Here is a 72,089-nt window from a genome sequence, read left to right on the forward strand (position 1 = left end):
TATCTTTAAGTCATGTCTTCCACAGGTTGAATCAAGTGGATCAAAACTGGTTCTTCTTCTTTCAGACCCATCTTGAGTGTTGGGCTCTTGCTGGCTTCATCCCAAGTGAATTGCACCAATCCTTGCATTGCTTTCTTGATCTTCTTGGCCCTTGATCTTGTAATTGGCCCATCTGGAACTTGCAAAGGATCTTTAAGAGTAGACCCACCTTGGTTCCTATCACTAACCGTACATAATATGACACCATCGTCTCCTGATTTGTCATGACAATGTGATCGGCATGTGCTACGCCACCATTTTCACTTAGGAGAGTAAGATTGCGTTTGAATATTGAATTAAGTTGAGTTTGGATGATAAAATATTATTAGAATATTATTTTTTAATATTATTATTATTTTAAAATTTGAAAAATTTGAATTATTTATTATATTTTATGTTGAGATTTAAAAAAATTATAATAATGAATTGAGATCCAAACTCACCCTAAGGGAGACTTGACAGAGGGACTATTTAAAAACTTGACCATAACTAGGTCCTACTTCTAAACTTTTTAAACCAAAGGTATCCGTCTTGAATACAGTTATTGTATGTTGTATTCTTTCTAAGGAAAAAAAAAAAAAGACCGGTTTATTATTAAAATATTATTATTTTTTATAGAAATTTGTATATATATATTTTTTTCAAAATAAGTGCATTGCATCAATTCAGCGACTATAATTCACAACTTCTTTAAAATAGGTGTGCTCAAAATGAACATAAATGTAAGGAAAAAACTCAACGGGCAGAAGATAGTTTGGAATATGAAATTGTATGAGAAAGATTATAAGTATAGAGGAGATGGTACAGTAGGAGCATAAACATAACTACAATTATATATAATCATGCAAATAGCCAAGTAATCTAGAAACATGAGTAGATCTTCTTAAAGAACAAAAAGGAACAGAAGTATAATTAGAATTTGAAGGGAACTACAAAGAATTAGAAGAATTGGAATCAAATATTGGGATAGGTAAAAAAGAAGAAGGAAACTGTGAACCAGAAACGAGGGAATGGTGAGAAGTATGAAGATTAAAAGAATGGAATGGAAAAATAGATTCATGGAACAAAACATCTTGGAGACAAAAATGGAGTTAGTTTCAAGATCTAAAATCTTGTAACTCTTGATACTATGAGGATAACCAAGGAGAATACATCGATGAGATCTAGGTTCAAATTTAGCGCGATTATGAGAAAGAGTTGCAGCATAGCAAAGACAACCAAAAACTCTAAGATGACTATAAGAAGGGACAACATGATAGAGTATTTCCAAAAGGAGTTTTAATAGACAAAACAGGGGTAGGAGGCTTCTTAATGAGATGAACAATAGTAAGTATACAATCTCCCCAAAAACAAATAGGAAGATTAGCTTGAAACTTGAGAGAACGAGCAACATTTAGAATGATGTTTATGTTCAAAAATGGAATTATGTTGAGGTGTTTGCACATAACTACGCTGATGAATAACACCTTTAAGAGCAAATAAATTATGCATAGAAAATTCTGCACCATTGTCCAAATGGTTTTAATTCTAGTTTGGAATTGAGTTTCAACTAAATAGAAAAATGAATGAATCAATGGGCGTACTTCAAATTTATATTTCAGCAAATAAACCAAGTATGCCTACAGTAGTCATCAACAATTGTAAAAACAGATTAGAATCCATCAATCGTAGGAGTAGACATAGGACCCCAAATATCATAATGATCAAATCAAAGATTGAACTAGTAACTCAAGTACTAGTAGGAAAAGATAGTTTCTTTTGCTTAGCAAGAGGACAAATTGAGTAATGATGTTACTTATTACAAGAATGAATCTCAAATACAACATCATGAAGAACAATCAATTTAGAAAATGAAGGGTGACCTAAACAATGATGCCAAAGATCAACATAATTGTGTAGGACAAGAAAAACAATAGGAGATGCAGCAGAAATGAAAGACTTGTGATACATTGGCTGCTGCAGAATGTAGAGATTGTCATGTCTACTACCCAATCCAATCGTCCTCTATTGATTAAGGTCCTCAATGAAACAATGTTGAGACATGAAAAGGAAACAACAATGTAAAGAACTACTCTGTTTATAGACATAAATGAGATTGAAAGAGAATGAAGGCACGCAAAGGACATTTGTCAAAACATGAGAAACTGGAATAGAAGATCCATTTGGTAACTTGATAGTGAAATCAACAATAGAAGGTAAGGAAGTAAAAAAAAAATTGGAAGACAATATATGATCAGTTGCCTGTATTAATGATCCACGCATCAGAAGGCAAATTAGTCAATTGAAATGTACTATAAAAACAAAATGTGTAATGCCAAGGGCCAAAATTTGTTTACTTGAAAGATGTAGAGTGCAAGGTGTTATTGGAGGCCACAGTAGCAGTTACATGACTAGAAGAAGATTCAAAACTATGCTAATATTGAGAATTGATAAATGCCAACAATTGTTGACATTGTTCTATAGAGATAGACAACTGAGGAGCTGGAGCCATAGAAGGTGTAAGATCTAGATCTTGAATTGAAACCTGATTGGCTGAATAGATTTAGGCTTAGTGTGAAAGCCAAGTGGGTAACCATGAAACTTGTAGCACTTATCTATGACATGGCCAGTCATACCATAGTGAGAACAAGTTGGTTGATCTTTACAAGTAAATAATTTCTTAGAAGGGCCTCGATTATTATTCTTTGATTTGGAAAATAAAACTGCAGATTCCAAAGATGGAATAGTTATATGACTCACTTGTCGTTGTTTTGCTTCTTGTAAAATAAGAGAAAAAAATTTATTGATGGGAGGCAGAGGGTCCATGAGTTATAATTGACCTCTGATGCTTGAAAAACTCTCATTAAGCCCCATAAGAAAATGAAGAACATATTGGCTCTGTTGGTAGTCAATTATAAAACCTTCAAAGCTCCACAAGAACAAAGTGGCATGGGAGAATAACTTTGTAATTCATCCCAAAGCCCTTTCATCCGTATCAAGTAAGAACTAACAAACATATTTTCTTGAGATAAAGAACAAATATCATTCTCTAATTAAAAGATACGAGGACTATTACCTTGATCAAACCGTTCTTTAAGATTAGACTAGACCCATGAGTAGTTTCAACATAGATCATGCTCGCGTCAGTGTCCTTAGCAATTAAGAATCCATTATAAAATCATGTTATTACGGCTTTCCCAGGCATGAAACAGAGGATCAGTAGGATTTGGTTGCCAAATCAAACCATTCACAAAGCCAACTTTATTTTTTGCCAGTAGCGCCATCATCATTGATCGCTATCAAATAGAATAGTTCTCTTATGTGAGAGGTTGAGTTCCATTATGAAAAAAATATGGATTCGAAGAATCCTCATAGTAACAAAGGAAATATCATAGGAAGATGCCATTGAGGAAACCCTAAGTTTATACCATGTAATTAAAATACTGCAGTTGCGAAAATATTTCTGATTTTTTTCCAAAAGGTAACGTAGCATTACATTGTTTGTGTTTATATATATATATATATGCTAAAATATACACGTGCATACTTAAAGTAGAAAAAACTAAATAACTAAGTGCTTAATAGTAAGCACGTGATTGATATATACATCTAATATTACCTATACATATAACTCAGCCAGCTGCATGAAATATCTATTAGGAAATGTAACAAAGTGTAACGGCGTTCTTTGAGATTCTAAGCACCTCCTCCAAATGTCAGGGCATTGATTTTCTTACCTATTTCTCTTCCCCTCATCTTTCAATTCAAACAACTAATCTCATGAAACAGGACTGTTACACACCTGCACAGAACAACAAAGCCGAAAGAAAATCTGGGACTCGAACGAAACTCATCAACATTCAAGAAAATTGACTAAATGTTCCAGTTTGTCACCATTTCCAGATTGCTTGTAGCATGACTCCGTTGCAAGACTAGAAAACAATAATACTTAGGGACTGAAATTAAAGGGGCTCTTCCATAGGAAAGAACACCCTCCAAAAATTGGCGTATGCCGCTATCTGCGGCGAGCACACGGTATTCTTTAGTAAAAGGCGAAAGAATAGTTCGCTCTGTGCTCACCGCGCGGCTGCGTGGTTTGTAGGTGAGAGCTGGTTCCATTTTATAGTAATCTGCTAGCAGGGATTCCACTGCATCTTTCCAGTGTGGGACTCGGTGATGAAACAATACAGCACTTTGTAGTTTGTAGCTGTGCACGTGTATATAGCAACCATAATCCAACGGCTGCAGTTGTATGAATGATATCAGTCATATATATATTCGGACGTTCACATATAGATTCGTGAGAAAATGAATTATCTGTAAAGCCACATCAAATTTTTATCAGACATTTTTTTTTTAATATACGTGGCGATTCGATTCCAAGCGAGTAATTATTAATGAAGGCAAAAGTTGAGATTAAAGTTAATAATATACTATGACGGGGGGAGGGAGTTGAGTTGCCCTCAGTAAGAAGTGGGTCCAACATGAAGTGGCGAGTATCGGGTCGTTGGAGTCTCAACGACTTACATGACTCCATCTCGTAATCACCAGAAGAGTTGGAATGGATAATTTATCCCAAACATATAACATCCGTCCTTCCAATTTTTTTTTGTTAATTAATATTTTAATTTTGCAAAAAAATTTAAATAACTTTTATTTGTTAGAAGCTTTTCAGTTTATTATACTTTTGTATAATTGATTTTTTTTAAAAAAAATTTAAATAATTTTTTTATTTGTTAGAAACTTCTCAGTTTAAATAATTGATTTTTTAAGTATTTGTAATGTTATTTTATTTAACAATATAGTGCTATTTTACTTTCTTAAGCTTTTTAAATGTTGACTGTATATAAGATGGCATGTGTCGTCTTCTAATTGGTCATGATGTGGCTGTCACTGGCGGTAGGTTGCCCTATACTGACATATGACCTAGCCATCCACTACTTGGGGTGCCCTAAATTGGCTGTCCAAGCAGTTTTTTTTTTTTGGAGGGGGATTGCCACACTTTGAGAGAACCAATTTCTACCCATGTTTGCTTTTAGCGATAAATATTAGATAAATTTAGATGGTGAGATGAGATACAAAATTTTCTATCTCATTTTATATCATTATTATATATTTTTTAAATTTTCATATAAAATATAATAAATAATTTAATTTTTTTAAATTTCAATTCAATTTTTTTCAAATCCCAACACAATAATAATATTAAAATATAATATTTAAAACTTTCAAATAAAATTCTCATTCTATAAGTTGATAAATTATATTTGTTTTATATTTTATTTATTTTTTTAAAATAAGTTGATAAATTTGTTTAATCTTGTGATTTTTAATCTCATCTCATATATGTAACCAAACAGATCTACAATACTTCATGATCATACAATATCGAAAAACTGCATTCATCTGAATCCAATATATGCTGACTTTGATAATTTTCCTTATACATAATTTTTCCAGGTATGAGACAGGATGTTAATGTGTTGATCTTCCTTGATGTTAAAAATTGACATTCTTTTACTCTTTGAGTTTTAAAAATACTATCAGAAAGAAAGAAGTCCATTTTTCGTAGGACTTAAGTGTGATATACATATTGTAAATTATAAGGAGAATATCAAGCTTATAATTTTCTTATAATTTTATATTAAAATAGAAGGTATTTTATAAAATTAAATTTATTTTTAATTAAATTACATGATTACGTTGATTGATTAAATTTATTTTCTTCTAAATTATGCAAGAATATCATGATATGGGACTTTTAATCCAAATTCAAAAAGAAAAAAGAAAAAAAAAATAGCTGAATAATAAAACAGTTATAGAGGAAGTATAAATGTATCATTACCGTTTTTAGTTAGTTGAGTAATAGAGCCTTGACAAAGGGACTATTTTGAAACTTGACCATAACTATAGGTCCTAATTCTAAGCTTTTTAAACAAAAGGTATTTGTCTTGAAAAAATGCAACCAAAAAAATCAAAATAGTAATTTTCAAATAGAAAATGCTGCATAATATATGTGTTTTGCTATACAACTTCCATCACAATCTACATTTCATATTTTTTTAAATTTTCATATTTTTTAATTTTTTTTGAGTTTATTCTTTTTAAATTATTTCAAATTTTCTATTCATTATTCATATAATAAATATTTGATAAAATAAAAAAAAAATGTAAAATAAAAAAAAATATAGAGTGTGGAGTGTGAGAATGTTGTGAAGATTTATTCATAATATATTATTATTATTATCTCTCTCTTATCTCACGATGATGAGCTGTTATTTGATATTTTTTTTTATAAAAAGGAAGAGACCGTCCAAATGAGAGAGAAAGTATCTCATTTACAAAGTGCGATAAAAATAGAATAAAAATATGATGCATAACTTTACTTATTAAAAATATTAAACTAAAAATTCTAAAACTAGGAGAGAGAGAGGGGGAGGAAGATCAAGGATATAAAAAGATGGACAGTGCTGGGGGCCGCCTAACATGTGAAGCTTTGTGCCCTCTAGTGCATTTCTAATTTCTTTTTCGTTTTTTTTTTAAATATTTTTTAAACATATTTAAATATTATTTTTAAAAATTACACATGTTTACTAGTAGTCATTTTTTTAACCATTAAAAAAAAGATTAAAAAAATTAAAATACACAAATAGTCAAACTGAGAGAAGAAAAATAGGAGGCTACTTAGCATTTTTCTAAAATGAATGCAAGAGAAGGATCGAAAAAGGAAAAATAAAGAGTTATTAGAAACTCGACAGCTAGACTATTCACTTGATTCGACCTGAAAAAACATATTCCAACTTATCCGAATTAAGAGACTTCAAATATTTGATTACCCGAACTTAAATATGTTGTCGGAAGTATCAATTTTATGACCCAACAACACATTTCAGTTCGGGTAATTAGTTATTATTAAAATAGTAATGATACATATATTCATGAGAAAAAATATTTGTAACCATAAATTCTGCAACCGTCGTGTAATCGTTTTGAAAAATATGAATAAAATATAGGACCCGCATAAAAAAAATTAATTTTTTAATAGTAGACCTCCACTATTTTTCAAAGCGGTTATGTGGTGTTTACGCACTTCATGGTTGCATGTAAAATTACTCTATAATCATAGGTAGTACAAGAGTCTTTTTTTTTCTAAAAAAAAAAAAAAGACCAGTCTATTATTAAAAATTAATTTTTTTTATATATATAAATTCTATATTTACTCTTTTTTTAAAAAAAAATGAGTACGCGGCGCTTGCTCATTTCATGGCTGTAAATATCATTTATCTTTTAAAAATACTGCATAGTACACTATTGTCTCCCGCTTATCCCACATTAATGAGGTGTCATTATCCATTGATCTTTATTTTTTAAAAAATAAAAAACAAAAATTAGATGATCTAAATGGGATAGAACGTGCCTCATTTACAAAATAAATTGGATGAAAGAAAAATAAAAATGTGATGAGAGAGGGTAGGAAGATGAAGGAGCTAAAAGGAATGCAAGAGAGATTGGAAAAAGGAATAATAAAGTGTTATTTGAGACTTGAAACAAATCGGTTTCAACATTTTAATTGAAACTAACTTCTTAAAAAAGAAGGCTTAGGCCTAATTTAGATAATGAGATGAGATGATATGAGATGATCTGTGAATGGTAGTGAATCGATTTGAATTGAGATGTTTTATGGAGTTTTGAGAAAAGAGAGAAAAAAAATTGAATAAAAATATTATAAAATTAAAATATTGTTAGAATATAATTTTTTAAAATTATTTTTGTTTGGGATTTGAAAAAATGGAACTATTTTTTGTGTTTTGTTTGGAAGTTTAGAAAAGTTGTAATGATTAATAATGATTAGATAAAAAAGTTAAAAATTTACAATTGAAAAATATTTATATTTGTGGTGTTTGGCTATTAAGATAAAATGAGATGAGCTAAAATGAGATTAGAGGCTTTCAACTAGGGGTGGGCAGTGAAGCTCGAGTGAACATTAGGGCTGGCACTTGCTCGAGCGAGAGTCGAGCGAACAATCTATAAGGGTCCTGCTCGAGCTAATTGTCGAGCAACTGTCAATCTAACAATTTGTCTAAGGCTTCACTCGAGCAACAGGACCACTGCTCGAGCGAACAATCTGGATTGGTGCTTTTTCAACTGGAATTAAGCCACACTCAACAAATCTTCATCTTAACTTGAATTCCATCAAGCCTAAACATAATTTATTAAACCAAGAGCCGACCCCATCCACCAAATCCCCTAAGGGAATCACAAATTCTAAACACCAATCAAATCCAAACAAATGTTGAACTTGTATACATGAACTGGCTTTGTCATCAGATATGCTGGATTCTCAATGGTAACAATCTTTTGAATTGCTATCACATCCTCTGTAACAACCTCTCAAAGAAAATGATACCTGACATCAATGTACTTGGTTCTCTCATGATATATTTAGTTTTTGGTTAAATGTATTGCGCTCTGACTGTCACAAAACACAAAAATTTGATCTTGTTGTACTCCCAAATCACTGATCAGGCCTTTCAACCAAATAGCTTCCTTCACAGCTTCTGCTGCAGCATTGCATTCTACTTTCGTAGTTGATAAAACAACAGTAGATTGTAGCGTTGCTTTCCAATTAATAGCAGAACCACACAAAGTGAGAACATACCCTGTCAATGATATTTTCTTATCTAAGTACCCATCATAATCAGAATCTACAAAATAAATGACCCATGAACTGAAATCAGTTTCTCTATCAAGGACAAGGCCAAAACTTGAAGTCCCTTTCAATTACCTGAGCATCCATTTCACAGTCTGCCAATGAACGTACCTGCTAACAACGCTCACTGTTTGTGAAATTTTTGGACAAGTACAAACCATTGCTTACATAATACTACCCACTACACTGGAATATGGAACAGTTGACATAAATTATTCCTCCTCGTCGGTCTGAGGAGATAGGGATACTGAAAGTTTAAAATGTGTAGCAATTTGTGTACATACTGGTTTGGAATTGGACATTCCAAATATTTTAAGAACTTTCTCAATATACTTTCCCTGGGACAAGTACAACTTTCCCACTTTCCTATCTCTGTTGATTTTCATCCTCAAAGTCTTCTTTGCAGCGCCTAAATATTTCATTTCAAACTCATTATTGAGTTGAGTTCTCAACAATCTAACATCATACATGCATTTGGCAGTAATAAATATGTCATCAACATATAGTAGCAAATAAATGAAACACTCATCATACAACTATATGTGGTAAACACAATTATCATAACTACTTCTCAAATAACCATGATTAATTATAAAAGTATAAAAGCGCTCATACCATTGCCTAGAAGACTGCTTCAAACCATATAATGACTTATTCAATCTGCATATATGATCTTCTTTACATTCAATAATGAACTCCTCTCACTGATGCATATAGATGATCTCCTCATGCTCACCATGCAGAAATGTTGTTTTAACATCGAGTTGTTGTAGCTCTATATCATATAAAATAATCATGGTGAGCAACACGCGGATTGAGCTGTGTTTCACAACTAGAGAGAAAACTTTATTGAAGTCCACACCTTATCTCTGATTGTAGCCCTTTGCAACTAACAATGTCTTGTACCTTGTATCTGCAATACTCTAGATTCTTTCTTTTCTCTTGAAGACCCATTTACACCCAACAGTCTTTGTCTTCTTAGGCAACTTAATCAAATTTTAGGTTTGGTTCTTATGGAGAAACAAAATCTTTTCAATCATCGCTATGCACCACTGTTCAGAGTCCTTATTCTACAGCTTCTGAATAAGTGGAAGACTCTTGACCATTAATGTCTTCTGTAGTAGTAAGTGCATACATCATTATGTTTACATGAGCATATCTCTGAGGTAACCTTATCTGGCTCCTTTGTCTACCAGTAGTTATATTGTAGTCTTGCTCAGCTTGTGTGCCACTATTATATCCAAATCATGCTCATCACCAATTGCATGATCTTGAGTGCCACTTGGCACCCCTCGTGAAGCTTCAACCTACAACTCCACTTCTTGCCATTTCCTTGCTCTTCACTTGTAGAAACAGAAAACTCCTTTTCCGGATTAAGTATGGATTGTTAATCAAATACAATATCTCTGGTAATTACAAACTTGGGTGATTTATGATCAGTACACCACAATCTGAGTCCTTTCAACCCACTAGCATATCTAATGATTATGGCTTTCTTTTCCCTTAGCTCAAGATTTCCTTCATTACCATGAAAATATGTAAGAAAAAAAAATAAAAAAATTCAAATTTGAATAATTAGCAGGAATTCCAGACCATACCTCATTTGGAATTTTAATTCAATAGCTGTGGCTAGAGATCGGTTAACCAAATAGCAAGATGTGTTAACTTCTTCTACCTAGAAATCTTTAGACAAGCTGGCATTTTAAAGCATATTGTGAGCTTTCTCCAAGAGAGCCCTATTCATCTGTTCATCTACTCCATTTTGATGTGGAGTGTGTCTAACTGTACGGTGCCTAGCCATATTTTCATCTTTACAGAATTCATCAAATTCAACTCCACAAATTCCATTTCATTGTCAGGTTGAAGTCGTTTTACCTTCTTGTCTGTCTAATTTTCAATCAAAGCTTTCTATTGTTTAAAGTTAACAAATGCATCGCTCTTTTGTTTCAGAAAATAAACCTAGACATTTCTTAAGCAATTATCAATAAATGTGAGTAAATACTAAACACCACCTTTTGATGGAACAAAAGATGGACCCCAAAGATTAAAATGAATATAATCCACAGTACTTTTGGTTCTGTAAATGCCTGTAGTAAATTAAACCTTGCACTGTTTACCAAAAACACAATGCTCACCAAAGTCAAGTTTCCCTATCTTCTGATCACAAAGAAGATCCTGCTTACTCAAAATTAGGAGTGTAACTGATCTGATTCGGTTCAATTTTGTACATTTTTTAAAATCAAACCGATATACACTAGTTTTAAAAATTTAAGAATCAATACGGGACCGTTTCACTATCGGAACCGAAGCTTCCTGTTTTTCCGATTTCGGTCCGGTTTGATTAAACTTTTCCAGTTTTACGGATTATCTATGTTATTAATAATATGGTGTTTACGTATACTAGACTACTAGTCTATTTATATTATAGTCTAAGTACATTATTTATAATAATTAACACATACTAGTATATTATTGAATTTAACTATAGTCTATAGAAGTTCTAGACTTTTTCTATGAGTATATATGATCAAATGTGTAAACATGTATTTACAAAAAGAATATATATATTATAATTTATTATGTAAAAAATGTATTTATCCTTTATATATATATCAAAAGTAAATTTATATTAATAACTTAATATTAATGTTTATATTTAAGTTTAAAATTTTATGTTATATTAATTTTATATTATAAGATTGATAGACTTGAATAATGAGATTAGAATTCCATTTTATATTAATTATAAATTTAGCATATAATATAATATTAAAAAGTTATAAATATATATACCGGTTCGGTTCGGTTTAAACCGATTTTCAAAATATGAAAACCAATATCGTACTGGTTCGGTCCGGTTCAACCGATTTTTTGTTTAATGTTTTACACCCCTACTCAGAATAGACGTCCATTTTTTACTCATATGACTCAGACGCATCTGCCATAAACGGGTAAGGTCTGAGTTTGGGTCATCTGAAACAAACATTGCAGCTGCACCTGTCATTTTACTGTCTTGAAGGAAATAAAGATCATCAGTCTTATCTCATTTCTTTACAATCATGGGGCCCTTACTAACCCTAATAGCTCCACATTTACCGATGTATCAGAAATCTATAGAATCAAGAGTGCCCAATGAAGTAAGATTTTTCTTCAAATCTAGAATATGTCAGACGTTAGACAAAGTCTTGACAATTCCATCAAACATCTTAATCCTAACCGAGCCAATTGCAAGAATTTTATAAGCTATATCATTCCTTATCAGAACGGAACCACCGTTGACTAGTCCATAGAAAGTGAACCAATCTCTCTTGGGACACATGAAAAGTACAAGCTGAGTCCATAACCCACTTGTCACCAAAGCGATTGTTAGAGCTGCAAATTGCTAAGACAATATATTAGCCAACTTATAATTATCAACACTAACAGTATTAGAGGAACTAGTACCTTCCTACTTATTTTTTTTTTTGTCTAGAATACTCATTTTTGAAATGACTGAACTTATGAAAGTAATGACATTTAACATTTTTTTTGTTAAAGTTTGACTGTGAACTGCCCCTGGATTTACCCATACTCTTTTTTGAACCCCTTTCATTGGATCTACCCCTGCAAGAGGAACCCTTAACAAATAAACCACTAGTTTGATTATCCATGCCCTTCAAATTCAATTTAGTTTTCAATTTCTTAGAATTCAAAACAGATTTCACATCTGTCAAGGAAATAATGTCTCTACAATATAACATCGAATTCACAAAATTATCAAATGACATAGGCAATGGACACAAAATAATTAAGACTTGATCTTCTTTTACAAGCTTAATGTCAATATTCCTAATATTCATAATAATCTTATTAAATTCATCTAGATGTTCAGAGATAGGAGTACCTTCCTTTATTTTGAGCGTGTATAACCTTTGCTTCAAATACAAACGGTTTGTGAGCGATTTCTTCATATACAGGCTTCCAAGTTTCTTCCAAAAACCAGCAACGGTTTCTTCATCAGCAACTTCTTGCAAAACTCTATTAGAAAGTGACAAGATAATAGTACTATGTGATTTTTCTTTTTCTTCCCTTGTCGATGCAAGAGAATCACAAGACACCTTCCCATCCAAGACCTTTGACAAATCTTGTTGTCGCAGCAAAACCCTCATCTTGATGCGCCATAACTGAAATCGTTCCAATCGTCAAATTTCTCCACTTCAAACTTTGCCATAGCCATCCCTCAAGATCTTCCACAGAGCCTGGCGCCCTGATACCATTTTGAAGGGATGAACTGATTATCAACAACTAATTTGAAGTATAAAAGCGAAAGCAAACAAAAGAAAATAACGACAATCACACAGAGAACACCATGATTTAAGTGGTTCAGCTCAGAGTAAGTCTACGTCCTTTGGTAGGATCGATCTCAATGAACTCACTATCAAACTAATGTGGAGTATAAGAAATCAATCACAAAATCTCAATCCCAAAGTCCCAATACACCCATTAAACTCTGAGGAACAGACTTCTCTTACTCTCTATATTTTGGCTGCTCAAAAGCACAATAAAGTGAAAATAAAAATATATATTTATATTGAAATGGTGCAGATCCCTATATACCAACATTTGTTCGAGCGAACGTTAGGGCTAGCGCTCGCTTATGCTGAGTGTCGAGTGAACTCTTTACACCTGGATCTCGCTCGAGTGAGAGTTGAACGAACAATTTGAAGGAAATATGGATTCAAAAAATTCTCATAGTAACGAAGGAAATATCATAGGAAGATGCCATTGAGGAAACCCTAAGCTGATACCATGTAAAATATAGAGACTCGAGTTGTAAAAATATTTCTAATTTTTTCCGAAAGGTAAAGTAGCATTACATTGTTTGTGTTATATAATCTAAAGAAGCTACAAAAACATGCTAAAATGTATAGGTGCATACTTAAAACAGAAAAAACTAAATAACTAAAGCGCTTAATAGTGAGCACGTGATTGATATTCATCTAATATAACTCAGTTAGCTGGCATGAAATATCTATTAGGAAATGTAACAAAGTGTAATGGCTTTCTTGGAGATTCTGAGCACCTCCTCCAAATGTCAGGGCATTGATTTTCTTACCTATTTCTGTTCCCCTCATCTTTCAATTCAAACACAAACAACCAATCTCATGAAACGGGACTGTTACACACCTGCACAGAACAACCAAGGTCCAAGCCGAAAGAAAATCTGGGACTTGAACGAAACTCGTCAACATTCAAGAAAATTGACTAAATGTTCCAGTCTGTCACCATTTCCAGATTGCTTGTACATGTAGAGCATGACTCTGCTGCAAGACTAGAAAACAATAATAATTTGGGACTGAGATTAAAGGGGCTCTTCCATAGGGAAGAACACCCACCAAAAATTGGCGTATGCCGCTATCTGCGGCGAGCACACGGTATTCTTTAGTAAAAGGCGAAAGAATAGTTCGCTCTGTGCTCACCGCGCGGCTGCGTGGTTTGTAGATGAGAGTTGGTTCCATTTTATAGTAGTCTGCTAGCCAGGGATTCCACTGCATCTTTCCAGTGTGGGACTCGGTGATGAAACAAGACGGCACTTTGCAGTTTGCAGCTGTGCACGTGTACAGAGAAACCATAATCCAACGGCTGCAGTTGTGTGAATGATATCAGTCTCGTATATATCTTGACGTTCACATATAGATTGATTCCAAGACGCACGTAATTGACTTGGGTAGGTTATGGGGGATGACGGGTGGAGGGAGTTGAGTTGCCTTCAGTAAGAAGTGGGTCCAACATGGAAGCCCAACCCAGAGAGTGGTGAGGATCGGGTCGTTGGAGTCTTAACATTACACGACTCCATCTCGTAATCACAGAAGAGTTAGAACGGATAATTTACCCCAAACATATAACATTCCTCATTCTCACCAATTTTTTGTTAATTAATATTCTAATTTTGCTAGAAATTTTAAATAACTTTTATTTGTTAGAAACTTTTCAGTTTATTACGTTTTTGTATAATTGATTTTTTAATACAAGATTTTAAATAATTTTTTTTTTGTTAGGAACTTCTCAGTTTAAATAATTGATTTTTTTAAATATTTGTAATTTTATTTTATTTAACATTATTGCGCTATTTTAATTTCTTATGCTTTTTAAATGTCGAGTGTATATAAGATGGCATGTGTCGTCTTCTAATTGGTCATGATGTGGCTGTCACTGACGTAGGTTGCCCTATACTGACATATGACCTAGCCATCCACTACTTGGGTGCCCTAATTTGGGCTGTCCAAGCAGTTGGGGGGTGCGGAATAGGGTCATCCTAGCGATGATTGTGATTGCTACACTTTGATTGAACCAATTTGTAACCATGTTTACTTTTAGCGATAAATATTAAACAGATTTAGAAATTGTGATGAGATATAAAATTCTCATTTAATATCATTAATATATTTTTTTTTAAATTTTTATATAAAATATAATATATAATTCAATTTTTTTTAAATCTCAATTCAATTTTTTCAAATCCTAACACAATAATAATATTAAAATTTAATATTTAAACTTTCAAACAAAATTCTCATTCTATATGTTGATAAATTATATTTGTTTTATATTTGTTAATATTTTATTAGTTTTATTAAAATAAGTTGATAAATTTGTTTAATCTTGTGGTTTTTAATCTCATCTCATATATGTAACCAAATAGATCTACAATACTTCATTATCATACAATATCGAAACATTGCATTCATCTGAATCCAATATATGCTGACTTTGATAATTTTCCTTATTCATAATTTTTCCAGGTATGAGATGGGATGTTAATGTGTTGATCTTTCTTGATGTTAAAAATTGACATTCTTTTGCTCTTTGAATTTTAAAAACACTGTCATAAAGAAAGAAGTCCATTTTTCGTAACACTTAAGTGTGATATACATATTGTAAATTATAAGGAGAATATCAAGCTTATAATTTTCTTATAATTTTATATTAAAATAGAAGGTATTTTTATAAAATTGAATTTATTTTTAATTAAATTACATGATTACGTTGGTTGATTGAATTTATTTTTTTCTAAATTATGCAAGAAGACTTTTAATCCAAATTCAAAAAGAAAAAGAAAAAGAAAAAGAAAAATAGCTAGATAATAAAACAATAGTAAAGGAAGTATAAATTTAATTAGTTGAGTAATATAGCCTTGACGGAGGGACTATTTTCAAACTTCACCATAACTATAGGTCCTAGTTCTAAATTTTTTAAACCAAAGGTATTTGTCTTGAAAAAATGCAACCAAAAAAATCAAAATAGTAATTTTTCAAATAGAAAATGCTACATAATATATTATTATTGTCTCTCTCTTATCTCACTACGATGAGTTGTTATTTGCCTATTAACATTTGATTTTTTTTTTCTTTTAGAAAAAAGAAGAGACTGTCCAAATGAGAGAGAAAGTGTCTCATTTACAAAGTACGATAAAAGTAGAATAAAAATATGATGCATAACTTTACTTATTAAAAAATATTAAACTAGAAATTCTAAAATTGTAAGAGAGAGAGAGAGGGAGAGGAAGATATCCAAAAAGGAAAAATAAAGTGTTATTAGAGACTCGACAGCTAGACTATTCATCTAATTCGACCTGCAAAAACATATTCCAACTTATCCGAATTAAGAGACTTTAAAAACAAGAGTTTTCGAATAATTGATTACCCGAATTGAAATGTGTTGTTGGAAGTATCGATTTTACGACCCGACAACACATTTCAGTTCGGGTAATTAGTTATTATTAAAATAGTAATGATACATATATTCATGGGAAAAAATATTTACAACCATGAATTGTGCAACTGCCGTATAATCTCTTTGAAAAAAATGAATAAAACATAGGACCAGCATGAAAAAAATTAATTTTTTAATAGTAGACCCCACTCTTTTTCAACGCGGTTACGTGGTGTTTACGTACTTTACGGTTGCATGTAGAATTACTCTATAATCATAGGTAGTACAAGAGTCATTTTTTTTTCTAAAAAAAAAAAAAAAAAGAGACTGGTCTATTATTAAAAATTAATTTTTTTTATATAAATTCTATATTTACTCTTGTTTTTAAAAAATGAATGCGCGGCGCTTACTCATTTCATGACTGTAAATATTATTTCTCTTTTAAAAATACTACATAGTACACTTTTGTCTCCTGCTTATCCCACAGTAATGAGGTGTCATTATCCATTGATCTTTATTTAAAAAAAAAAAACAAAAACAAAAATTAGATGATCTAAATGGGATAGAAAGTGCCTCATTTACAAAATAAATTGGATGAAAGAAAAATAAAAAATGAAAGAAAAATAAAAATGTGATGAGAGAGGGGAGGAAGATCAAGGAGCTAAAGGGAATGCAAGAGAGATTGAAAAAAGGAAGAATAAAGTGTTATTTGAGACTTGAAACAAATTGGTTTCAACATTTTAATTAAAACTAACTTCTTAAAAAAGAAGGCTTAGGCCTAATTTAGATTGTGAGATGAGATGAGATGAGATGATTTGTGAATGGTAGTGAATCGTTTTGAATTGAGATGTTTTATGGAGTTTTGGGAAAATAGAGAAAAAATTGAATAAAAATATTATAAAGTTAAAATATTGTTAGAATATACTTTTTTAAAATTATTTTTGTTTGGGATTTGAAAAAATCGAATTATTTTTTGTGTTTTGTTTGGAAGTTTGGAAAAGTTGTAATGATTAGTAATGATTAGATGAAAAATTTAAAAATTTACAATTGAAAAATGTTTGTATTTGTGGTGATTGGATATTAAGATAAAATGAGATAAGATAAAATGAGATTAGAGGCTTTCAACTAGGGGTGGACAGTGAAGCTCGGGCGAACATTAGGGCTGGCGCTCCCTCGAGCGAGAGTCGAGTGAACAATCTATAAAAGTCCCGCTCGAGCTAATTGTCGAGCAACTGTCAATCTAACAATTTGTTTGAGGCCTCACTCGAGCAACAGTACCACTGCTCGAGTGAACAATCTGGATTGGTGCTTTTTCAACAGGAATCAAGCCACACTCAACAAATCTCCATCTTAACTTGAATTCCATCAAGCCTAAACAAAATTCATTAAACCAAGAGCAGACCCCATCCACCAAATCCCCTAAGGGAATCACAAATTCTAAACACCAATCAAGTCCAAACAAACATTGAACTTGTATACATGAACTGGCTTTGTCATCATATATGCTGAATTCTCGATGGTAACAATCTTTTGAATTGCTATCACATCTTTTGTAACAACCTCTCAAAGAAAATGATACCTGACATCAATGTGCTTGGTTCTCTCATGATATATTTAGTTTTTGGGTAAATGTATTGCGCTCTGGCTGTACAAAACATAAAAATTTCATTTTGTTGTACTCCCAAATCACTAATCAGACCTTTCAACCAAATGACTTCTTTCACAGCTACCGTTGCAACATTGTATTCTGCTTTCGTAGTTGATAAAACAACAGTGGATTGTAGCGTTGCTTTCCAATTAATAGCAGAACCACACAAAATGAGAACATACCCTGTCAATAATCTTCTCTTGTCTAAGTACCCATCATAATCAGAATCTACAAAACCAATGACCCATGAACTGAAATCAGTTTCTCTATCAAGGACAAGGCCAAAACTTGAAGTCCCTTTCAATTACCTGAGTATCCATTTCACAGTTTGCCAATGAATGTACCTGTTAACAACGCTCACTGCCTGTGAAATTTCTGGACAAGTACAAACCATTGCTTACATAATACTACCCACTGCACTGGAATATGGAACAGTTGACATAAACTATTCCTCCTCGTCGGTCTGAGGAGATAGGGATATTGAAAGTTTAAAATGTATAGCAATTCATGTACATACTGGTTTGGAATTGGACATTCCAAATATTTTAAGAACTTTCTTAATGTATTTTCCTTGGGACAAGTACAACTTTCCAACTTTCATATTTCTGTTGATTTTCATCCCCAAAGTCTTCTTTGCAGCGCCTAAATCTTTCATTTCAAACTCATTATTGAGTTGAGTTCTCAACAATCTAACATCAGACATGCATTTGGCAGCAATAAGCGTGTCATCAACATATCGTAGCAAATAAATGAAACATTCATCATACAACTGTCTATGGTAAACACAGTTATCATAGCTACTTCTCAAATAACCATGATTAATCATAAAAGTATCAAAGCGCTTATACCATTACCTAGAAGACTGCTTCAAACCATATAATGACTCATTCATTCTGCATACACGATTTTCTTTACCTTTAATAATGAACCCCCTGACTGATGTATATAGTTGATCTCTTCAAGCTCACCATGCAGAAATGTTGTTTTAATATCGAGTAGTTGTAGTTCTATATCATACAAAATAATCATGGCGAGCAACACGCGGATTGAGCTGTGTTTCACAACTAGAGAGAAAACTTTATTGAAGTCCACACCTTCTCTCTGACTGTAGCCCTTTGCAACTAAGCATGCATTGTACCTTGTGTCTGCAACACTCTAGATTCCTTCTTTTCTCTTGAAGACTGATTTACACCCAACAGTCTTTGTCTTTTTAGGCAACTTCATCAAATTTTAGGTTTGGTTTTATGGAGAAACAAAATCTTTTCAGTCATCGCTATGCACCACTATTCAGAGTCCTTATTCTACAGCTTATGAATAAGTGGAAGATTCTTGACTATCAATGTGTTCTGCAGTAGTAAGTGCATACATCATTATGTCTGCATGAGCATATCTCTGAGGTAACCTTATCTGGATCCTTTGTCTACCAGTAGTTATATTGTAGTCTTGCTCACCTTGTGTGCCACTATTAGAATCCAAATCATGCTCATCACCAATTGCATGATCTTGAGTGCCACTTGAAACCCCTTGTGAAGCTTCAACCTACAACTCCACTTCTTGCCATTACCTTGCTCTTCACTTGTAGAAACATAAAGCTACGTTCTCGGATTAAGCATAGATTGTTAGTCAAATACAATATCTCTGATAATTACAAACTTGGGTGATTTAGGATCAGTACATCACAATCTGAGTCATTTCACCCCACTAGCATATCCAATGATTATGGCTTTCTTTGCCCTTGGCTCAAGATTTCCTTCATTATCATGAAAATATGCAGGACAAAAAAAAAAAAAAAAATCAAATTTGAATAATTAGCAGGAATTCCAGACCATACCTCATTTGGAGTTTCAATTCAATAGTTGTGGCTGGAGACTGGTTAACCAAATAGCAAGATGTGTTGACTTCTTTAGCCTAGAAATCGACAAGTTGGCATTTTAAAGCATACTGTGAGCTCTCTCCAAGAGAGCCCTATTCATCTGTTCATCGACTCCATTTTGATGTGAAGTGTGTCTAACTATGCGGTGCCTAGCAATATCTTCATCTTTACAGAATTTATCAAATTCAACTCCACAAATTCCATTTCATTGTCAGTTTGAAATCGTTTTACCTTCTTGTTTGTCTGATTTTCAATCAAAGCCTTTTATTGTTTAAAGTTAGCAAATGCATCGCTATTTTGTTTCAGAAAATAAACCCAGACCTTTCTTGAGTAATCGTCAATAAATGTGAGTAAATACTGAATACCACCTTTTGATGAAACAGAAGATGGGCCCCGAAGATTAGAATGAATATAGTCCACAGTACTTTTGGTTCTGTAAACGCCTATAGTAAACTAAACCTTGCACTGTTTACCAAAAACACAATGCTCACAAAAGTCAAGTTTCCCTATCTTCTGATCACAAAGAAGATCCTACTTACTCAAAATTAGGGGCGTAACTGATTTGATTCGGTTTTATTTTGTACATTTTTTAGAACGGAACCGATATACACTAGTTTTAAAAATTTAAGAATTAATACGGGATTGATTCACTATCGGTAGCGAAACTTCTTGTTTTTTCGGTCTCGGTCCGGTTTGATTAAACTTTTTCAGTTTTACGGATTATCTACGTTAGTAATAATATAATGTTTACATATACTAGACTATTTGTCTATTTATATTATATTCTAAGTACATTATTTTATAATAATTAACATATATTAGTATAATATTGAATTTAACTATAGCCTATATAAGTTCTAGACTTTTTTTATGAGTATATATGATCAAATGTGTAAACATGTATTTACAAAAAGAATATATATATATTATAGTTTATTATATAAAAAATGTATTTATCCTTGATATATATATCAAAAGTAAATTTATATTAATAACTCAATATTAATGTTTATATTTAAGTTTAAAATTTTATGTTATATTAATTTTATATTATAAAATTGATAGACTTGAGTAATGAGATTAGAATTAGGGGTGCTACCCGCCCCCTACGGGGTGGGGGCACCCCTTCCCCGCACCCCGCCCCACATGGGGTGGGGGATGGGGTTTTCACCCCCGCCCCCAGGATGCGGGGGCGGGGTACCCTGCCCCAGTGGGCAGGGTGGGCAGGGTGCCGGGCGGATTGGGTTACTTGAAAAAAACTACTATATTTATTTTATTTAAAAATTATTTATAAGTGCAAAAATAATTAAAAAAATATTTTTAGATCCAAATTATAAATTTAAATTTTGTAAATATGAATATAATTTAAAAACTATGTAATTTTTAAATTTGTTAGTGCATATTTTGTGTAAATTGTAGTGTATTAATTTTTAAGAGTTTTAAATTTGTCAATGCATATTTTGTGAACAAGTCTAACAAATTGTAATATATATTTATATATATAAAATTTGTAAAATATAAATAGATATTTATGTTTATATATATATAACATATATATAATATAAAAATGGGGACAGGGCCGGGGCGGGGTTGGGACCTCCCCGTCACTCACCCCCGCTAGGTCCCCTAGATGCGGGGCGGGGATAAGATTAGACACAAAATTCTCATCTCTTCACTACACATTTTTCAAATTCTCATACAAAATATAATAAACAATTTAACTTTTTCAAATTTCAATACAATAATAATACTAAAACATAATATTTTAAACACTAAAATAAAATATAAAATTTTCATCTCATCCTCCAAACCAAGCCTAAATGTTACGGTCTGTCACAGATAGGGGTGTAACCGGTCCGGTCCGGTCCGGTTTTGGATAAAATCTAGGACCGAACCGGTATGTACCGGTTTTATATTTTTCAAAACCGATTACGCACCGGTTACCCTCCTAAACCGGTACTTCCGGTTTTACCGGTTTCCGGTTCGGTCCGGTCCGGTTTTTTAAAAATATAAATTTCACAATTTGTCATTAAAAATTTATTTATAAAAAAAAAAAATTGATTTAAAAAAAACTGTTTTATACTTTTATTAATATATTAGACTATATAATAGTATTAATATTAGACTATTGGTATAGTTATAAGTTATATATTAGTATTAGTTATAAACTTTTAGTGATTTAGTATTAACATTTTATGTAATAATTTATAAATTATAATAAGAAATTATTTCATATATGAATATATATGTTATATATAAAATTTCACATAAAAATTTATAATTATACATTATATATAAAACTTATATATATTAATATTTAATATATATAAAATATTTTGTATAAAACTTATATATAAAAATATTATTTTTTATTTTTTTAATCAACCGGTCCGGTCCGGTCCAAAAAATTCCGAAACCGGAACCGAACCGGAACCGGCCGATTTTTACGTTTTAAAAACCGGTTCCGGACCGGTTCAAAACCGGTAAAACCGGTCCGGTCCGGTTTGAGTTTACACCCCTAGTCACAGATTGCTTGTACTTGTAGCATGACTCTAATGCAAGACTAGAAAACAATAATAATTTGGGACTGAGATTAAAGGGGCTCTTCCATAGGGAAGAACACCCACCAAAAATTGGCGTATGCCGCTATCTGCGGCTAGCACACGGTATTCTTTAGTAAAAGGCGAAAGAATAGTTCGCTCTGTGCTCACCGCGCGGCTGCGTGGATTGTAGATGAGAGTTGGTTCCATTTTATAGTAGTCTGCTAGCCAGGGATTCCACTGCATCTTTCCAGTGTGGGACTCGGTGATGAAACAAGACGGCACTTTGCAGTTTGCAGCTGTGCACGTGTACAGAGAAACCATAATCCAACGGCTGCAGTTGTGTGAATGATATCAGTCTCGTATATATCTTGACGTTCACATATAGATTGATTCCAAGACGCACGTAATTGACTTGGGTAGGTTATGGGGGATGACGGGTGGAGGGAGTTGAGTTGCCTTCAGTAAGAAGTGGGTCCAACATGGAAGCCCAACCCAGAGAGTGGTGAGGATCGGGTCGTTGGAGTCTTAACATTACACGACTCCATCTCGTAATCACAGAAGAGTTAGAACGGATAATTTACCCCAAACATATAACATTCCTCATTCTCACCAATTTTTTGTTAATTAATATTCTAATTTTGCTAGAAATTTTAAATAACTTTTATTTGATAGAAACTTTTCAGTTTATTACATTTTTGTATAATTGATTTTTTAATACAAGATTTTAAATAATTTTTTATTTGTTAGAAACTTCTCAGTTTAAATAATTGATTTTTTTAAATATTTGTAATTTTATTTTATTTAACATTATTGTGCTATTTTAATTTCTCATGCTTTTTAAATGTCGGGTGTATATAAGATGGCATGTGTCGTCTTCTAATTGGTCATGATGTGGCTGTCACTGGCGTACCTAGCCGTCAACTACTTGGGTCCCCTAATTCGGGCCGTCCAAGCAGTTGGCAGGTGCCGAATAGGGTCATCCTAGCGATGATTGTGATGACTACACTTTGAGAGAACCGATTTGGACCGCTAGAGGACTGGACATCCAACACTAGGTGGCCGGCCACAATCACCCCTCATTGGTTGCCGGTCTGACTTTTTTCTTTAAGTTGAGGAATTGCTTAGTTTTTGAATTATTTTACCTTAATTTGATTTTTAATTTTTTTATATATTTAATAAAAATTTTAACATAATTATTTTTCCTTAATTTTTTTAAATAATTTTAAGTGTTAAAAAAAGAAATTTAATGTTATTATTCATATATTTTTTTCTAATTTAGTTGGATTTTTAAAAATTTGTAAGTTTTTTTGTTTTATATTTGTTAATATATTTTTTTTCAAATAAGTTGATAAATTTGTTTAATCTTTTGATTTTTAATCTCATCTTATCTGTATAACCAAACAGATCTGCAGTACTTCATGATCATACAATATCCAAACAATGCATTCATCTGAATCCAATATATGCTGACTTTGATAATTTTCATTATTCATAATCTTTCTGGGTATGAGACGAGATGTTAATATGTTGATCTTCCTTGATCTTAAAAATTGACCTTCTTTAACACTGTTAGAAAGAAAGAGGTCCCGTTTCCTAGCACTTAAGTGTGATATATGTATTGTAAATTATAAGGAGAATATCAAGCTTATAATTTTCTTATAATTTTATATTAAAGTAGAAGATATTTTTATAAAATTAAATTTATTTTTAATTAAATTACACGATTAAATTGGTTGATTGAATTTATTTTCTTCTGTATTATACAAAAATGTCATGATCTGGGACTTTTAATCCAAATTCAAACAGAAAAAGGAAAAAATATAGCTGGATAATAAAACAGTAGTAAAGGAAGTATATGGATATCATTATCCTTTTTAGTTAGTTGAGTAATAGAGCCTTGATAGAGGGACTATTTTGAAACTTGACCATAACTATAGGTCCTAGTTCTAAAATTTTTAAACCATGGGTATCTGTATTGATAATATGCAACCAAAAAAAATCAAAATAGTATTTTTTCAAATAGAAAAGGCTACATAGTATATTATTATTGTCTCTCTTATCTCAGTATGATGAGGTGTTATTTGCTCATTAACCTTTTATTTATTTATTTTTTTGAAAAAAAAAAAAGAGACCGTCTAAATGAGAGAGAAAGTGTCTCATTTACAAAATGCGATAAAAGTAGAATAAAAGTGTAATGCATAACTTTACTTATTAAAATAATATTAAACTAAAAATTCTAAAACTAGAAGAGAGAAAGAGAGCTGAGGAAGATCAAGGATATAAAAGGATGGAAAATGCTAGGGCAGCCTAACATGTAAAGCTCGGTGTGCCCTCTAGTGCATTTCCATTCTTTTTTCTTTTTTCTTTTTTTTTTCTTTCAAATAATTTTTAAACATATTTAAATATTCTTTTTAAAAAATACACATATTTACTAGTAATCACTTTCTTAACTATTAAGAAAAAGTAAATTAAAAAAATTAAAACACAAGAATAGTCAAATTGAGGGAAAAATAATTAGGAGGCTACTTAGTATTTTTCTAAAAGGAATGCAAGAGAGAGATTGGAAAGAAAAAATAAATTGTTATTAGAGACACGACCGCTAGCATTGTTCACCCGACTCAACTTGAAAAAGCATATTCCGACTTGATCCGAATTAAGAGACTTCGAAAACAAGGATTTTTGAATAACTGATTACCCGAACTGAAATGTGTTGTCGGAAGTATCGGTTTGTTGACCCGACCCTCCCTTTTTTTTCTTCTAAATCAGTATACTAGAAAATTTTGATTATCATTTATACAAGAAAAAAAAAATCATTCTAACTAGTTCTCGATAATTTCTTAATGGTACCAAGTCGACCTAAAATGCACTCGTGAACGTATCAAAATGCATTGTATTTAAATTCTTGGACTTTTTAATCTTTTTTTTAATGATTGGTATAGAATAAGATATTACGTAACGATTTCCAATTAATCTATATATTTATTTTTAGTCACATCAATTTTGTGTCGTTACAAAATATAAATAGGAGACGTATGTAAATGAGTAAATTATTGTATTGACATATTCTTAGGAAAAAGTTTAGTCTAATTGAGTTGTAATTAATTTGGATAAAGTTTGGTTAAAGATAAAATAAAAAATAAATGCAATTGACCACATTTAAGGTTGAGTGACGGCCTACTCTCGACCAACTTCCAGAAAAAGAAAGGCGCTTAGATTTTTTATTGACTAAAATATTTTTTTTGTTTATCCGAAGTTTCCAGACACATCCAAACAGTTAAGTTGTGATTGACTCATCTCAAATTAATTATTGATAAGATCTATTAATTTTTCAACTTCTTATAAAAAAAAATTAAACTCATCTCAACCTATTTTATATATTTCGATCTAAAAATGTTAAACCCATCCCAATGAGACCCACAAAATAATACTATTTAGAACTCAGCTCAACTAATCTTAAAATCTAAGCGTAGCCTAAAGTCATATAAAGTGTTTACAAAACTATCTAATAGCAAAACAAACGGAGCCTTAATGAATATGGTTGTACAATCTTATCGGCATATAATTTTTTTTTCTTTTTATAAAAAGACTTTCATTAAAAGATATCAGCATTACATTAATCTCTCAACCCAAATGACCGAAGCAATTACATTAGGGAAAGATCCCCACCAGAAGCTAATATCACTAACATTCCAAGCATGCCTTGCAAGCTTATGCGCAGCTTCATTGCAATTTCTTCCAACATATCTCACTTCACAACTTTGGAAACAGTGCATAAGCTCCTTAGTATTCTTAATGACATTTCCAACAAAGGCCATAGATGGTTCTGATTTTTGCAGTTCTTCAACTAAGGTTAATGCATCACTCTCGACTACAAGATGATGAATACCTAGATGGACACTTAACTGCAAGCCTCTGAAGATTGCAAGCATCTTGATTCCTGTAGCATCACTCACTTCTCTTTCCTTTTTACTAACTGCCATTAGAACTTCACCTTTACAATCCCTCAAAATAGCACCAATGCCAGCATTATGTTGGTTTTGAAATATAGCCCTATCAACATTCAATTTGAACACTCCTCGAGGAGGGTACTCCCATCTGCAATGGTGCCTCACCTCTTTGAGGGGCTGACCTCTTGTTTCCTTGTAGGCCTTTTGTACTACCATGGCATGACTAATAACCTACTCAATATGTATGCACTTATCTTCAAAAGTAGCTGAGTTGTGCTTGTACCAGTAGCTCCATGAAATCAAGAAGAACAACTCCAAGTTATCCTTCTGATTTAATCCACTTAAGTAACCTGCAATATCTCCATAATGTGTTGGTAAACCTGTTGAGAGAACAATAGGAATATATCTTTCCCATGCCTCTCTTAATGAAGGGCAGAGACAAAGGGCATGAGTCATATTCTCAACTTCAGTTTTGCAAAATAGACATAAGTCTTCATGTATCACCTGTTTCTTCATCAAATTGTGCTTTGTTTGTAAACTTTCTTTGAAGGCTTTCCAGGTAAAAATCTTGATTTTGTTTGGCAGTTTCATGTTCCATAGGTCTTTCCATAGTTTCTGTAGAGCCATATTCCTCGAGCCCTCACCCTCCATCCTGTTTTTCTTAGCCTCTTTGAACACTCGATAAACACTTCTAACAATAAACTGTCCATTTGGTTCATGAGCCCAAATAATCTTGTCTTTAGGGTTGCTTGGACTGAGAATAATTTTCAAGACTTCATTTGCTGCTTGTACAGGTAGAAGGATTCTTACCTTCTCAACATCCCACCAGTGTGATTGAGGATCAATTAAACTATCAACTATTGCATCATCATCACAAGTTTCCGTAGAATTCACATGAGTGGCCAGTTTTGGATGGCCAGGTATCCAGTTGTCCTTCCATACCTTGATGGACTGTCCTGATCCAACTCTCCATTTGCATCTCATAGCCAAGTATTGTTTAGTCTCCCAACCCTTCCATACAAAACTTGGGTTATAACCTAGCTTGGAATCCAGAAAAGAGACTTTAGGGAAATATCTTGCTTTAAACACCTGGTATAACAAGGTAGCGGGCTCTTGCATAATTCTCTAACCCTACTTGGCTAAGAGAGCATCATTAAAGGATTTGAGGTTCTTAAAGCCCATGCCTCCAGCCTGCTTATGGTCACACATCTTTGCCCAACCAAGCCAATGAATTTTGTGTTCCTCCTTCCTTTGACCCCACAAAAAATGTGCCATCATTTGCTCCAGTTCATAACATAAACTTCCAGGTAGTTTAAAACAACTTATAGAGTATGTTGGGATTGAGAAAGCAACAGCTTTAACGAGCACCTCCTTGCCATCTTGTGATAGCATTTTCTCCTTTCAACTCTGCAACTTGGCTAAAATTTATGCTTAATGTCAGAAAAAGCCTTTGTTTTGGCTCTACCAACTAATGGAGGTAATCCCAAGTGCTTCTCATATTGCTGGAATTGTTGCACACTCCAAAAATCCATCAACTCCTTCTGCTTCTCTAAATCCACATTTTTACTAAAAATCATAGTAGTTTTATCTTTATTCACCTTTTGCCCTGAAGCCTCCTCATACTGGCCAAGTAGTTGCTGAATATGGTGGTTTTCTACACAATTGGCTTTGCAGAATAATATGTTGTCATATGCAAACAACAAATGAGAGATTCTTGGTGCCCTTCTGCAGACCTTGGTACCAAACACTTGCTTTGAGGCTTTAGCTTGTTTCAATAAAGTTATCAAACCTTCAGTACATAGCAAGAAGAGGTAAGGGGACAAGGGGTCTCCATGCCTTATACTTCGAGAAGGAATTATTGGTCCCTTAGGCTCCCCATTTATTAAAACTAAAAAAGACAGTTTTAATACACATCATCACCAACTGAATCCATCTAGTATGAAAACTCATTCTGCCCATCACAACCTCCATATAGCCCTATTCAATTCTATCATAGGCCTTACTTATGTCTAATTGGATATACATGTATCCCTCCTTTCCTTGCCTCCTGTTTCTATGAAAATGAATCATCTCATATGCAACTAGCACAATGTCACTTATTAGTCAATTTATACGAAATCATTAAGAATAAGTTTGAGCCTATTAGCAAGCACCTTTGAAATCAATTTATACACAATATTACATAAGCTAATGGGCATAAACTTAGTGATTTTTTCAGGCCTCTTTTTCTTTGGGATCAAAGCAATGAAAGTGAGATCAAAGGTAGATGGAAGTATACCACTTTGTAGAGCCTGCAACACAGCAGCTGTAACAACATCACCAACAATATATGCCAATATTGGTGGAAGAACATCAATTTTTTAGCAAGCTCTAAGTTGAATATTTCATCTCATCAAGTTGATATGCTTGTTTTACTATTGAAATATAAAAATAATTTCTGCAAGTACAAGGCACGCAAGTTTTACATAAGCTATTTGAAAAAATAGTTAAAAATAGTTGGACTACATGAGAAAATTTATTTTTTATAATAGATTTTTTTTTTTTTTTAAAGAACTTGTATGAAACTTGCACACGCTAGTTAGGCATATAGGTAGCATTACTCATTGTTATAAAGAGGGATCGCCTATAGCGGGCACACCTCCTCCCTCCTTTATGGTCAAAGATAAATCTTCGTTACTGATATTCATACAATTATTTTATGAAAAACTCTACTCATCATCTTTACACCACACATGATTTTTTATCTTTTTATTTTTTTCCTTAGCAAGTATATGGTGTAGGGGTCATGATGAGTAGAAGAACTCAATTAGTTTAGCATGAAAAAAAAAAAAAAAAAAAAAAACAAGTTTGATGTGTGGGATGATGAGTAACATAACTCTTATTTTATAACTCATTTTATATCCTAGTCGATGCGGTAGTGTGATTTCATAAATAATAATAAAGTTTTATTTTTATTATTATTTGAGTCTCAAATTTTACTACCTTCTATTCAAAGATAATTAGAGTTGTAAGGTAATTGTAAAATAGTTGTAAGCGAATCATTTTCTAATGAGTTAGCCATTAAATGCAAAATGACTAACAAAATGTTAAATTAATAAGGTCTCCATCGTCCATTTATGCAAAATATCACAAGTTAAACTTGTTAATACTTCTCTATATTTGGCAAGCATTCACCATCCATCTATACATGCAAAAGGAGAAGTTTCGAAATAAAGCTGAAAATCTAGTTCACACCTAAAGCACAAGTAGGCCATTTTGTCTTTTTTGTTTTGTTTTGTTTTTTTTTACCTTTTAATTGATACTAGAAAAGGAGAAGTCGAGATTGGCAGTTTGAATTGGTTGGACTTTTCGGAGATATTTGAGGGATCTCTTACAAAGTTTTCAGGCAGGTTCATGTCTTTCGACTCTTTTTTGTTTTTGTGCGGTCCAAACATTTTCCTCGCAAATTTCGTGACATGTTCGGTCTCTCGTCAATTTATAAGACTCTGGTTAAAGAAGCCATTTTCAGCATGTTCATGTGATCCACATGAATGCGCGGATTACCGATCAAGTGGCAGTATCTGATAACTACTTCCTTCTATCTGACATTCTCTCTTGCATGCATGTGATCTCAGTCCCTCCTCCCTCTTCCTATATATATATAATTGCCTCAAATATTCACATGTGAATCATCTCGATCGGATAACAAAAGTCTCTTGGAAAGATCTTGAAAGAACTCCATCCCCGGCCATCTCTCTCTTCTTTGATTAGAAAGGTGGGTGGAAAGTGATCCGAACGTCTGATCTATGGCTAAGAAGATCACAAATATGATCACTTCTTGGATTGAGGTAGCTCCTGCCCTCATTGTTTATCCCCACAAGCCTTCTAATTCACCGAGTCTGGAGCCTATCGCTGAAGAGGATGACGAGGAATTCGATCAGGATGATTCCCAGTCTTAGCTAATTTAATGCATTTGATCCCAATGAAGTGTTGCTGAATCCCAAATGCATGTAAAACATTCATGTTGTTCCTCATTCTAGATGGCGTACAGAAGAACAATAATAATTCAGATGATGGGTGTTTTGCTGATGGTGATGTTGTAGTAGGAACAACTGCAGGAACAACTTACACACATAACACACACACACACACACTTATATATAAATATATATATATATATATATTTATATTATAAAAACATCAATTTTCTGAAAGTTCGTATATTGCAGTGTAAATTTAATCTCTTTATAATAGTTTTTCTTAATTCTTTTTCTTTGTAAACCAGTTCTGCTATTTTAGCCACAAGCTCTAAACGAATGTCAATATTTAGCTACGCTCAAATTAGGTCAAAAACCAACAAGATTTTATCTAACTTTGAAATATGATCTAGATGTGACTCCAAAATATAATATTTGTCCTTTTATAACAATTTTGTAATGAATACAAATACACCAACATTTATAATTAAATAACAAAAACTGGAGACTGCACTTTCATTTGATTCAAGTACTTGGATTTCGATGGATGAAAATTACAATTTATTTATATTCCAATAATATTCATTTAGAAGAGGAACCTTGATGCTCTTGACATGGTTATTGAAGGCACGCAAGAGAATATATAATGTTGGATTATGGAATCTAGCGATCTCCCTTAGGAACTCGCTAGACTTATGGGAGTTTACAGGTGTTTGACAGCCCAACCCGTTGGTGCACCTTGTGTGCACTGCAAAGCCCCTCCCTCATACTTGCCCGAAGCACGTATAGATGTGGGGCTCTGCATTGCCAAAGTGTATAAGGAAATAAAATTGTACCTCTACTAACAACAATTGCCAGAGAACCCTGACCGCCAAGGTTTCCCGAAGTAGGACGGCAAGGTCATCAGTTTTCTGGAGTGCGCCATAGACGCCAGTTGGTGGGGGCAGCACTGTAGAGACCTCAGCTGAGGGGCCTCTTGTCGATGGGTCTGAGAGCTCCAAAGAAGAAGATTCAGCTAGCACCTCCGCGCCAACAACACAACACGGCGTTTCCACCTGCGTCGCCAGGATGACGGGACAATGGGCCTCAAGTGTAGCCAACGACTTCCCTTAAGGAATCGAGGCTCCGGAAAGGGGCCTGTTTTCAAGAGGCTCAAGGGACGCTTCTGAGCAGGAATGACCTGAGGCCGGGCAAGAGTCACCCTGTCTTCAAAAGGAACATGACTGAGAGGAGGCAATGAAATCGTCAGGCTCTCTTTGGAGAGAAGGGCTTCCAAGAAGACATTGTTGGAGTTCTTCTTCACCTATTCCCTAACAACGGCGATACGCCTCGACTTGGCAGGGGTAGCCGTTGGACGTAGCGCCTTATCCTCAACAACCATTCCTCAATCAGTTTGAACCGGGAACTCGCGACGATTCACCTGACTAACTGGGAATTCACATTCGTGGCCAGACACAAAAAAGAGCTTCAGAGACCAGTCCTTCACCCTGCAGTATTTTGATCCAAGTTGACGAGGGCATGCGTCGCCCTGAAGCTGCAAACGCTCCCCTTTTGCCGCAAAACCTTGTGAGTGAGGACGAACTCACGACCGGTGAGGTTAGCCTGCTTCGGGTCTGACTCCAACAAGGCATGCCGCCAGATGATGCTACAGCAAACAAAAAGCCTCCAAGCATTCGGGTGAAGCTAAGATGGGGCCAGATTGAAGTGATCTAGCAAATTGTGGACGGGGTGAAGAGTGACCCTCGGCGTCGACGACACCCTCGTACAGACCAGGGACCTTGAAGATCACTGATTCCGGGACCTGGTAGGTAAGGGCCAGATATGCTAGCTTCGCCGCTTGGACGTTTGAACGCCAAGTGCTACCCAAGAAACACGAGCCAGCATTGCCAACCTCTGGTGCGTCTCCCCCACTAGAAGTCATGGGTTGGGTGGATTTCTCAGGGGTCATTGATGAAGAGGAAGAATGTAGTAGAGAAAGGAGAAAGGAGAATAATGTAGAAGAAAAGGAGGGCAAGAGGATTATAGTACAGAGAAAGGAGACAAGACCATTATCCCATCGCACTTATAAAGGAGGAAGGCAGCGGTTAATCTCTCACGTCTAGTGGCAGAAAGAAGAGGTATGAGACACTTTGAATCACAGAAAATACGTAGCACGACGATGAAGAGCCGCCTGACTCCCTCGATACTGACACAACTGAAAAGATGCCATCAAATACCAGCGTAGTTATTGGGAGACGTGCCAACAAAGGTGGAAATGAAAATGGTACAAGGGTTGCCAAGCGATAAGGAACCACCTTAGACTTCGGAGCCAAGCACACGTCAGCAGAGGGACCCCGGCCTCGACATCAAGGTGGGTTTAAGATTAAAAAGAATTTCCACCGTACTAGTCCGATGAGAATTAACAGGGTAACTGTAAGGGTTTTCCCCCCCTCTGTCTTAGTAGACCTGAGAAGTGTAACTAAGTGAATAAGAAACGAAAGCCCAACCCTGAATGAATAGACTCTTCGGCCTGGCCCATGGTTAGACCCCCTTGGATGCAACCTCCATGAGGGAGCATACTATAGGGGGTGAGACTCGCCGTCCTGGAGGCCCCTCTAACAGCGTTCAGCCTTTGAGTACCTACCAATCCACGTAAATGGGGGAGAAGTAAGGAAAACCCTCGATCCTCTGACAATGAGACATCGACAGACTACCAAGGATACCAGCAAGGTAAGGCAAATTTGGGAACCACGCCGCATTAATGACGCTATTACCCGAGCTAAACGACAGATTAATGACATCGTCGCAGAGGCACGCTGCATTAAAGGACTCTAATAAAAGAAACTGTAAAAAGGACGCAGACTCCATGGGGACAGACACGATTTGTCCATCCCCCCTCCCCCTCTCTCAAGACTCTCTATATAAATAACAACTTCTAGGTACAAGAAAAACTCTATGATCCCTAGATTCTTTCATTATTTACAAACTCTCAAAATACTTCTCTACTAACTTTGGCATCGGAGACTCCCCGACCCCAGAACCACCTTCCTTCTCCCAGTTTCTTTCTTTTTTATTTTCGCAGGCCTAGTTTTGAAAACTTGAATTGCAGGAATTTGGCCCAAATGCATACGAAACACAACATTAACAACGTGAATATGTAAGTTTGAGCACGTGAATCTATCACTGATCTATATGTTTGCTACTAAAAGTTAGGTATCTATTTTATTTTTATACATCCTTTTATATATATATATATATATATATATATATATATATATATATATATATAAGAGTAGTCAGATTCGTCACTGCTCATACAAAACACTGCTTGTATTACACTTCATTGCAATACAAATATGAATGATTACTTTACGAAATGTTTGTTATATACGAAAAAATACAACTCATTATTATTCTGTCTTCTCTCATTATTTACCTTTATCGCTACACACCATGAACATCGAGGGACGAAAAAAAGAAAGAAAAAACAGAGGCTCAAGACTGTTGAAAATCAACAGAGTCGAGGGGCAACAAAGAGGTAGACTGCCTATTAAGATCAATTAAATAAAAATGAGAATAAAAAAAGTTACCACAAATTAACACGAGAAGAACATTGTCCGCAAGTTAGCAGCCATCAATAATTGTCGTCCATATGCTTTTGTTTTCTGTTTTTTTTTTTTTTTACCAGTGTTCTCTATGTTCTATGCATATTTTTCACATGTAACTCTTTGATGCTGTGTATGAAGCTTTTATTTATTAATTTCTGTAACTTTTTTGGTACCGCGTTCTTCTCTTTTTCTTGTTGTTTAAGCTTTTAACACTTATAAAAAGACCATATCTCCCCTACCTTTACTCTCAATTCCTCACCCTCCAGTCCTAATATCTTTTATAAACTTAGCTTTTTGATAGCTGAAGCATTGATAGCAAGATCTAGACATTAGTAGCAAGACAAAGCGTTTCTCGTAGTACTGCAAATGGCAAAGGAGACCAGATACCTGAGTTTCTGGATTGAGGTTGCTCCGGCCCTTCTCATTTCAAAGGCCAAGGTGGTTCCGGCCGTTTCTACTGTCCTGGAGACAATTACTGAAGAGGAGGAGGAGGCTGAGGGATACGACCAAGACTAGTAAAATGTTTTGCCGTTTATTGTGCAGATCATGATCGGCCTTTGAATGAGTGATTATTTGAATTAAGTTTTGCAGCTCATCCAAACAAAAGTTAGCTAGTGATGTTTAATGCAAGGACATGGAAATTATTTTCTGTCATTCCAATCTTGTCTCGTGTTTTCTTCCTATATATATAAAGCAATTATTTCTCTTTCTCCATACTTGAGAATCGTACGTAGCATTATGCAAAGTTGAAACCTCTCATATTGACATTTGCAGAGAATAAAAAATAAATAAATAAAGAAAAATACTTTAACCACAAAGTGATTACATAAAAATAAATTTATAAATTGATGTGACTTGATGTTGTATGTCAGATTGTAAAGAATTTATGAGCCATAAGGATCATAAACTTGGCACAGACTCAAAAGATCATTTTTTTTTCTTTTTTCTTTACATTTACTATCTAGAGATCATCTCCAATCGCGTAGTACGTTTGGATGGCTCATAGCCATAATATTACATACTCGTGTAAGGTACATGAAACAGTTCGAAAATCATACACGAACAATATATATTAAATTTTTGTAAGAATATAAATATATATATATATATATAATGACGTTAATTTCCCTTTAACTGGAATTTGACCGTATAATTAAATTAGGCAATTAAAAACGACCTCTATTCAAATATTGTGCTAGATGAGTATTAATTAATTGAATTCCATAAATGCTAGCCGAACTAAATCCAAACGTTTTTGGGGTCCTTACAACGAGTTACATTTTCAATTGAGCACCGCGGGAGAAGCACATAAATAGAAGCCAATTACGAGCAAACATTATAATCAGGTACTGATATTATAAGTGTCAATTCATTTGGCACGAGGTTTTGAAAGTTTTGAATTTTGAAGACCATAACCTGTTAAAATTAGAATTTGTTAACTAAAAGAACTTCTTGGGAATTGCTCAAAAGATGGACACTGCGATTATTAAGTCAGATAGTTTTATTTTGAAAAATTGGAAAGGAATCTCAGGATCTCACAAAAGGATCTCACATACTGATATGTCACGTCTCCCCTTCTTTTTTTTTTTCTTTTCTCTCTCTTTTCTCCCCCCTCCCCCGTGCCTCTCCCCTCCTCCCCCTTTCCCTCTCCCTTTTCCAACCCCTTCCCCCACCCCCCCAGCTCGACCGAGAGAAGAGACATTGAAAGAGGCGAGGACATCAGTGAGTGGCGAAGACATCGGGGGGGTAGTAGCGACGACAATGATGGAGGCAAGGGTGAAGGGCGACGTCAACAAGTGGCGAGGAAGGTGAGGGGTGTGGCAGTGACGTCGGCGAGGGATGAGGAAGCTTTGGCGGGATGTCGGCGAGTGGCAACGACATCGAGGGGGGCAGTAGCGATGACGATGACGATGATGGAAGCGAGGGTGAAGGGCGACGTCAGCGAGTGGCGAGGAAGCTTTGACGGCAACTTTCGTGAGAGGTGACGGCAGTGACGGCACGGGGAGAAGGGAAAGGGGGAGGAGGGGAGAGACACGGGGAGAAGGGAGAGAGAAGAAAAAAAAAAGAGGAAAAAAAAGGGACACGTGGCACACTATATAAGTGTGTGGGATCCCTTTGTGTGGCTAGCATCCCCCTTTTATATAAGAGTAATGTTATTTACCATCATCCTCTCGTCCCACTACGTAAAATGTGTCATTTTTTTTATCATTCTTGTATCAACTTTTAATTTTTTTTTGAAGGAAACATTAAAGATTGATGGTAATGTCTCCTGTTTTGTCAACTTTCTCCATCCCTTTCTAACAAAATAATGAAAAAGGAAGGTGAGCTTGCTTCTTATTCCCGTGTTCGATCTCTTTCAGCATGCTGTCAGAAAGAGATTTAAGAGTATGTAGAGTGGGATATAGGTCTAATAAGAGTATGTTAGATATATAGCATTTTCTCCCATCTCACTCTTCTATTTTGGTGGGAGATCATGCGTTGCTGCCATCTAGTTAGCACTAATGAGTTTTATCATCATCATCATTATTTGTGACGTGGGACGGTGGGAGTTGGGATTTCTTTGATTGCACGTAAAGGTACTTAATTGCAACTTTTTTAATGGGTCGTTGCATGGGGGGTTAGGGTTTTACCTTACAGAATATTGACCTAACATATAACTTTTGTAAAATTCTATAAACTACATTTTCGTCCTAAGATTGTCCATCAACCTTTAAATTTCTTCTTTGTAAAAGTAAAATATGATCTAAAGTTCATAAAAGTGTCACATTCTATATAATGAGATGAGAGTGAAATATGATTGTAATTTATAGCATTCCTCGACTATTTTCTTCTGGAATGAGTTTGTCCTATTGTCGTTAGGACTGTTCATCAGAGTTCTGGCCTGGGAACTTGGGTATACCCAGATCGGGTTAGCCCAAGTCAGACTCGGGGCGGAACCCTGATGAATTTGGGTTTTAAACCCAGAACCTGATTTACAATCCGGTACCCAGTTTTTTTTTTTTTTTTTTTAATTACATTTTGCCCCTCGAACTTTCACTCAATTTACAATGTGCTTCCGAAACTACTAATTGCATCAAAGTGGACCCTCAAACTTTCAAAACTTCCCAATCCCCCCCTTCCGTCTACCAACATCGTTAAATCTAATGAAAATTCACCGCACGTGCTGCTCATGTGCATAACATTTACTGCAAAAATGTAATTTTTATCTAATTTATTATCATTGACCATATAAAATATAAAAATAATATAAGCTTGTTATTGTATCATTTGTGATAAATAAACTTTGACGGCAAAAATTAGCTTGCGACGACAATACTTCCTTACAAATAGTTTTCTATTAGTGACCGTTATTTTGGTCGCTATAATGTTCATATCTACGACAAATTAATTGTCTAATATTAATGACAAACAAGTTTATCATCACAATTGCGTTATTTTTTGAGATGATTTTGTTTTTATGGGGACTTTTTGGGACCAAATATGAGACCCTTCTTGCGACAAAATTGTCGTCGCTAAATGTGCTATTTTTTTGCAACGGGGTACTTTTGTCGTCATTAATAACTTTCAACGACAAGATATTTTCGATGAATGTGCAACGATTTTTTTTCCTCGCAAAAAACTATTTACAACGAAAATTCAATTTTTAGCGACAAACTTTTTTCTCGATGAAAGCTTTATTTCTTGTAGTGTAATGAATATCAAATAATTTCATTGTGTACATGATTATTCATACTTGCTTGCAACTTAGGTATAAAATAATTTTATATATGGTTAATGATTAATGATTTATTATTAATTGATAGCATATATTCTTTTATATTTTAGATGGTCAATGATAATAAATTAGATAAAAATTATATCTTTACAGTGAATTTCCGTTAGATTTAACACTACTGGTAGACGAAATGAGAGATTAAGAAGTTTTGAAAGTTTGAGGGTTCACTTTGATGCAATTAGCAGTTTTGGAGATACATTATGAATTGAGTGAAAGTTCGAAAAAGTAAAGTGTAACTAACCTTTTTTTCAGTTTGAATGTTTTGACAATTAAAGAAAAAGTACATATATTCACTGTGTTTTTGTGTTATATCTGCAATTAAAAAAATCAAATTTTAGTATTTTACCACTAGGTGAGCGGAAGTCATATTCTGGAACCTTAAATGCTGGTTCAGAACCAAGACCAATTTCTGAAACTACAGCAGCTATTGCCACACTAAGTATACTGTATAACCATAGAAGTGGCATTTGTAAGTGAACACGGACGATTCTGTTGGCGATGGCCACAACATCGACTCCATAGCAAAAAAAGCAACCAGCTACTGTATAACAGAGAGATTCTAATAAATAAGGTTTAGAACGATCTTGGGTGGAAAAAACAAACTGATATGAACTAAAGAAAAACATCAAAACGTTTAAACGGGAAAAAAAATCGAGTTTAAAATCCTTTACCGACCCGGTGTATCCGAATTTTGTAACTCGGGTTCTGGCCCAGATTTGTCCCTAACCGAGCTAGGAAAAATGCGACCCAGATGAACAGTCCTAATTGCCGTCAGACTCAATCAACATAAGCTCTCTTCGAATTGTTAGTTTCATAACTACTTGTGCCTCAATGTTATGGGATAAATATATCCCAAGCTCATTAGACTCAACCCACCAAAGGGCTATATTCTGCATGTAAGAAAGAAAGAGACAATGAGGAAACAAGATAAAAAGGAAAGTCAGACACTCAAAAGAAAACGAATGAAAAAAAAAAGAGAGAGAAAATAGAGGAATGGTGTGAGACACGAAAAGTAGATGGTGAGGTGACATAAGGTTGGTGTTCTCCATTCCCAAGGGTGATATAACATGGATATGAGATCTGAAAAGGGGCATCGGGTTCTTCTTAAACATTAATAGGAAGCGAGATGCCATTTTTATTTGCTCTAGGCTAAAGGGGTCTTGATCCCATTGTAGTGCGAGATATGAGAGAGAAACTCTGAGACATTGTAATTACTTATTTCTTCGTGGATTTGCCCTCCAAACAACCCATGGACGTAGGTCCCGTACCAAGCCACGTAAATATGTATATCCTTCTCTATTTACATATGATGTATTTACTTTCTATTCACAACTATGGATATATGTACGAACACCGTCCCGCTATTCCAGACTGCCAGCATGGGCTTCAGAAGACACTAATCAGGGCCCGAGATGCCACCATGGGCCGGGGATGACTTTTTCTCCTATTACAACCTGTGGGGTGACTTTCGTCCTTAACAGTCGGTTCCGTCTATAGGATTGATTTATTTTCTACACCAAAAGTGAGAGAAAGACGATGTTCCGGATTACGAAATTAGCTCCAAACAAGCAGATAAACTTCCTCTCATATAAGTGTTCTCGAATCTCCATCTATTATTTTTATTAATATTGCTACTTGGAAGACAACACCCAGTACTCGGATCTGCACTGTGTACTTAGAGTCTGCCCCGACTATGCATGGCATGTACACTGCCATGTACAATGCGTGATGAGTACATGCCAGCCGTGCACTACGCACTTAGGGTGCAAATGTGCGTAAAGCACGTCCCGACTGAGCATGGCATGCATAGTGCATAATGGGTGCACACCACCATGCACGCAAGACACTCGCGATGGCCAACCGTGAGCCCGATGAAGGTGCCGGCAGCCACCACCTGGATCGCAGGCATTTTCTGTCCCCGTCGTGCCGATCTCTGACCATGGAGAACGTGTATAGTGCAAAAAGTGGGTGCACATTACTATGCACCCAGGAGGTTCACGACGGCCAACCTCGAGCTCAAGGAAGGTGCTGGCAGCCACCACGTGGACTGCTGGCATTTTCTATTGACATTGTAGTTGTCCCCGGCCACGGAGGCGATGCATTACATGCACACCGCGTGCAAAAGATATGCACCCAACCGATTACGACTTCACTAATGGGCCACAAGCCGGTGAGGCAACTGGTGGCCACCAGTCGCAACCATCAACAATTTCCACCTTCGATGTGGTACCCTTGACCCCAAGGCAAATCCAGGAACATAGTGTTCACCAAACCAGGCAGAACATGCCACTCAATGGAGGGCATGCTGCTCGCCACCATGTGGCTCTCCTTGCCACCGAATGGCTCTTCTCGCCATCGTGCAGTCCATGTGGAGTTGTTGTTAACGCCATGGCATTCCATGGCCCGGAAGCTACCAATGGGCTGAGTCCCGCCCTAGGCAGCACAAGCAAAGGCCTAAAGGTGCATGTCATTCTGCACCTCATAGCCACGTATGTGGGAAACCTCATGCTAGCCCCATCCCGCGCAGTGTTGCACTACATAGGTACGACATGCACCACACATGCACCATCATGCACATAAAGCTGAACCCACCATGCATGTATCATGCATGCGGAACGTCCAGGGGCAAACTGAAAGTTTCACATGCAGGAGCCTTAGCCACAGGTTGCCCAGCCAAGACAAAGTTGCTGGACACAGTCCCTTTACTCAAATTAAAAGCATAGGCAAAAGGAAAAGGATATGCAAACCACAAAAAGAAAAGAAAAAAAACCAGTCGCGATCTCAGTCGAGCAAAATTTGGAAACAACGACTAAATTGCTCTAGTTTGTTTCTCTCAAACTTGCTATTTGAATTTCATTTTTACTAAAACAATTGGGTTTTGGAGGTTCTCTCTGCAAAACCCTTCGAGGTTACACGGGAGTTCTGACTACAAAATCCCTCTCAGGCACTGCTTTTGTTTGTCTTCATCAAAATAGACCCCTTAGTATTGCGGGCACCCTGGATCATCATCATTACAAAGGCATGGCTGCCGATGAGCCTCACTTGTACACCCCAAGCCTTCACCACAATCTATCAAAATGGCTTAGGTTCGGAAATCTCAACTTATAATTTAGATTATTTGCACTAATCTGTTTGTTTTTTGTAGCAAAAACCCTAGTGCAGTCGAGCTCTATCTCCCGTCGTAGCAGTGTGATCGAACTTGTCTCTCTTCCTAACAGCTCAGTCGAGATCTATCACTTGTCGCATCAGTGCGATCGAGCACCGTCTCCTGTCCGAGCAGCGCGGTTGAGCTCTGCCTCCCATCACGACAACACAGTCTAGCTCCATCTCTCGTTTCAACAATGTGGTCGAGCACAATCTCCTACCAAGTAGCGCGATCGAGCACCATCTACCACCGAGCATCGCGGTCGAGCTTCATCTCCCGTCCTAACAGTGCGGTTGAGTTTCATCTCCCGCCCTAATAGAGCATTTGAGCTGTCCGTATTCCGCCCCAGCAATGCAGTCGAGCACCATCTCTCGTCCTAGCACCGCGATTGAGCTCTGCCTCCCGTTGTAGCAGCACACTTTGCGCTCACCCCGAGCTTAACACAATTGAGCACATCTCCCTCCAAAGTAGCAAATTTGATGTTCCCCACTCGCACTTGCGAATAGCAGAGGGAGCACCTCTCTGAAGTGTCCCATCCCTACTCGCCTCAGTGCGATCAAATACATCTCCAGCCAAAGTAGTTAAGTCGATGCTCTACATTCTCACCATCAAACAATAGATGGAACACCTCTCCTATATGTCCCATTAGTCCTCACCTCAACACAGTTGAGCACATCTCTACCAAAGTAGCAAAGTCGATACTTTGCGCTCACACCGGCGAACAACAAAGGGAGCACCTCTCTTAAATGTCTCATCTCTCCTCGTGTCAACGCAGTCGATCGCATCTCCTACCAAAGCAACAAAGTCATTGCTTTGCGCTCGCATCAATGAAGAACGGAGGGAACACTTCTCCTTAGACCTCTCCTAAGTGTCTCATCTATCATCGCCACCCAGAGCATTGAGTCCATCTATTGCTTGGTTATCTGAGCCAATGCTCCACACTCACACCCAATGAACAAATGAAGGAACACCTCTCCTAATTGTTTGAGCTCTATTCGCTACCCAGCACGGTCGAGCGCATCTCCCACCTGGTTATCTAAGATGTTGCTTCGTGTTCGCATCGACGATCAACGAAGGGAACACTTTTGTTAAGTATCCCATGTATCCTCGCCTCAACACAGTCGAGCACATCTCCCACCTAGTGTCTTCACTAGGAAATGCCAAGCGTTAACACTCATGCAACAATCGTCACCAGCGGGTTACGTTTGGGAATGAGTTTCTGAGCTCCACAAATGCCTCACACGGGTTACCTTCAGGAATGAGTCGACATGCTCGAAAACTGCTTGAGATTGACCTAAGGGGTCAACAAGCTCCCTAACCACTTAGCGCGAGTTACTACAAACAAATTATAACCCCAGCACCAAAATGGAAACACCAACAGAAAATCACATCAAGGGGCAAAAAGTCCACTACTACCAATGATAGAAAAAAAGATCGTGAAAATGCATACTCTTTGCTAATGATAAACACTCAGATGGTTGTATCCTCGAAGGCCCTTACTACAAATTCCACAAGTCTTCTCTAGCTCTGCACTCGCCAATGGCGCGATCGAGTCCATCTCCCGCCTAAGTCTCTAAGTCGAGCTCCCCGCTAGCCACTAGTGCGATCGAGTCTATCTCCCACCTAGCTCTCCAATTCAAGCTTTGCGCTCACACCTAGCACATGTTTGAGGGAGAGAAGACTTTGAGGGCTACATCTTTGTTGTTGTCAATTGTTCTTGAATACATAACATATGTTACTATTTATAAGTGAATGGGGTTAGAGAAAGAATAGAAATACAATAAATCAATGATATTGATTGATACTGATTGATTTACATAATAAATTAAATATGATAGAAAATAAGTCATATTATCATACATACTAGAACATTATGAATATATTCTATAATAAGTATAATAAGATTCTAACAATTGCTACTACCAATTTAGAGAGTGAAATAATCTTTACATTTGGAGTCGGAGACACTTTACCTAACTTACAACTTCACGAGTGACCCATTGAATCTATTATCACAAATCATATCCGGTTAAAAACAGGACTTGAAATCTTTTTAAAACTTGATCATTTCCACGTTGCTCAAACCAATGTCAAGTCCGCATTTCGTCAGTTGGCTTCGCTTAAAGCCAGTGTCTATTGGCATATATGTGTCACAAACTAAAATATTGTGCTAAACATATCAATAATCAAGGTTTTCAAGATTTACATCATATTGGTAAATCAATACCATTGGAGATAAACCTAAAGTATTCAGACTTCACCTCAAAATCAAAGTCCTTATTAGCACCACACTAAAATCAACAAATAATTCCTATTGCTGCAAATTAATTGCTTTTCGGTGAGTTAAAAACTTCCTCAAAAAGTGGCTTTTTACTGTAATCAAGTTGCATAAAAAACTATTGCAGCAATAGACAATTTCTAACAATTGCTTTTATATATATATATATATATATATATAAATATATATATATATATATATATATATACAGTGTGCTATACTAGGTATTACTCCCTTCCAATTGACAGATCGAAGCAACTGTTACAAATTGGCATTTATGTCGACTAAAATCTTGCCACAATAATCACTTACCCTAATTTCTCACCCAAGAGTAGCCCGACACTCCATACCGTTCACGCCATGATGTTCCACCGCACCAAGTCCCATCGCACCTCATTGCTCTAGTAAGTACGTCTCTGCTCCTTTCTCTCTCTCTCTCTCTCATACTCGGTAGCACCACTGTGACCCCAACATTGTTACTACTACAACATCGCTAAGAGCCGCACTTAACCATTGTCCCTTCCAAGCCCTACCCATGGTCTCCCTTCCTACTGAACCACAAACTTAAAAACAGGCACTCAAGGACCAGAATTGGGCTGATGCTATGCATGCTGAATTTAATGCTTTGTTGTCAAACGAAACTTGGACTTTATGTCCACATCCTTGTCTTAAGAAGGTAGTGAGGAACAAATGTGTCTTCAAGGATAAACAAAAATTTGATGGTTCTCTTGATAGGTACAAAGCTAGACTTGTCGCCAAAAGATTTGATCAAACTAAGGGTATTGAATTTACTAAGACCTTTAGCCCGGTCATTAAACCTGCCACCATTAGACTTGTTCTTGCTTTGGCAATTCATCAAGACTAGTTTACACATCAGCTGGATGTTTCTAATGCATTTCTTCATGGCTATCTTGAAGAAGAATGTTTACGGAACAACCTTAAGGCACAAGTTCATCTAAGTATTGAAACAAGCCCCTCGGGCATGGTTTTTGAGACTTTCCCAAGCTCTCCTTGAACTTGGTTTTGCTAGCTCTACTACAGACAATTCTCTCTTCATATTTCTTCATAACACAACTAGCATTTATGTGTTGATTTAGGTGGATAATATTATTGTTGCAAGTAATTCCTCTACAACTATCACGTCTCTTATTGATAATCTGAGTTGCAGCTTCGTTGTCAAAGACCTAGGTCTTCTCTCCTTTTTCTTGGGTATCCAAGTTATTTGTACTAAAGTTGGATCCACCTCAATCAAGGAAAATATTCTACTGATTTGCTTCATCTCACCAAAATGGTTGGTGCCAAACTTGCCCCAACTACTTGCTCTTCAGGTGGGAAGCTGTCCAGACATTGTGGTGATCCTCTTTTAGACCCTACAGATATAGGTATAGTTGGCGCCTTGCAATATTTGACTCTCAGTGCCCAAGCATTTCCTATAGTGTGAATCAACTTTGCCAATTCCTTCATAGTCCTACTTCTGTCCAATTTGCTGCTGCCAAATGAGTGCTTTGTTATATCAAAGGCACCCTTCATTTTGGCTTAGATTACATAGAGGGTACTCTTACTCTCAATGGTTTCTATGACTCAAATTGGGCAAGTTGTCATGATGACAACAAATCTACCTCGAGCCATTGCATCTATCTTGGTTCATTCTCATATCATGGGCACTAAAGAAGCAAGTTGTTGTAGCCATGTCTAGTACAGAAGCAGAGTACAGATCCATGGCACATACAATTGCAGAATTATAATGGCTAAGGATGCTCCTCAAGGAGCCTCAAATTCCTCTTTATTCCTCTCCATGCATATGGGTTTATAACCTTGGTACTTTATCTTTATCTTCCAATCCAGTATCCCATGCAAATCACTTCATTCTTACATCTTCACTAAGGGTCTATCATCTTCTCACTTCTTCTTGTTACATGACAAGTTGTTGGTTCTTGACCTCCCTATCAACTTGACTGGGGTTGTTAGAGATAAAGCTAAAGTTGTATAGACTTAACCTCAAAATCAGAATCTTTTTCACCACCACCTTTGCAGTTGCAGATCATGATAAAGTCTTTGATAGATAAGTCTAAAGTCGAGATAACATTTGAATCTAAGATGCACGCTACTCTTGTTTGGATTTATATAATTTTGTGGATATGTAACTTATCATTATCTCATTGTAACTTATATACTTATCTTTATCTTATCATCGTTTGTAATTCAAAACAGCTAAATAACTGCTGCAATTTTAAATATAAATACACGATGAACACAAAGAAATTAGTATCGACTGAATCATTATTCAGTCTCATTTCTTAACTAATTCATCATTAGCCATGTCAAAGTAAATAACTCACCATTCTCCCTATATTTATCAACAAAAATGCTATATACAACCGCCCGGGTAACCTTTGGGAAACCCTTGCCTACGTGGAGATGAAACGCCCCGTTTCATTTGATGACTCAAACGCCCCTCCCCTTCCCTTCATCTTCTCCCCTCCAGCCGAGCAGATCCTTCGTCTTCTCCACCTTGGTTGTCTCCACAAAGCCATCATCGAAGACCACGGCATCATCTCCACTCAGAAAACCCCTTCTCTTCTCCACTCAGATTTGCTCTCCACGAAGCCACCATCGAAGTTCCCTTTGTCTTCTCCACAGACCCACGAAGCTAACCCCTTCGTCTTCTCCACAGACCCACGAAGCTAATCCCTTCGTCTTGTCCATAGACCCACGAAGCTCCACGGCATCATCTCCACTCAGAAAACCCCTTCTCTTCTTCACTCAGATTTGCTCTCCGCGAAGCCACCATCGAAGTTCCCTTCGTCTTCTCCACAGACCCACGAAGCTAACCCCTTCGTCTTCTCCACAGACCCACGAAGCTAATTCCTTCGTCTTCTCATCTCCAACTATATACCACCGGCTCTTGTAACTATGAGTGAGCCGATGTATTATTAAAAACAAAATGAAAATGAAAATAAAACACAACGAAAACAGAGGGAAAATTGTTGAAGAGGGAAGCTTGAGGTTGTGTCGTCTGGAAGAAGGGGAGAAAAGATCTGCTCTGCTCGATCTTTGAACTAGAAGAAGAGATTTCGCTGTCTAAGTCTGGGAACCGTAGATCGCGTCGTCTGGGTTTGGGAAGAAAAACTCATTTCAATCTTGGGTCTGGGAATAAAAGTTCAGCTCTGTTCAATTTCGAGTTTGGAAGAAGAGATTTCTTTAATCTGTTTTGCTCAAACTCATACTTATTTTCATATTTTGATGGTTTTCTTTATGGTTTTGTTTTGCTCTTGATTTTTTGTGTGAAAATTTCATTAAGATGGGTGTGAATAGCAGACTGGAGTGAAATCGCTGGAGGGAAAATTGTTGAAGACGAAGGATTGCTGGCAGAGTGAAATTCTTGAAGACGAAGAGGAGAGGCAGAGAAGGCGAATGGAAGATGAAGGAAGAAGAAAAGAAGTCTGGAGTGAGTTTCAAAACAGAGGGAAGGAGTGAGAACACGGTTTGTTTCGTTCAAAATGCGTCGTTTTAATTGCCACGGGGGCAAGGGTTCCCCAAAGGTTACCCCGGGCGGTTGTATATAGCATTTTTTATTTATCAAACAACTCAACGAGCGAATGATGAATTCATTATGCAAAAGAATGAAAGCTCTCTTTATCGCATACAGAAATACTACTTATTATCCTTACACCACATATTAATATGTGAATTGTTATTTTTGTCATTCTATTTAAACACACAAATTCTACACATGAATATGTTTGTTTAAATAGAAGATAAAAAATAATAAATCACATGTTGGTGTATGGTATAGGAATGATAATGGAAGGGATGTTTAGGTCCTATGGCAATAAGACCACGACTAGAGGACAGATTTAACCTATGGGCCCAAGAATGGGAGACTCACGACTCAAGAGCCCATGGCACAAGCCTCGTGATATGATAATGACGATAAATTAGGATGGTCATCTCATCCACTTATTAAGGGATTATTCATGATAAGGTCTTGGATTTAATGGTTATCTGCATTCTCAACACCTCTATAAATAACATCTGAAGGTAACATATGATTTATGATTACTTGCATACTTATATTGAAACTACATCTCTCTGACATAGGAATCGGAGCTCTTCTGGGTGCCTAGTGCCGCCTTGTTATCTGTTGCAGGTCATCCAAGTACTTGGCAGTGTGAAACACGTCATTTACAGTGGCGCCGTCTGTGGAATTTTTACAGACTTCAGCTTGATTTTCACATGCCAACTACTACGCGATCAAGAGATGAATGCAGCGGAGGTAGAAACAAGGCTGGCAGAGACCAAGGAGAAGTTGAAAAAAGCCATGACAGTGGCTGAGTAGTTACACAAGGAGAATGAGGAGTTGAAGCGGTAGAATGCCGCTACACCGCCTGTCCAGAATGGGCAAGTGTAATGAAATGCACATAGTGCAAGAGAAATGAACAGTGAAGAGCTGGAAAAGAAGAGGTTACACAACAAACTGCGTAGCCTTGTTGACAAATATAAGGGCGAGAAGAATGGGAGGGTTCTCTTCCATGGAACACTGCATAACTGGACCGACCTTCCTTACATCGAGGAAGTAATGGCAGTGCCTCTCCCACCCAAGTTTAAGGTTCCTCAGATTGACATGTATGACGGGTTACGGGACCCTGTAGATCACCTGGAGAACTTCAAAGCGCACATGACTCTCCACGGCTTTCGTGGAAAGGTGGCTTGTTGGGCTTTCCCGTTAACGTTAAAGGGAATAGCACAGGGCTGGTTCGGGGCTTTGCATCCGTAATCCGTTAGCAATTTTGAGGAATTGACCAAGCAATTCCTAATGGAGTTCATGGAAAGTAGGTGGCACTGAAGACCAGTTGCCTATCTGCCACCATTAAACAAAGAAAATGAGAGAGCCTGAAAGCATATCTAACACAAGAAGAACTTAACCACAAATGATCAAGACGAAAAGATCATGCTTGTTGCCCTTCTGGGGGGCATATGACCTCGGAGCCCGTTTATGGTTGAGTTGGACAGGAAGACCCTCCCCCCGACCTTGAGGGACTTCATGGATAGGGCATACGACTTCATTAATGCCGAAGACATGTTACAAACTCTTCTAAAGCTCAGGAAGCAAGAAGTAAAGCCGGAGACTAGGAACTCGAATGGCGCTAAAGACAAGAAGACCAGGTAGGGTCATCAAGATGGGAGGAGTGAAAGATATTCCGATCAATAAGAGTAGGGGCACCGCCTCATCCATAATAATCTAAGTGTACACAAAAATGATCTGGTGGTGAGGAAGGAAGTGCACCCACCGATGAGAGGGCAGCATTATTGCAAGTACCACCAGTCGGACACTCACTGGACAGAAGATTGTTCAACGTTGAAAAATAGGGTTGCCAGCCTGGTAGGAAGCGATGAGCTCGACCTAATGCTGGCCGAGTATCTTAAGCCAATGAGAGAAGAAGGTCATGAGCGTAAACCCAGATGAAGAAGAAGTCCCAAACGACAAAAGAAGGAGAGCGAACGAGGACACAACACCCCTTGGCAGCCACGTGATCAAGACCAAGCTCCTTTTAGGGAGATCCTCACTATAATGGGTTGGTTCACTGGCGGGGGTGTAACAGAGTCCAGCAGAAAGACTCACGCCCGCAGAGCAAGGTATCACAAGGTGTATATGGCGGATAAACCTCCTAAACACCCTAGAATAAATACCACCCATACCATCTCATTCGGAGATGAAGACTTCCAAGGGGTTATTTACTCCCACGACGACGCCTTGGTCATCACCCTCATGATAGCCAACTACAAGACCAAGCAGATTCTAGTTGACAACGAGAGCTCAGCCGACATTTTATTCTAGGATGCTTTCATCAGAATTGGCATTAGGTCTAATAGGCTATGCCATTCACCATCTCCCCTAAAGCGATTCTCAGGAGAAGCTGTCCAATCCATGGGTGCCATTGCGCTGCCAGTCATAGTTGGCCAAGGCACCCACATAGTTACCCCGATGACAGATTTCCTAGTGGTCAAAGCTCCGTTATCTTACAATGCCATATTGGGGAGACCAACCCTGAACCACTTAAAGGTAGTACCTCTACCTACCACTTGAAGATGAAATTCCTGACAGAAACAGGTGTCGGCGAGGTTCGTGGAGAGCAAATCCTGACTCGGGAATGTAATGTTCAGGAGCTAAAGGTGGGGGAGCCTAGCGTGAATGTTACGGACAGTCTGGACAAAAGGCCGCCACCCCCGAACGTAGAAAGATCTACATCGTTGGCGAGGCAGATCAAAAGTGCTACTATAGAGTCACGCTTACTTTCAAAACCACCAATAATGAAGCCGAGTATGAGGCTCTAATAGCAAGACTCTCAATTACGAAGACTCTTGGCACTAGCGAGATCGAAGCCAAAGTCAACTCTCAAATAGTGGTGAACCAAGTAACTGGGGTTTATGCCACGAAAGGGAAAAAAATTAAAAAGTACCTAAAACCAAGTACTAGAAATCCGCGACCAGCTCACTTATTTTAGTCTTGAGCAAGTGTTAAGGTCAAATAATGCAATAGCATATAGGCTAGCCAAAGCCGCATCTGCAAGAGATGACACGTACCTACCATGGGAAGTACAAAAGAGGGTGATAGAGATTCCAGCAATCGGGGTTCATGTGAACCAAGTTGCACCCTTGGGGCCAAAGTGGGCTAAAGAAATATCGGAGTACCTAGATACCGGCAAGCTCCTAGAAAGGAAGGAGGTGTCAAGGAAAATTTGAAGGAATGTGGCTCCGTTTTATTAAAGTTGATGGAATCTTGTAAAGAAGGGCTTCGTCGCTCCCTGCTAAGGTGCATCTCGCCTGAGGAAGTACAGTATGTCTTGGCAGCAATACACGAAGGCATGTGCGGCAACCATTTTGGCGGAAAGGCTTTAGCAAGGTAAGCCCTTTAGGGTGGGCTACTATTGGCCCAACGCCTTAAGGGACGCTAAGCAGTTTTGAAAAAAGTGCACTCAATGCCAAGTCTACGCTCCTATTCCACCACTGTCTACCTAAGAAACTACTCTCCATCACTTCCCCATGACTGTTTGCCCAATGGGGGTCGATCTGGTTGGCCCCCTTCTACTAGGGAAGGGCGAGGTAAAATACATAGTCGTTGCAGTAGACTACTTCACTAAATGGGAGGAAGCAGAGCCCCTCGCAACCATAACAACAAAGACCATCACCAGATTTATGTGGAAGAGCATCGTGTCTACGTTTGGCATCCTTAGTAGTATAGTCTCCAAAAATGGAAAGTAGTTCAACTCGGAACATTACAAGGAATGGTGCCGGGAGTTGGGATCCAGGTAAAATACTCATCGCTTGGACACCCACAAGCTAACGGACAAACAGAGTGAACAAATTACTCCCTGCTCAGAATCCTAAAAAAAAAAAGCTTGGCGACAAGAAGGGAGAATTGGAGGAAGAGCTCCCAGGAGTTCTATGGGCCTATAGGACAACTATGAAGACCCCAACAAGTGAGACGCCATCCACCCTGGCCTTTGGGAGAGAAGCAGTCACTCCTGTAGAAGTCTGCTTGCCCACATATCATACCAGCCACTTCAACCAAGCTGAAAACAATCAGGCACTCGAAGAACACCTCAACCTACTAGAGGAAAATAGGGAAGAAGCAGAGATTCAAAACATACTCAGCAAAAGAAAAGTCGAGCACTACTTCAACAAGCGGGTCAAGCCCAGGTCCTTCAAAGTGGGCAACTAGGCGCTTAAGGAAACGGAAGTGACAACCCAAGATGAGGGGAAGCTCAGCCTATGATGGGAAGGACCTTACATGGTCATCGCCAACAACAGACCGGATTCCTAACACCTGAAGGATTGTTAGGAGGAGTTGCAGCACCCTTGGAACGCTGAGCATCTAAAGAGGTTTTACCCCTAGATATTTTTGCAAACTTTATGTTTGGTTGATACGAGACAAGTCAATAAAGGCGAATGGCTGTTCGGATTACGCATTTGCTTACAGTTAACCAACAGTGTTGAGTCCAAAGACTCGCGGTGCAACCCATGGGCATGGAAGTCAGAAGACCCCACAGTCCCAACAGTTAGCCACCAGTGTTGAGTCCAAAAGACTCGTTGTACAACCCATGGGCGTGGAGGTCAAAAGACCCCACGGCCCCTACAATTAGCCACCAGTGTCGAGTTCAAAGACTCGCGGTGCAACGAATGGGCGTGGAGGTCAAAAGACCCCATGACCCCCCCCATAGTTAGCCATCAGTTACGAGTATAAAGACTCGCAGTGTAACGAATGGACGTGGAGGTCAAAAAACCCTCATGACCCCCACAGTTAGCCACTAGTGTCGATTCCAAAGATTCTCGATGTAATGAAAGGGCGTGAAGGTCAATAGACCCCACTATCCCTACACTAAACCACCAGTGTCAAGTCAAAAGACTCGTTGTGCAACGTATGGATGTAAAGGCCAAAATGCCCCCACGACCCCTATTGTGTCCAAAAGACTTGCATCAAAAAGGGTCAAACCGAGAGCCAACATTGTCAACCAAACAAAAGATAAGTAAATTAAACAACATTAACGATGAGGAGGTTGTTCAATGAGGAGATGTTATTTCTGCGACGACGAAGTCCTGCTAGGCTTGGAGGAAGAGGGCGAGGCAGGAAAGGAGTCATGCATGGTATTGCACCCCTGGAAAAGCAAATCTGGTTGCAGATGCGCTTAGTTGGAAGTCTTATTCGGTTGATGAGGCTGAGTCACCAGGGTTAGACTCTCTTCTTTTTGGTATGAGGAGACCTCTTGCAGAGAGTTCGCAGCAGGAAGAGATGTTGACTTCAATACATGATATCCGGGTTCTTGATTTTGAGGAGTTAAAGACTCTACAGGATAATGACTCCAAGCTGTTAGATATTAAAGAAAGAATCAAGAAGTTGCAAGGACCTGCACATTTCAGTCTAAGCAGACATGATATTCTTTTATTCTGAAATCGTAGGGTGATTCCTACACATTCAGAATTTAAAGAAAGAATCTTGACTGAGGCCCATGCAGCTCCTTATTCAGTTCATCATGGAAGTACAAAGGTGTACCGAGACTTGAAGCAAAGTTTTTGGTGAGAAGGAATAAAGATGGACATTGCTTTGTTTATTGCTAAATGTACAACTTGTCAGCAGGTTAAAGCTGAGCATCAGAGGCCTGCTGGCTATCTTCAACCACTCCCTATTCCCGAGTGGAAATGGGACGACATCGCAATGGACTTTGTAATAGGACTACCAAGAACGCCTAGTGGGAAGAATTCAATTTGGGTAATTATTGATCGGTTCACCAAGAGTGCCCATTTCTTACCTATTTCTAATACTGATACTTGGGAAGTTTGACTCGGTTATATGTCAAGGAAATTGTATGTCTTAATGGAATACCCAAGAGTATAGTGTCAGATAGGGACCCACGATTCACGTCTCACTTCAAGAAGAATTTGCAGACAGCTTTGGGCACTAAGTTGAAATTTAGCAGTGATTATCATCCTCAAACTGACGGCCAATCAGAACGCACTATTCAGACCCTTGAGGATATGTTGCGAGCTTGGGTTTTGGATTTTAAAGGAAGTTGGAAAAATCATCTGTCGCTTATAGAGTTTGCTTATAATAACAGTTTTCAAGCGACTATTCAAATGGCCCTTTATGAAGCTCTTTATGGGAGGAAGTGCAGATCTCCTTTATTTTGGGATGAAGTTGGCGAAGGGAATCTACTTGGACTAGAAATTGTTCAGGAAATGAGGAATCAGGTTCAAGTTATAAGAGACAAAATGACAGCTGCTTAGAGTCGTCAGAAAAGCTATTCGGACACTAGGAGAAGAGATTTATTATTTGAGGAAAGTGATTGGATTTACCTCAAAGTTTCTCCAATGAAAGGCGTTAAGCATTTTGGTAAGAAAGGGAAACTTAGATCGAGGTATGTTGGCCTTTTTCAAATTCTAGAGAAGGTTGGACCCGTTGTTTACCGTATTGCCTTGCCAGAATATTTTGGAGAGATTCATGATGTTTTCCATGTGTCCTCTTTAAAAAAGAGCTTTGGATAGCAAGAGCCACGTTTCGTTGATCCAGGAAGCATTCAACTCCAGCCTGATCTCACGTATGAAGTTGTTCCAACTCAGATCTTGGACAGAAATGAGCAACAAATGAGATCCAAGACGATACATTTAGTTATGGTATCATGTGGAGATCCTTTAGCTCAGGATTTCTCGTGGGAGAGAGAGACAGACATGAGAAAGTTCTACCCTTACTTGTTTGGGTAGTTTTGACTGTTTGTTTTCTTTCTCAAGCTTGTTTTGAGCTCTGTGTTGTATCTGGTTTTGGAATCAATGAAGAACATGGCAATTTCTAGGACCAAATTTATTTTAAGGGGGGAGGTTGTGAGATCCATAAATTCTTGAGTTTATAATTCAATGTATTTTTATTAAATGTGTTATTTATTTATTTGATATTGTAATTTATTTTGGTATGTTTTTATTTTGGGTTTTTATTTCCTTAATATTTATTTATTTATGTTATTTTATTGGTGTATTTTCGGTTTGGGCCTTTGATTTTGCTGTGTTTTTATTGTGCTCTGTGTGTGTGTTTTTTAATTAAGCCCAACCCGTGTGGGTTTGGCCAGCTCGAAGGAAAACTGGGTCCACCTCGTGCGCCTGAAGAACCCAGCCCGTGCGTCTTGGTCCAACACGTGCGCCTGGCGAGCCCAGCCCGTGCAGATTAAAATCCAGCCCTTCCCCTTGGTTGAACGGCGTCGTTCCACTTAGAACCCTAGGGTTCCTTCTTTTCCTTCATGCGCCGCACATCTTCTTCTTCTTCCAGCATTTTTCCTCTTCCTCCACGCAGCTGCTGCCAACGCCACACAGACCTTAGTCACGCATTTCTCCCGCAAGCTTCCACCTCCTCCTTCATTCTTTCTTCTCTGTGTCGTTCGGTGGAGGCTCCGAAGCTTGCTGTCTAGAATGCCGCTCCCCACGGCCACCACCTCATTCTTCTGCGAGCATCTCGGTGGCGTTGGGCATGGGCTTCGAAAGTGCTGTCTTTGCTGCCTCACCACACGTCCGCGCGAAGTCATTCCACTCCTCCACGGCTTGCTGCCGTTTTTGTGCTTTTCTACCCGTGCGACACGCATGCTTCGCAAACCACCATGCCTGGCCCATTTATAGGCCACGGATTCTACAATAAAATCTTCGGAAATCCTCATCTTCTCTCTCTCGCTTATGCTTTCTCATCTCTTGGTTTGAGTGTTGATTCTGTAATTTTTGTTTTGAAACCGTCAGCTTGTGTTGTTCTACCGAGCTCTATTTGTTCTAAAATTGTGAAAACTTCACTCAGATTCTTGGTGAATTTTTGTACTTGCCGTGCTCCACAGTGTGCCGCCACTTTTGGCAACACCTTCATTCGAGCGATCTTCCAGAATTTTTTCCATCTTCATTGTATGTAATTTTCCAGTTTTAATTATATTGTTGTAAATTGTAAATGTTGGCACGTTGGAAATTGGGCCTTAGGCCGTTAAAATGTTGGGTTGTGATTATGGATGGATTTGGTGTTGGGCCTTGGGCCGGATTGGAGGATAGGATTATGCGTGTAGCTGTCAAACTATATATTTGTAAATGATTGAGATTTTCTGTATAAACGAATTATTTAATATGGCATCCAATAAATTGTTGTCATGCACATTTATCATCTTTAATAAATTGTGTTATGATGTCACGTTGTTCTGTTTAAAAATGATATTGTAGTTGGTGCGTGTGTTTCACGAACCCAAACCGAGATGGGGCATTATTTCGGTGGAGCTCCTCTGGTCACTCGGGAGCGTAACAGACTGAGATGACGTCCCCTGAGTTGTCGCAGGGCGACGAAAGGAACGAACAAGACGGTAATGCTCTCGTACCAATTCCGTGACCTTTTGGCTGGCAAGGTTAGAGGATGCTTAGCCATTTACGCCCTGGGCGTGGAACTGGGCATTGCTCGTTACGAAGTCTCATGCACAGACGTTACCCGTGGTGTGACGATGAGAGCCAGGTTATGCGGACGGTCCATAAGGGAGACTGTGGTGCATGCTTAATAAATAATGGTTATGATTGGGCCAAAATAAGATTTTTGGCGTGAGTGGTTAGAAAGGGTATTTTTGGAAAAAAAGAGAATGTGGTGTTGTTTTATGCAATATATGTCCATATGGGGACGCGTGATTAATTATGTATCTCTTGGATGTTGTTTTGGTTAATTACTTGTTGAGATGTTATAATCTCATTGTGGTGTTTTACTCTATAGTTCTGTCTTATGGTGACATAGAGTCTGATGCAGAGCCCGAGTATGAACCCGAGGGATCAGCTCGGCCGGAGGTTTGGGTTGCTGAGATCTCTTTCAGCGTTATGGGATTTGTTTCCCTTATGTTATTTCATATCTTTAATTTATCTGTCGGATGACTGTATTATCCTTGTAAAGTTACTTTATTGTTTTGAATAAATTCTTGTACTTATTAAAGAAAGACCATTTAATTCTCCGCTGCGAATATTTTTTTGTACACTTATTGCATGATATACACACTCTGAGCACTGGTCGTTGGGGTGAGTGATCCATATGGTCATCATCCCGGTGTAACGAACTCCACAAAAATAACACGTGGGGGTCGAGAGCGCCACAGTGGCGGGGCTCAAAAGCCACCAAGCTTTGTGAAGGAACAAACATGAAAACTACGTATGTTACCTAGTAATCCCTTTATAGAGTAAAAGGATAAGAGTTCCTTAATGGTCAAATCTGGGTACGTCTCCCCTAAAGGCTCCAAGGTCATGCTAAAGACCACACATGAGCATAGTAGAATACACCACACGTGTGAATGAAGTTGGGTGGGAGCCAACCCCGAAAAGTCAAAGACATCATAGACTGGGCGAATAAAGGGGAATCGCAAGTCGTGCGCTCGAGCACAAACCGGGAGAGCAACAAATCCCGCATACCCTTCCTTATCGATGCATCCTCCCTCTGGAATGGAGAGCTCCACAGAATCTAGGATGCAATAGGTGGACCTCAACTTCTTCAGGTCTCGCTCTGTGAGGGTGAAATGCCAAGTGAATCCTTCAAAGAATGGAGGGGTTTAGCCATCGAAAGGCTCTACGGTGGATTGGGAGGAGGCCCTCACGGGAGCCTGAGCCAAAGGTTGGTTAGGAGTACATGAGGAGCTGTGGTTAGCCATGAGAGAGAATGCGAGAAAGTAACAAGAAGAAACTGGGAGGCAAATGAGAGAGAACCTGAGAAAGTAACAACAAAAAACTGGAAGGGAAATGAGAGAGAACGTAAGAAAGTAAAAAGAAGAAGTGTGGCACGAATGGAAGAAAGGAAATGAACCAAGAAGATGAAAGAGGAGGAAAAGTAATGATGAGGAGGTTCTTGGGAAACCAAATGGGTGACAGTGTCGTCGGTTACCATTTTTTTGAATATGAGAGAACAAAAGTGCGCAAACAGTTACGTGGGCAATGTTTTTGGGGTACGACGGGGAGTTCAGACCCGTATTTTAGTTAACATGGACCCTCAGCGGGGTAGGAGAAAAGAAAATCTAAGTGGCCGCCTACTTGCCTCAAGCTAGCAGGGTAAAGTGTTCTCACGCGAATTAAAAGGATATAAAACAAATTAATTTTCTATGTGCTAGCACAAGGAAATTTAGTGGGGTAACTAGAAGGGATGTTTAGGTCCCATGGCAATAAGTCCACGACTAGAGGACAGATTTGGCTTATAGGCCCAAGGCTGAGAGAATCACGGCCCAAGAGCTTATGGCACAAACCGCGTGATCTGATAATGTCGATAGATTAGGGTGGTTATCTTGTCGTTGACTTAGGCATCGGAGTTCCACTGGGCACCAAGTGCCGCCCTCTCATCTGTTACAAGTTATCCGAATAGTTGGCGATGTGAAACATGTCATTTACAAATAAGTACAATTATTTTATGGCAAAATCTACTTGTTCATTCTTTCTTTTTTTTTATTATCTGACATAGTATTTATCATAAATGTGGATATAAAGTAACGTCGACTGAAGGAATATTTCTGTTCAAAATGCAAAATTTAGGGGAAAACTTGTTGCTCTCTTGAAATTCAGGGGTTTCTGAAAAACAATAATAAAAAAAAAAGACGCGGTGCTACTCTGCCACCTGAGTAGCACCGCTCCAAGTGACCGCTAGGACAAATTGGCCATTTCATTTTTTTTATTCATGTTTTTTTATCATTTTAAAATATTTTTAAAAAATATATAAAAAAAAAATCAATGCACTAATAGTCACTTCCTTAACTATAAGTAAATAAAAAAAAAATTGTATCACCCAATTCGCATAAAAATAAAATAAAATAAAACTAAGCGACAAAACATTACAAACTGGAAAACTATAATTTCAAAGTAACTATACACGAGTGGTTTCCTCTCTTTTCCAGAGCTCTCTAGCGAGGAGGAAAAACATCCTTCACTAGAAGGGTATTTTGCCAAGGGCAATTCTATAGAGCAAGATAGTAGAACTCAGTGACTACAAGTGAAACTCAGTGACTACAAGTGAACAAGAATAAAGGAATTGATTTAGAGTATACGATGATAGAAGAATTAACCAAAAGATGGAATCGATTTTCATTAACACAGGAAGAAAAAGATGAGATTGTAATCACGAGAAAGGATGTCAAGGAGACCATGGAAAGAGGTAAGCTGTGTCTGGTGGAAAAAATTATAGCTAATAAGAAGATAAATAAAGAAGCCTTCAAAAATACCATGTGCAAGATATGGAAATTTTGTACTGATATTAAGATCTTTGAAATAGGTGAAAACCTATATATCTTCGAATTCCAAACTGAAACAGACTTGAATAGAATATGGGAGGGACAACCTTGGCTATTTGACATGAACTTATTGTGTCTGAAGAAATTTGAGGGTTATACTCCTATAGCTGACTTGGCTTTTACACATACAAATCTTTGGGTTCAGTTACATAATTTACTCATGGGATGTATGAATAAGGAAATTGGGAATAGAATTGGATCATCGATTGGGACTGTAATAATAGTGGATGCTGATACCAATGAGAACTATTGGGGGAGATGGCTGAGAGTTCTTGTTGAATTAGACTTGAGGAACCACTAGCAAAAGGGAAAGTGGTAGATCTGATAGGACACAGAGGGTTTGTTAACTTCAAATATGAAAAACTTCCTAAGTTTTGATTTACTTGTGGAGTTATAAAACATGCTTCCAGTGGATGTATTGGCCTAAATAATCAAGTGGATACTGCTAAGTTGACTTGTACCAATCAATATGGGACTTGGATGAGAACTACTAACTCAGGAACTAGAACAAATAGCTCAGAACAAGTTCAAGTTATAGTAGCAGTTCAGGAAAGGCCCTCCAATCTATCAATATGACTAAGCCAGTTGGCCAGGATACAGAAAGTCAAAGGCTTACTCAAAATAAAGAGGTGATAAGAGAAGAGAGTAGCAAGATTATATTGAAGACAGTACCGAATGAGGATCAGTAGACCAGTCAAACATATTTATTGAATATGACTGTTTTACCTAAGCTAGCCTTGGATATGACACACAATTGTCTGAACATTTCAATTCCAGAGCCCTCATCAGATTTGAAGGCAAATACTGAGGAGAAAGGAAACTAAATAGAGAAGCATCAACTGCTCTTATGCAAACCACAGTAGGCTGTTGAGACAAGTGGAAATAAGTGGAAAAGAAAGGCTAGGGGGCATCCTAATATTAAGGTGCTGACTAATACTCCTTATGCTACAAGAAAAAGGAAAACAGAAGAAGACAATACTCCATTTACCTTGGAGAATAATCAGGATGCTAGGGGCAAGAAACAAGTTGTGGCATCTTTTGTGAATTTATCGGCGGAGGCTGTTAATTAGCCCTGCTGGGAGAAATGAGGCTTCTAAGTTGGAACTGTTGAGGGCTTGGCAACCCTCGGACAGTTAGTGACCTTACCCATTTGGTTAAGTTTCACAAGCCTAACATCTTGTTTCTCATTGAAACCAAGATGGATAAAAATAGATTGGAAGCTATAAAATATAAGTTAGGTTTTTAAGGTCTTTTTACTATGGAGGGAGTAGGAAGAAGTGGGGGGTTGGCTCTATTTTAGGAAGAGGAATACAAACTCAGAATACATAGCTACTCTCAGAGTCATATCAACTCGTGGATTGATCTAAAAAAAATTTCTTGGATGATGACATGCTTCTATGGTCATCCTGAAACTGAAAATAGGCACAAAGGTTGGAGTCTCTTGAAACACCATAAATTTCAACATCCTAAAAGGTGGCTTTGCTTAGGAGACTTTAATGAGATGTTGTACCAAAGTGAGAAGTATGGAGGGGCTAGAAGAAAGGAAAAACAGATGGAAAGGTTCAGGGAAGTGTTGCAAGACTGCAAGCTTAGGAACTTGGGTTATACAGATGGTAAGTATACATGGGCTAATAACAGGTCAGATCATACTTTTACAAAAGAGAGACTTGATAGAGCAATTGCAAACTCTAAATGGGGTACAACCTTTGGAGGAGGAGAGGTGAGAGTATTGACTTCATCCACATCTGACCATTGTCCTATTTTAGTGTCACTAAATCAGCAACATATCAATTCAATCAAACCTACTCAAGTCATAAGATATGAAGATAGATGGTCATCTTTCTCAGATTGTGAAAATGTGATAAAGAAGGCATGGCAGCAAGGGAGAGGTCATGTTGCTGGATTGCAAAGGATCAAGGAAAAGTTAGAGAATTGTATGACTAACTTAAGGAGATGGAGCTATAGAAAGGAATTGGAGGAAAGAGGCAGTTTAATTCAGAAAACCAACAGGCTGCAACAATTACAGCAATCTGTTACAGCAGAATCAGTACAGCAGTTTAAACAGACTCAAAAAGCAGTGGATGATATATTTGAGAGGGAACACATGAAATGGAAGCAAAGAGCTAAGGTGACATGGCTACAACAAGGGGATCGAAACATATGATACTATCATCTCTGTGCAAGCCAAAGAAAAAAAGAGGAACACAATTTTGCAACTTGTGGATAGGGGTATCAAATCGTGTTAACGGGTCGTGTTTGTGTCGTTTCAAGACATGTATATTATACTATATAGGTCAACCCTAACCCGACCCGTTAAGCTTATCGTGTCAAAATCTCAAACCCTAACACGACCCAATAACATAACGGGTCGTGTCGTGTCAACCCCGTTTTGACTTATTTATGTAAATGGATTGAAACAAACCCAAAATTAACCTCTTTAATCTAGTTAAGTTTAACATAAATTTATATAAATGTTAAAATCACAATATCTATAAAAAAATATAAAACTAACTACAAGTCCAAAATTACAATCTAAACAATAAAAATATCGAAATTAAAATCTCAACAATTTTATTTTTTAGATATAAGGGTATAATTGTAATTTTAACTTTCTTAACGGTTCATAACGAGTTATAACGGGTCATAACGGGTTGACCCGTTATCAACCCGTTAAGCTATCGTGTCTTAACGGGTCAACCCGTTTTGACTCGAACCCGTTAAGGGTAAACCCTAAACCGCTTTTATCGTGTCGTGTTCGTGTTGGGTTAATGGGTCATGTTACATATTGACACCCCTACTTGTGGATGAGTCTGGACTTACTTTGACAAATACTGAACAAATTGGGAAGGCTTTTACTCAGTTTTATAGGGGTTTGTTTACAACTTCTGAGCCTACTCACATTGACGAATTTCTTAATGCTACTGAAAGAAAAGTAACTCAACAGATGAATAACAGGCTACTTCTACCTTTTAGCAAAGAAGAAATTAAAGATGCAATTTTTCAAATGGGGCCATACAAGGCTCCAAGGCCAGATGGATATGAAGCGTGCTTCTATCAAAGATATTGGTCTGTTATGGGTGATAAGGTATGTGAAGCCATTTTATCTTCTCTAAATTCTGAGCAAGACATGTCTTTTATTAACTTCACATACCTTGTGATGATACCAAAGCATAACAACCCAAAGAATATTACTGAGTACAGACCAATCAACTTATGTAATGTACTGTACAAAATTGTTACAAAGCTCTTAGCCAATCGAATGAAGGAAATCATGTCTGCCATCATATCACAGAATTAGTATGCTTTTATTCCCTGAAGGCTAATTTTAGACAATATCTTAGCAGCTTATGAGACTTTTCACACTATGAAAACAAAGTTGAATGCTCATAAAGGATATATGGAAATGAAACTAGATATGAGCAAGGCCTATTGATAGGAACCAAGGTGAGCCTACTCTTAAAAATCCTTTGCAAGTTCCAGATGGGCCAATTACAAGATCAATGGCCAAGAAGATCAAGGAAGCAATGCAATGATTGGTGCAATCCACTTGAGATGAAGCCGGCAAGAACCCAACACTCAAGATGGGTCTGAAAGAAGAAGAACCAGTTTTGATCCATTTGATTCAAGCTATGGAAGACATGACTTAGAGATACGACCTATTGTTATTGGAGGCTTCCAATTTGGTTAAATGATTTATTTTATTAGTTTAGAATAAGTGGGCTTGAAGATGCTTGGCCCACATGTCTTATTTCTTATGAACTATGTTTTTTGGGAAGACCTTGTATTTTGGCCAAGGGCTTATTTGGAAAGTTACTTTTTAGGAACTAGGGTTTGATCAATTTATTGTAGGGGTTACTGTAGACGGTACTGTTCATTGGCTAGGGTTTTGATTAGGTTTGGGTTTAAAAACTCTTCGTAGCCTCATTTGAGAGATTAGACAATATTGAATTTTATTTGTGAGTTGAGTTTTCTTCTCTTGTTCTTGATTGAACTCTTGAACTTATCAAAGGTAAATCACAACCTTTGTGGCTTTCCTCCTTTGTAACCTGGGTTCTTGAGACGGGTTCTTCAACGGGTCTAGATTTTAATATAATTTAGGTTCTTGAAACAATTTCTCATCAGGTCTAGGTTCTCCATCCGTTGACTTGATTTTGACTTTCTTAGGAAGTTTTCAAATTGATTGTGGGTTCAAGGGAATTCATTCCCACAGGTTCATATCACCTATGATAGGGTAGAATGGAGATTTCTCAAAGAAGCAATGCTTAAAATGGGTTTTGATCAAAATTGGACTGAACTGATTCACAGGTGTATAAATTCTTCATCATTCTCAGTTTTACTTAATGGGGCATCTCAAGAAGTTTTTAAACCATCAAGGGGATTAAGACAAGGCTGCCCTTTATCCCCTTTTTTATTCATAATCTGTGCTAAGGCATTAACTGCTATGCTAATACAAGTAGAACATAAAGGTTTACTTTCAGGGGTTCCATTGGCAGGAGGGAGAATAAAGATGAAACATGTGTTCTTTGCAGATGATAGTCTGCTATTCTGTAGGGCCTTTCTACAAGAATGGGCAGGATTGAATCAGATTTTATATGGTTATGAATTGGCTTCTAGACAGCAACTCAACAGACAGAAAACCTCATTGTTTTTCAGCACAAACACTAAACAATTAACCAGAAATTATATCATGGAAGTTGCTGGTTTAAGAGCTTCTATTAATCTAGAAAAGTACTTGGGATTACCATCTTTTATTGGAAGGTCAAAACTTAGAGAATTCCAAGGCATCATTGAAAGAGTAAGCAAGAGAATTGAGAATTGGAAGAACAAGTTTCTGTCACAAGCTAGAAAAGAGATTTTAATCAAGGTAGGTTGTCATCCAAGCTATTTCCACATATAGTATGAGTGTTTTTTCATTACCTAAGACACTATGCTATAAACTAAATGCTCTAATGGCAGATTTTTGGTGAGGTTCCCATGAAAATAATTCGAAAGTTCACTGGAAAAGCTGGCAAAGTTTGAGTTTGAATAAATCAGAAGGAGGAATGAGATTTAGGGACTTAGTGAGTTTCAATCAAGCTCTACTAGATAAACAAGTTTGGAGACTTCTTACTCAGTCTTCATCATTGGTAGCCACAATAATGAAAGCAATATATTTTCCTAGTTCATCTATTCTATAGGCTAAACTTGGATCAAGACCCTCATTTGTATGGAGGAGCTTATACTCAGTCATTGACATAATCAAAGAATGATGCATATGGAGAGTAGGAGATGGGAAAAAAAAATTAAAGTGTGGATTGATAAATGGATCCCAACAACTGGACTTTGCAACATTCAATCACCAATGAGAGTTCTATCAGGTAATGCAAAAGTTGCAAACTTAATTGATCACAACAAGAGATGGTGGGACATACAATTACTGACAGAGGCTTTTAATGAGGCAGAGATTAAAGAAATTCTTAAAATACCTGTGTCACAATGTGATAGAAAAGATAGGCTGGTATGGAAAGCCACAACAAATGGTGATTTTTCTCTGAGAAGTGCATACCACCTGTATAAGCGGCAACAACAAAATCAGAGTGGAGAATATTCTAAAAAAGGGGATCAAATGGAGTTATGGAAACAAATATGGAAGCTGCAAACAAAGAATTCAGTAAAAGTATTCATTCGGCGTGCCATTACTGATGCCTTACCAACGAAACAGAATTTGCACAAAAGGAAGATTACAGTTGACCCATTATACCCCATCTGTCAGAATGCAATTGAAACTCTGCTCAAATTCTTTGGTCATGCCCATCTGCACAAGATGTTTGGGGGTTAGGAAGAAGGAAAGTTCAAAAAGCTACTTTTATTGAAGCAGACTTTGGTTCCATTTTTCTTGGCTTGCTTCAGAGAACAAACCAAGATGAGATCAATTTATTTGCAGAAACAACAAGGGAAATATGGCATAGGAGAAACAAATGGTTTTTGAAGGCAATTTCCTATCCCTAGAAGCAATAAGCAACAGAGCTAAGCAAGCACAACAGGATTTCAAATAGATACAAATACAGCAAGAAGGTATGCACATGAGGATGCAGCAACAAGCTAGCAGACAATGGATTGCGCTACCATATACATGGCTGAAACTTAACTGAGATGTTGCTATCAGGAATGAAGATTACATAATTGGAATTGGAGTGGTTGTTGAGACAGTGAGGCTGAAGTTTTAGCCACCTTAATGCAATCAATTCATTTCTGTTCACAACCAGATATTACAGAAGCTAGGGGTTACTCGCGACTGCAAGACTGTGTAAGGAACTAAAGCTGCAAGATGTTATTTTCGAATGAGACTCAACTCAGGTTGTCAATGCTATGAGACAAAGCACAATACAAAATGGAATACTAAGCTATTTGGTGGAGGACCCTAAGACCACATTGCTAGATATAAAGTGGACAATACAACATGTGAGTATGGATGCTAACAAGGTGGCACATCAACTAGCTAAAAAAGTTATTTTATTAGCTCAAGAAATTTTTGATGTAGATTATGTAGATACTAGCATCTTATCTTTTGTAATGGCTATAGCTATGGTTGAAGTAATGAAGTTATGTTCTTTTCAAAATAAAAACTCTACACGTGAGTAGATTTATAGAAACTAACATCTTGCCTTTTGTAATGGCTATAACAAGTAATGAAGTTCTGTTTTTTCAAAATAAAAGAAAAAAAACTGTACACGTGAGTAGATCACAGCTGGCGAAGGCCGCCAAAATATGGATGGCCACGGACGGTTAATTGCCCAAGAGGACTGAGGTGGCATGGACCATATTCATGTAAGTACGTGACACGTGGCATCATTGCAGCCAAGAATGTCTTTTGTTGAATTTTCTTCGTCTTGGTCTCTACCAAGGCCGAGAGTTTTCTTTTTCTCTATGGTAGGATAGCGATCGAATAAAATAAATTGATTTATTTATGGATGCGATACTTTATGATTTTTATATCATCTCTTATTTTAATTAAATGAAAATCTAATAGGATTGAGAATTTGTATTATCGTGCCAAAAGTATTAAATATTTTTCTTAAAATGAAATTATATACATATAAAAATTAAAAAATTAAAAAAAAAAAAAGGAAGAACACTGATTGGTGGGGCTGGCACGTATAGAAAACGTGGCTGGACGTGAGTGGTTGGTTGGTTGTGCTGAGGAAAGGAAAGAAAAAGCATGCAAGTTGGGGTCGGTGGTGGTGACGGAGGGAATGAATGAGACATGGTCGGTTGAGTCACGCCTCGCCATAATAAGTCACACTACTCATGTGATTTTTATGTCCGTCTCGCCTACAATCTCTTTATGCTGGCTGGGTCCCTCCCCCATTACTTGTCCACGCGTGTCATCTTATTCTCTCGTTGAATATACTTTATTATTATTATTATTATTATTATTATGAAAAATACACAAGTATAATATATTTTTTTTAAAAAAAATAGTATGATTTATTATTAAAAAATTAATTTAATTTTTTAATATAAATTTTATATTTATTTAACTTTTTTTAAAAAAATATGCAGTACTAACATCTTATATGACTGTAAATATTATTTCTCATTTATTGTTCCTTTTATTTTCTTCAATATTATTATAAAAATATACATTTTGAGAGCAAAAATTAATTAAAAAAAAATCTATCCATACCTTTTATCGGTATTTATCAATCCAGTTATGTAAAAAGAATAAAAAAAAAAATTGTACTTTTTAATTCAGTTATCGATACTTTTTATCAGTACCTATAACAGGATACTTATAATGATAAAGATTTATTGTGAGGGTTAAATTCTCATTAAAAACCTATTTTCAATCATAATATTATATGTTATCTTTAATCATTATATTTAATAAGAAATCAAATGATTAACAAATAAGTGATAGAAGAAAAATAAATTCTCAATAATAATTTGACAAGACATTAGAAGAAGAAAAAACAATATAATTAATTTTGAAGATGATGAATACATTGAATAGTATCAAACTATTAAGCAGCCAATCAACGAACAACAATTCCTTCCTCGTGATGACAGTTACGTGACTCAAATCCATGCCTATTGGCTCTAATACAACTTGTTAGATTGAGATGAAATATTTTTACTATTCAAACGGATTTTAATTTATTGTGTTGGATGAAAAGAAGGTCTTGTTTACCGTTGTGAATCTCATAGAAACCCGAAGAAACTCGTTGTAGGGAAGAAAAACAAACGAAAATGAATAAAGAAAAGAAGCAAAGAAAGTGTGACATGATATATATATTTTATTAAGAAAATACGAGAGATTCTTGGAACTTACTGAATCGTGTGGCGAATCAGAAGAGGCCAGAGGAGGAAGACATCTACCAAATTGTGGGGTCAAAGAAAATGGAAGAAACGAAGCATGGTGAGGTGGGGGGCGGCAAAGCTGAGTTTATTAATTAGCAACCTTACACTAATCCCAAGTCCCAACACTCCTCTTCCTACTTGCATAAATACCCCCTCAACCTTTCTGCATTTTCTCATCAATCACCCTATCACTCTCTCTCTCATCTTCTCTAGCAGAGCTGATCTCTTTCACTTTGATTACTCAGCTTCCTCACGAGTGATATATACTATGGCCAAGGACATTGAAGCTGCCGGTCAAGGTGGGTTCTCCGCCAAGGACTACCACGACCCACCGCCGGCGCCATTGATCGATGCCGAAGAGTTCACTCAGTGGTCCTTCTACAGGGCTATCATTGCCGAGTTCATTGCCACGCTTTTGTTCTTGTACATCACTGTTTTGACCGTGATTGGATACAAGAGCCAGACCGACAAGGCCAAGGGCGGCGACGATTGTGGCGGCGTTGGGATTCTCGGTATAGCTTGGGCCTTTGGGGGCATGATCTTCGTCCTCGTTTACTGTACAGCTGGCATTTCAGGTGGGTAATTGGGTTCTTTCAGGACTGTTTTTCTGTTTAGAATTTGTTGAAAAATGGCTCGGAATCAACTAAAACCAAGTTGTGCAGGAGGACACATTAACCCGGCGGTGACATTCGGGCTGTTTCTTGCGAGAAAGGTGTCGCTGGTCCGAGCGGTTTTCTATATGGCAGCTCAATGCTTGGGAGCCGTGTGCGGATGTGGGCTTGTGAAGGCATTCCAGAAAGCTTACTACAGCAAGTACGGTGGTGGAGCAAACGAGCTCGCTGATGGGTACAGCAAGGGCACTGGATTGGCCGCTGAGATCATCGGCACCTTTGTCCTTGTCTACACCGTCTTCTCTGCCACCGATCCCAAGAGAAATGCCAGAGATTCCCATGTACCTGTAAGTACAGCTCCATCTCCAACCTTCGCTTAATTTGTCAGTAAAATTATTTTACAAAAAGTCTAAGCATGACAGATGATAGAATTTCCTCTTGAATTTTAATAGCTATTATATCATATTTTATATGGGTTTGTAAGTTGATTACTTAAATAAAAAAATATTTATAATGTTAATGGTTTAGCTGAAAATTAAGCTTATTTTAAACTAATTTGAAGGAATCTTGTTTCTATGTATGCAAATTATAGGTCTTGGCACCACTTCCAATCGGGTTTGCTGTGTTTATGGTTCATCTGGCTACCATTCCAATCACCGGAACTGGTATCAATCCGGCTCGAAGCTTCGGAGCTGCTGTCATCTACGGCAAGGACAAGGCATGGAATGACCAAGTATGCACCTAGAGCCATCTTTATTTTCTTTTCTCTTGAATTATGAAACATCGTTGCTAACTTAAATTTGGGTTTTTTTGTTTTTTGTAATCTTTCAGTGGATTTTCTGGGTTGGACCATTCATTGGAGCTGCTATTGCTGCATTCTATCACCAGTACATCTTGAGAGCTGGCGCTGCTAAAGCTCTAGGATCCTTCAGAAGCTCTTCCACCATATAAATTAAAAAGGAAAAGTAAAAGTGTCTCTCCTCACCAATTTCTGGAAAGAGAAGCAGCACTTTGATGTGGTTTGGGAGTGTTTAGAGCAAGCTGGATGTCCTGTCTTTCTTCTTCTTTAAGTTCTGGGCACTCGTTTTAAATGTGCCCTAATGTCCCATTTTCCTATGTAATTTTTGTCTTCTCATTCTGTTCACTGTGTACTCGTGATGTTATGGGTGAATTTGTCGGCTAAGGCTAAGTGCTCTGTATTACCTCTGGCTAAGTGCTCTGTATTACCTCTGTCCATTCGTGCATGGGTTTCCTATAATTTCTTTTTTAATTAGATTTTCTAATTTATAAACAAATAATCAAAATATATAAATATATATGGTTTAGAATAATTCTAAACGCAAGGGAACTCTGCGCACCCATTGTGCACCCGTCAGGCATGGGATCCACAAAGTGAAAACTCATTTTTCTTTCCACCCTTGCAGCCTCTGAAGTCTTGACTTCGTCCCACGGATTCTCAAGTCCATTCTTAATGAGGCTGTACTTGGGTTCATATTTTTTTTTATTTTTAACATAATCATAAATCAACCAAAAATTAGTTGATTTTGGAAAAAAACTAATACTACCGATTAATTTATGCTCTCCCGGAGGAATTCAAGAAAGTGGGCACCGCTGCATCTCGGGAGGGAAAGAGGAGGATGGTGGTTCTTCAAGTATTGGCCGAAGGTGTTCTAGTCCCGTTGCTTCTGGTTTTCGTAGTGCCTGCTAGGAGCAGAAGCTATTGAAGAAGAGCTTGCGGCAATTAAGTTGTTATTGATGATATTAGAATCATTGATGCTAGTGTTGTCGGAGTTGAAACCCTCCATTAATTCTGGGATTGAGTCCACGGATCTATTTTGGGGTTTTGTTTGTTTTTTTTTTTTATCTTAGAGCAACAGTAGCTTTTTCCTAGGAAATTGTGATGATATTGTATTTCTTTGTTTCTGCGATCTTGTACTCAAGCTTCCTGCTTCTAGTTCTATGATTTTGCTTCTTAAAACTAGAATAATCTGAGGACAGTGAACTGAAAGAGGGAGAGTTTTATTTCAAAAAATGATGCATATATACTGTGGTTTCTTATAGGGGAGCAGTGGATCATGAGTTGTCTATTTTATTCAACGGCATGAAAAGTGAATGGAAGAAAAGAAATTAAAGAAAACAAAAGAAAGATGAGATTTGGGGGGTAGACGAATAGGAGAAGAAAATGGATCTGGGAAGCTGATGTGTTCTTCTTCTAATCTCTTCGCCTTTTTTTGTAAAAAAAATAAAAAAAGCATAGACAGCAGCAAGCCACATCAGTTTTGTACGCAGATTCGTCCACCAAATCGTTTGTACCTAGACGAACTGGTTTGTTTAAGCTCAAAGTTTTTATATTCGTGCATTTTCTGGTCACGGGTGATTAGAAACAATATGTTCGGATGATCATCTCTTCTCACGCGGCCGTTCGTGATAGTGGTGTGTTTGGAACGATGATCATTTATAACTTACTCAATGATAAATGACTGAAAAAAAATAAGACAAGAATTTATATGATTCGGCTCTATCTTCACTAACCTCTCTTACCATAGAGTTCTCTTGTTCTCTTTAACCTGCCGCAGCAGTTGATTTGGCTCTACAGGAAGCGGATCCAGAACCCCCTTTTTGTTGCTGCTTTTTTTTTTTTTTTTTCTCTTCAAATTTTTTCCTCTTATTTATGTCTTGTACTCTAGTTTTATATCCTATTTTTACTTTAGAATAATGAGACATACACAACATAAAAAAAAATAAGGATATTTTGATAAAATAATGTTATTTTTATAAATTACTTTATAAAAATAACTTTTATTTTAAAATATTATTATATAAAATATTATAAAGAATGACGAGTGTTTATTATTTTTCTTTACTTTATGCCGTCAAGCCTTAGTCCACAACTCTCAAATCCTACCTTTCCGTTTTATATAACCTTGCGTGCCAAGCCTTCAATCTTTCGTGAACTCTTAGATTGAGAAATATTCTAATATCATATTATCTTATTATTATAATTTTTATAAATTTTTATATAAAATATTATAAATAATTTAATTTTTTTAAATCTAAAAGTAATATTAATATTAATAAATAATATTTTATTCAATTCTTAATTTTTTATCACAACTCACAATCGAACCAAACCTTACCTGATTTTACATTTGCGCTTATTTTACACTTTACATTACCAACTAGCTAGTACTATTTAATATAAGAGGTACATGTAATATTTATATTTTTGAATTGCAAAATTTTTCAAATGAGAAAATGGAAGAAAGTACTCAGTTTGAATTTTTTTCATTAAAATGCAGTTTGGATAGTAAGTTGAGATAAAATAAGTTGAGATGAAAGTTAAATAAAATATTATTAGAATATTATTATTATTTTAAAATTAAATTATTTATTATATTTCATGTAAAAATTTAATAAAATTATAATAATGAAATAAAATAAAATAAAACATTTTCAATAAAATAATGATAGGGTTATTACTTTGTTACTATCCATCTATTATTCTTTTTGTATTTGATTTTTTTAATTTTTAATTTTTAATTTTACTTAATAATTAAGTAAGTGAGTATTAGTAAAATTATATATATTTTTATTTTTTTTAATGATTAAAGATATTAAAAAATATTTAAAAGAAAATAATAAAAAAAAAATTGAAATGCCTTGGGTAGTATATCACTACCTTTTCAATATACAAACGGAACCTAATTAGATTTATCAACAAGCATCCCTATCAATCACGTTTGAGAATTTTCCATATTAAGGAGCGGTCCATGAACAAGTCGGCAGTCACTACGACATGCATGAAGGGACGCCTGTGGTTTATAATTAAGATAGATTTCTTGTCGAGAGAAACCATCAATATATATATATATATATATTGACAAGGAATCAAGGGAGTGATGTTCATTCCACGTACTCCTACGCAATAGATTCTTTGGATGTAGGCATGCGGCGATTTAATAATTTGAAAAAAGTGACACAAAATCAATTGAATTTATTTGTGGGCCAATCTCTCGTCACTTTTTTCGTTACCAGCTCCCTCTTACTTTTACTTTTTGTGAGTCATCTCTAACTCATTTAATTTTTATAATATTTTTAAATTTTTATATAAAATATAATAAATAATTTAAAATTTTTAAATCTCAAAATAATAATAATATTAAAAAATAACATTCTAATAATATTTTCTTCAACTTTTAATTTTCATCTCAATTTATCTAATCTTAACTCATTATTCAAACCTTTTTTAAGATTAATTTTTTTTAGGATAATAATATATTGGTAAATTATATTCAAATCTTATTCCAAGCCTACTCTTATTTTAATTAAATATTTCATATATTATTAACAACCAAATTAATTAAGATAATGATTATAATATGGTTGAATGATAAATACGGTGATCCACTTTTATAAATTTTCTTATAAATTAGAGAATCAATGGGCTACTCATGGTAAATAATGTTGATAATGGTAACTTAAATATTGTTATATGAACACAAATCATGAAAAGAAAACAGTTGATTAAATTACATCAACCTTGCACTTAATGAAGAGTAAAAAGATGTAGAGCACCAGTTGTTTGAAATAATGTAAGAAAGAAACAATGCACATAAAAGACCTCTGTATATTTCTATATGAGTCCATGTACAAATGACTACAGTATATATAGGCATTTCACCCATTCTAGACTTTCACAACTTTATTGCCAGCGCATACATTCTGTTATAATTGTAAGCTTCTAGATTATTCTTCTGAATTATTCTCTGAGTCCCGTGAGCCTCCAGCTGGTATTGCACCTGCCTTATCATCCCCCCGCGATACAAACGGCACTGCAGTGACAATAAGGTTGGATCGGAGAGTGATAAATCTGACTAATGACAAAGGCTTGGTCATGATATAAGCAAGTTGGTCCTTGCTTGAGATAAAGGAAACTTTCAGTGATTTTGCAGCTACCCATTCCCTTACAAAGTGGTAGTCAAGCTTCACGTGTTTCGTCCGTGCATGAAGAACATGATTTTGAGATAAATAAGTCGCACCAATATTGTCGCACCATAATGTAGGTGGAGAAGTAAGAGTGACACCCAATTTAGTAAATAAATATTGCAACCATAGTAGCTCACAAGTGGTGTTAGCAACAGATTTATATTCGGCTTCCATAG

At 36.7% G+C, this 72,089-nt stretch overlaps 4 protein-coding genes and 3 non-coding genes across 7 annotated transcripts; 3 read left to right on the forward strand and 4 right to left on the reverse strand.

The window, feature by feature from the left end:
• Positions 1 to 3,988: 3,988 nt before the first annotated feature.
• On the reverse strand, positions 3,989 to 4,107 carry LOC118348081. Its single transcript, XR_004801227.1, has one exon. It is a non-coding gene; the product is annotated as a U5 spliceosomal RNA (small nuclear RNA).
• Positions 4,108 to 14,078: 9,971 nt separating this feature from the next.
• Positions 14,079 to 14,196, reverse strand: LOC118348080. The gene has a single exon (XR_004801226.1). It is a non-coding gene; the product is annotated as a U5 spliceosomal RNA (small nuclear RNA).
• Positions 14,197 to 22,543: 8,347 nt separating this feature from the next.
• LOC118348084 lies at positions 22,544 to 22,661 on the reverse strand. Its single transcript, XR_004801230.1, has one exon. It is a non-coding gene; the product is annotated as a U5 spliceosomal RNA (small nuclear RNA).
• Positions 22,662 to 26,092: 3,431 nt separating this feature from the next.
• LOC108985271 lies at positions 26,093 to 26,647 on the reverse strand. The gene has a single exon (XM_018957488.1). It carries the CDS (start codon positions 26,645 to 26,647, stop codon positions 26,093 to 26,095), a length of 555 nt encoding a protein of 184 aa, XP_018813033.1.
• A 3,482-nt stretch (positions 26,648 to 30,129) lies between these two features.
• On the forward strand, positions 30,130 to 30,499 carry LOC118348068. Its single transcript, XM_035688989.1, has one exon. It carries the CDS (start codon positions 30,217 to 30,219, stop codon positions 30,367 to 30,369), a length of 153 nt encoding a protein of 50 aa, XP_035544882.1. The 5' UTR covers positions 30,130 to 30,216; the 3' UTR covers positions 30,370 to 30,499.
• An 18,550-nt stretch (positions 30,500 to 49,049) lies between these two features.
• LOC108985272 lies at positions 49,050 to 52,955 on the forward strand. The gene is made up of 5 exons (XM_018957489.2): positions 49,050 to 49,494; positions 51,854 to 52,040; positions 52,131 to 52,218; positions 52,309 to 52,440; positions 52,530 to 52,955. Exons 1-5 carry the CDS (start codon positions 49,050 to 49,052, stop codon positions 52,953 to 52,955), a joined length of 1,278 nt encoding a protein of 425 aa, XP_018813034.2.
• Positions 52,956 to 66,435: 13,480 nt separating this feature from the next.
• LOC108985273 (aquaporin PIP2-4) lies at positions 66,436 to 68,194 on the forward strand. The gene is made up of 4 exons (XM_018957490.2): positions 66,436 to 66,891; positions 66,979 to 67,274; positions 67,520 to 67,660; positions 67,759 to 68,194. The coding sequence occupies exons 1-4, from the start codon at positions 66,585 to 66,587 to the stop codon at positions 67,876 to 67,878; spliced, it is 864 nt and encodes a 287-aa protein (XP_018813035.1). The 5' UTR covers positions 66,436 to 66,584; the 3' UTR covers positions 67,879 to 68,194.
• Positions 68,195 to 72,089: the final 3,895 nt, after the last annotated feature.

Source organism: Juglans regia, chromosome 3, assembly GCF_001411555.2.
Source record: "Juglans regia cultivar Chandler chromosome 3, Walnut 2.0, whole genome shotgun sequence".
Lineage (NCBI taxonomy): Eukaryota > Viridiplantae > Streptophyta > Magnoliopsida > Fagales > Juglandaceae > Juglans > Juglans regia.

Bases quoted from the DNA above. Each gene is read 5' to 3' on its own strand.
- LOC108985271 (XM_018957488.1), bottom strand. From the start codon at position 26,647: ATGGTAGTACAAAAGGCCTACAAGGAAACAAGAGGTCAGCCCCTCAAA.
- LOC108985272 (XM_018957489.2), top strand. From the start codon at position 49,050: ATGCCATTCACCATCTCCCCTAAAGCGATTCTCAGGAGAAGCTGTCCA. The intron at 49,495-51,853 runs GTATGAGGCTCT...ATCTGGTTGCAG, and splicing joins ACCACCAATAATGAAGCCGA to ATGCGCTTAGTTGGAAGTCT. The intron at 52,041-52,130 runs GTTAGATATTAA...CTGAAATCGTAG, and splicing joins CAGGATAATGACTCCAAGCT to GGTGATTCCTACACATTCAG.
- LOC108985273 (XM_018957490.2), top strand. From the start codon at position 66,585: ATGGCCAAGGACATTGAAGCTGCCGGTCAAGGTGGGTTCTCCGCCAAG. The intron at 67,275-67,519 runs GTAAGTACAGCT...TGCAAATTATAG, and splicing joins CCAGAGATTCCCATGTACCT to GTCTTGGCACCACTTCCAAT. The intron at 67,661-67,758 runs GTATGCACCTAG...GTAATCTTTCAG, and splicing joins ACAAGGCATGGAATGACCAA to TGGATTTTCTGGGTTGGACC.
- LOC118348068 (XM_035688989.1), top strand. From the start codon at position 30,217: ATGGCTAAGAAGATCACAAATATGATCACTTCTTGGATTGAGGTAGCT.